This window comes from Tyto alba, unplaced genomic scaffold, assembly GCF_018691265.1.
Source record: "Tyto alba isolate M040663 unplaced genomic scaffold, T.alba_DEE_v4.0 Super-Scaffold_46, whole genome shotgun sequence".
Classification (NCBI taxonomy): Eukaryota; Metazoa; Chordata; class Aves; order Strigiformes; family Tytonidae; genus Tyto; species Tyto alba.
In genome coordinates this window covers 4,296,071-4,357,304 of record NW_024881322.1, presented here as the reverse complement: position 1 = coordinate 4,357,304, position 61,234 = coordinate 4,296,071, and the positions used below count along the sequence as shown (strand labels likewise).

Here is a 61,234-nt window from a genome sequence, read left to right as displayed (position 1 = left end):
ATATTCAACATCTATTGCTAAGAAGCTAAAGCCTGTGAGGCTGCCTGAGTAGTTGTTTCCACACAGGTGTGTTGCACCTAAGAGATCTACTTGTTGACTGAAAAGCCAAGTTAACATCGGATTATGAATTCCAACGGCACATAATGTGTTTTCTATCCCAACTTCATATATCCCCCATATTGATTAGGTTGTGAGACAGGAGAACAGTGGCCAGTGTTTTTACCCATGAATATTTTAAATCTCTGTCTCCCGTTTCCATATCACCTTCTTACTTTCAGGTTGGGTTATAGGGTTAGGGTTTTGTTTTCTTTTGTTTTTCACAGGCTAATAGATGATTTGAAAGGAACTAAATCTTTTTAAGTGAAAAAAAGAAAAAAAAGCGATTTTTCAAGAAGAGCAGCAGTGAGTACTTTGACCCTTCTCTGTTGGTATACTGCTATGTCCTATCAGTCTTACTGAAGTAGCAGTACTTAAAATAAGGCAGAAGGTATTACAAGACAAAGAAGTGTTCTGTGGCACCCAAGTTACATCTGATAAAGCACAGACTTGACTTCAGAACGCATGGGACATTGCAGAGTATGGCATGAGATAAAAGCCTTACCTTATTTTGTGTGATTGATCTGGGAATGCAGCTAAGGGTAAAAAAGATAGTTGGGTGACACCATTAAAATGTTTTCTTCAGCTGTTAAATTTCTGCTGAAAATTCTATTCTGGGGTATTTACTTGCCATACAAAACCTTTGCTTTGCTTTGCTTGTGAATGGCAGGGCCATTCAGGTGTGGTTTTGCACAAACGGAACATGCTTGGAAGTTATTCCCCTTAGAGTTGTCAGCTAAAGAGCAAGTAAATTTGTTCAAAAACCATTTGGACTTCCAGATGTACTTGTATTGAGCCAGCATCTGTTCAAAGAATGCCTTCCCTCCGTGAATCACCTTCTATTTTCCTTTTTCAGTAGTTCCCCCTTCTCCCAATGTATATAATCTTCCTCCTGTATCACTAGGACAATACCCACCTACTCAGTCTTACCTCTTCCATCACTTTCAGCTGGAAAAGCTGGAACTACTGAACTTCCTGCCTGGCAGCTCCACCATTTACAGCTTCTTCCATTCCAGCACCCTGCCTGCAGTGGTTGCTCCTGGAGGGGAGGCAGTGGGGATGGTAATGGCTTCCGTAACCGTAGCTAAATTGTCCTGTCATCTAGAACTGACCAGACCTCAGGGAGAGGTAGTGTAGTGAACAGCATTCAGGAATGTGTACGAAACTATAGGTTATTTCTCTTTTTATACTCTTTGCTGCCTGCTTATGAAGAGTAATAAACTTGAGCGGTGGAAAGCTAAGCCAAGTGTACTTCTCATTTTTTACTTGCCCAATGCCAGTATTTTCATCCTGGTAGACAAGTTATTAGAGGGATAGGAAATCTCTGAAATGCTTTTCTGGGGGATGGAAATTTGCATGCTGCAAAACTGATCTGTGAGATTCTGGAGTTGGACACTCCTCATTACCTCCAGAATCCATATTATCCGCAAGGAAACTCTGGTGATTAAAACCAAGCTGCCACCCTGTTGGTTTTTTTTTTTTTTTTTTTTCTGTATATATATGCAACAGACATGAACTACTTTTAAACACTCTCAGAGACACCAACACTTGCTAGGACTTGTTCATGATATTGACAGATGCAGAAATGCATGCATGGAAGTTAGTTATGTTGAAGAGATGCAACCCTCATATACTCAGGGAGACATCAATGCAGTCACGAGTGACATTTGAGTATCTCTGCCATAAAACATGCAAAGATCATGAAAAAGACCAAGATTTTGGGTAACTTCCCTTCCTTCCTCTGAAGGAGGAATTCCTGGAGAGTAATGCTCGATCAAATGAAGAAAATGAAAAATACTCTTTTTCCAATTTACTGCAAAATGGAAAAATCAAAAAGTCATCATCTACTGACTTGACCTAGAACATGTTGCTTAAAAATAACTGATTTAATACATGTATTAATATTTTACTGTTGTAAAGCACAGTAAAATAATACTGCTATAATGGTATTCTGGATGGGACTTTGAAAAATACCTGAGGGAGTTAAGTGCTCATTTACATGTTCATGATCCATTCCCTAGGCACTTGCATAAAATATCTGCACCATTTAAAACTGCTTCAGTACATCTTTTACTTGCTCTCTTTCATTATAAAAGCAAAACTGTACAAACAATAAACGCTGTGCTTCAGACAGCCACATTGGGACGTTTCATTCCACTGCTGACAGCCGAGCCAGGATGAAGGTCAGACCCGTGTCCCAGCCGTGCTCGGCAGTACGCTGTGCTTACACTTTCCTACTCTGAAAGCTCTCCTCCTCGTAGTATTTTGGCTGACGTTTACATGAGTGAAAATCCTGCCAAACGCCATCGGCCCGCATGTCAGCGTCTTGATGTTTGTCCATCAAAGCCACCCACGGAGCTTTCCTGCCGTGCCCTGAGGGTCCCACCACGTGTGGGAGAAGCGACTTGCCGACAGCAGCACAGGCCCGGCACTCGCCTTCTGCACAGAGTGCCGTCACCCAAAAGCTGTCATTAATTCACTAAGACTCAAGTTTGGAGTTTTCGAAAGCAGGTACTCCTTATTACAGCGCCAGACACACGGGGGATAGCTCCTCCTACTGTGTGCGTGGAAAAATTAACAAACGTTTATGCTACCATAATCATACATATTCGTTCCATTTTTATCATATTTGTAACATTTCTGGGAACTCATTTAGCATGTGTTAATATCTCTTGCACGTGTCTGTTGGAGACTTCAGGTGGTCATTGGGGGTCTTCAGATGAAGGCTCGTAGTCCTCTTCACTGTGTGCACCAGCTGACCCTTGCTTCTGTGCAAACTCAGTCCTGTGGTCACGTAGATCTTGTCCCTGGAGGCTGGCTTGCCCTGGGTTTGCTGCAAGCTTGCAGCTTCCTTATGTTTCTCTGCACCTGCTACTACAAGGTGGAACTGTCTCAAGTAAGATTATTTACGAGTTCCTTATCCTACAGTTACTCTATTCCGCAGAAGATTAGCGTTTGTTTGGTCCCGCCTGCAGCGCAATGCTTAAAACAGCTTAAGCTGATTTTAATAATTCTATTCTACAAATACCTGTTTTCTAGTAATTTTAGTTCACAGGTGTCAGTGCTGCCTGCCCCTCAGTGCTGCACTGCGTGGAACGCAGAGTCCATCAAATGTCCCTTTTGTTTGCTTTTTTAACCCAACTTTTCACCCTCAGGCAGCATCACCTCCTGAGCCGAATCAGGGTGCTGGTTTCACCCTCTCTAAAAGCCGGGCCCGAGCCGCCTTCCCCAGCTCATTTCGCTTCGGTTCCGCTGTTTTCCCAGTGCTGCCTTCCCTACCGCCGCCCTGCTCTTCCAAATTAGTTCTGCGCTGTGGTATGAAAGCCCACGCGCGATCCTGAGGTATCTTCCACCCATCCACTCGTTAAAATGTCGTGCCTTTCCAGGAGGGGGGACAAATTTTAAGACGTTGCCTCAGGCTGCCCTGACCACCACCCCCCCCGACCCGGGAGGAGCGGCCGCGGGCTAACGGAACAGAGCGGGCCCACCTCCGGGTAGCACCCACAGCGCGGGACGGCACCGCGCATGCGCTACAGCAGCCACCACCCCCCCTCGCCGCGCACGCGCGCCCTCCGCCCGGGGAATGCAGCACGCGTGGGGCCCCGCCCCCCCCGCGCATGCGCAGTCGCGGCTGGCAGGCGGTTTCCGGGCGCCGCCGGCACCGCCCCCTCCCTTTCTGCTCGCGGGCGGCCATCATGGTGCGTGTGGCCGTTGCGGCCTCCTCCGGGGGGGGAGCGGGGGACAGCCGGGCGGCGGGGGGGGAGAAGAGCAGGGCCGCCGACTCCTCGGCCGGGTCGGGCCGGACCGGGCCGGACCGGGCCGGGCTGGGCCGGGCCGTCCGTGAGGGCAGCGCCCGGCCCCGGCTCCTTGCGGCCCGCGGGGCCGGCTCGCTGCTGCCCGGCGCCCCTTCCTCCGCCTGCCCGCCGCCTCCACGCGGGGCCGCGGCCGGCGGGAAAGTAGCTGAGGGCATTTCCGCGGGGCCTTTCTCCTCACGCGAAGGGCTTTAGCGCCGTTCGGAAGCTTGGGAAGCTGCTTGAAAGGCTGTGAGAGCCTTGAGTCTAGCGGCGGCCTTGGGTGTAGCCTCGCCTCACTCCTGTCAACTTCTGCCGCTCCCAGGTGTTCAAACGCTTCGTCGAGATCGGCAGAGTTGCCTTCATTTCCTTCGGGCCGCATGCTGGCAAGCTGGTGGCCATTGTGGATGTTATTGACCAAAACAGGGTAAGCTGTGGGTGCTGTACCTCTGTTTTCCCCTTTCTGCTTTCATAGAAGCTTGTGCACTAAGGCAGAGGTGTACCGATTTTAAAGGAAATTTTCTGCGAGTAGATTTTTTTTCAAAAGAAATAAGCAGTTGACAAAAAGATGGGGTTTAACAGCTGTTGTTCTGTTTGAAAGCTGTTTCCACTGGCAAGTGATATGTTCCCTTCTCTGCTATACTTCCTAGGAGTAGAAGTGGACAAATGGTGTCAGTTGGAGTCTGAAACTTATGAATGGAATTAATGTATGTTAAATGTTTGGGCTAGGAGGCTTTTTCACTTGACATTCCTGAAAAAGCTGGAAAAAAAAAGTTGGAAGTATGTCATCCTAGTTCTGTGTACTTTTTTGAAAGTTCAGTTTGTTTTTTTTCCTGAAGACAAAGGCGGGCTTTTAAAATTCTTTTTGTAAAACTTGGGCTGTATATGCAAGACGTAACAATCTTGGGTCTTGTCCGCATAACGTTTGTTTCAATTTTGGACCACTGTTGTAAAGAGGCTGTTCATACATTATTAGGAAGCTGTTGTCTAATTCAGGTATAATGGCAGAACTGCGATAAAACTCCCGCGTTTTTCTTTTTCAGGCACTAGTTGATGGCCCCTGCAGTGGTGTCAGAAGGCAGGCTATGCCCTTCAAGTGCATGCAGCTAACTGACTTTGTTCTCAAGTTCCCACACAGGTGAGTTGTTGGCATTTTTTTGACCTCTGTAAAAAACCATACTGTCACTTCACAACTGAACTATGTGATCTGATGCTTGCTAAATCTAGAAAATTCATACAGCATTAAGTCAATGGATTAACATGTGTGCACAGTAAAAATTCAGCAGACCATGTTATTATAACTGAATACATTTAAGTTTCCGTTACCGATGTTGGCTGATAACTGCTGTTGAGGAGCAAAGGAAATAGCATGCTGGCCTATGCAACTTGCAGACTGTTGTGGGGTGGTGGGTGTGGAGGGAAGCAGTTGCAGTAAATACTGTGCAGCTTTGATTTTGCTACCGCTTAGGTTGCCTTCGGACATGAAACACGTTCCCTGCCTACAGAACTACACTGGAATGGCAGGAGGCTGAGCTCATTCTGTTCTCTTGAGCTTAGTTAGTATATGAGTTTCTGTAACTTAAAAATAAAAATTGCTGCCTTTCTGATTCTGAAGCAGTGTTGGGAGTAGTGTATGAGGATGCATCTCGGCGTTGCTCATCCATCAGTCCTAGCAAAGCATTTGCACAACAAAATGTTAATTAGACTGCAGAGATGGATGTGGCATTGACTTAAAGGGTCTGAAGTAATGTAGAAGGGTGATCTTCCCTTGTATGAAATTCAATGGGCCAGCATCAGAGAGAATCTTTTTTTTATAAAGACTGTGAATATAATTTTGTGATTTTTCTAATGTAGTGCTCGTCAGAAGTGTGTCCGACTTGCCTGGCAGAAGGAAAATATAAATGAAAAATGGGCAGCAACAAGATGGGCAAAGAAGATTGAAGCTCGAGAAAAGGTACAGCTCTTCACTGGATGAGTAATATACTTTATACTGCTGCTGCTTATTAAAATTAGGTGTAATCTAATAAACTGTTTTCAATTGCAGGCTAAGATTAAAGATAGATAAAGCATAGATTTTTAAAAGTTGCTACCAATAAGCTTCAACTTCTTGTATTTTAACAGTAAATATGATTTTCTTCAGTCATTTCTATACCCACCTTTTTTCCTGCACAGTCAGTTCCAAGCAAAGGCCTTAAGTAGTGAACTAGTTCCACATGTGCAGCTAAACCTAATTTATAGGTGGTCAGTTACTTGTGGAATGCTTTGAAACACCGAGTTTTACTACTTGTGTGTGTGTGTATATATATATATATGTATATCAGAGCTTCATGACTGATTCTTTTCAAACAGAAAGCCAAAATGACCGACTTTGATCGCTACAAGGTTATGAAAGCAAAGAAAATGGTAAGTGTTTGAGTGTCACTTCTTTCTGGAGTTGATGCTTCTAGCTTTTGCTTTAGTCACATACAGATGTTTGTAGCCTTACTTTTATATCTGGCTTGGTTTATGGGGTGACACAAAGTACGTGAATGTCTTGAATTTTTCATGCTTCTTTGGCCACTACTTTCTCATCAGGAGTTGAGCAAACTTGAACCCACGTGATCTGTGTGTCAGTCCTCCAAGTTACAGCTGAGGAAGGAATTACCTGCTGATGAAATCAGATATTCCTGATGAGTTGCTGTTGATATTTCATTCTATAATGAAAATCATTATATGTGAAATACTGGGGAGCCCAAGCTACCAGCCAGAATGACGTTGTCCCCTTGGTAGATCAGAACAGTTTTAGGTGGAATTTGACATTTTAAGCAGAATACGTGGTAAATATTTTGACTATATAAATATAATTGGTTAGGAAAAGGTGATTATCAAAAAGAGCAGAATCTGAAAGCTTAGAATTTAAAGCATAACAGCTGTTGCTGTTTTAATTCTGATGAATAATAAACATTTTATTTTTTTACAGAGAAACAGGATCATCAAGCATGAGATGAAGAAGCTCCAGAAGATGTCTTCTAAAAAAGCCAAGAAGCCAGAAAAGTCAGAGAAGTCCGAGAAGGCACCTAAGTCCGAGAAGGTGAAGAAAGCACAGAAGGCGCAGAAATAAAATGAACTTCTAGTTACGTATGACTTTGTGTCCTTGCTCCGATTCTTTAAAATTAACAAATGGTTAAATATCTGATTTAAATTGTAATCATAAGTTCACTTCTGCTTCTGACCAAGAATTGTTGTCTGTCTCGTTTATTAAGGTCCAAGTGTTGGGCTCTAGTAGTTTCCCAGGAGCACCCAGAAATGTTTCTGTCACAGTCGGTCTGTGAAGCAGACCATGCCCATACCCAGTGCCAGTTGAAATAGTTGCATACCCAGTTACTTGAAGTAGGTCGGATCCTGACATTTGAAAGCAGTCTGCTGTTGAAATGGTTGGGAATGAACAAAATTACTTGCACAGTCTTGAGTGTGAAAGATGAAAAATAACCAATTACACTACTTTTTCTATATAAATTAAGGTATAAACCGAAAGTATGTGTTCTGGTTAGAATATCACTGTTTGAAAGACTGAAATTGCTGTTCGGATGCTTTAAATTGCTCCATTTTCTAAAAAAACCTTCCACCATTCTTTTAGTGACCTGGAATACTTCACAGGTCTAACACCACAGTTGTCCTGCAAGCACAGTTACAATAATTAGTGACATAGTAGCAAGATGGAAACTGGTGACTTGCCTTTAAACCTGCTTGCTTTTTGGAATGTTAAGTTATGTCAAGACCTTGAGCCTAATTACAGTAGCTCAAACTATGCAGCATGTAATTCCTGCTTTTTAATCAAGACTATTAAGTAAAAGGGGCCATGGCCAAAAAATTTCTCAATTCCTCTGAAAAAAATGAACTGCTAGATTTAGTCTTTGCACTATAAAATAGTGTTTGCATATCCTATGTTTTCTCCTGTGTAGTTTGTTGCCAGGGGCTAGATTTTCTTCATATTGAATGAAAATATTTAGCAATTGAAAGGCAAATTATTTTTACAGTCAAATATAAAATGGAGCAGGGAGAATATATAGTTTTAAAAATGAAGGTTGTAAGACTTTTAAATATATTGTCAAATAGATATTCAAATGTACATCCTCAAATACACTGGTAAGCATGTGCTTTTACAAATGTGTGCTTTTGGAGTAGCTGCATGGCTGGTGGTACTTACTTCAGCCAGAACTGGGCATCTGCATGCTCACCCAAGACTGTGCCATGTTGTCTCGAGTTAATCTGCCCTTGGAAATTGAGTTCAAGCACATGGTTGATATGAATGGATATAACAGCTAAGAAGAAAAAAAAAATCAGAAATAATGCAATTTAGGATTAAAACCCATGTTCAAGCATCTGGAGTTCTTGATTTTAAACTGGATTTTTAAGTGATTAAATCCACCTATGCTGAAACTTTTAACTTGAAAAGCAATTCAGGTATATCAACCTGGAGGTCCCCTAAGGTGATACAGTTGTTCCTTGGGGTTTGGGGTTTTTTATGTGCTACTGTTAAGCTCAGTCACATAAGACTGGGGAAAATTTGGTAAAAGTGCGCGTAGAGAAAATACATGTGCCTTCAATCAATGAGCTCACAAATGCTATTCCTACATTATTTTCTCACTTTTAAAGGTGCTTGCTTCGAAATAATAGCTTTGGCTGTGACTGCAGCAGTTTCCCCCGTGTTCTCATTCCCAGCAGTAGTACCCGCCAGCTGCTGGGGTACGGGGAACGTTTCCGTGACGGGAATTGTGCCGTAATGAGCTGCCATTCTCCTGAGCAGGAGCCTCCTAAGGGTACAGACCGTGCTTGGGGCGAGGGGTGCGCTGGGGGGCAGCGGCCTTTGAAGGTTAAGGGGCTGTTAGGGGCAGAGAGTGTAACCTGCCTTAGAAGCAAACTCGGTTCTGTAAAGGCCGTGCCCGCTATCAAGCGCTTCTGGGAAACCACTGGGGGGTTTTGCAGTTTGGAGGAAAGGGGAGAAGCAGCACAGGGGAATATACTGGTCTTTGGTACCTGTGCTGTGTCTGACAGCACGCTCTGCGTGAGTAGAGCTCGGGCTCCTTTCAGCTACTCGTGAAACCTCTCTGAAACCTGCAGCTCAGTGCGGTTGGTAGTCTGCCTTCCTTTTGAAGCCTTGTGCCATCTGTGCTGGTTTGTCTTTTTTTTTTTTTTTTTTTTTTTAATTTAAAAAAGCGGGGAACTACAGAAGCGCAGTTTTGTTGCTCAAGGTTACCACACGATGGCAACGTTAGCTCTGTACAAGGTTGCTCCTAAGGCTTACCCAAACCAGGGAACCGTGCTGCCTTTCCCTGTGAGGAACAGTGCCAAGCAAAGGGGATGGCACGAGCATCTGAGAGCAAGGGGCATGCTTATCCAGTTCTTTATTTTGCCTCTATAATTGACTAAGATGCACATTGCTGGACTCAGGATATACTTGAATTTACTTTGCGGAGCTGAGTATAAAGAAATAGGGTCAGCTGTTTAGAAAAAGCTTAAAGTGAAACCCCACTTTATTTTCTCAGTTTATTTCACACAGAACACGTAGGGGCCTTGCTGGGGGCAGAGTGAGGAATGTACCCTATCCCAGTTTACTCCTGACATCAGCTGATAATCGCCAGACTTCCTAAACCGATACTAAGAGTTGTCAAACCCTGTCCTAATCTCTGTTCTGCAGAATCTGGGAGATGAGCAGTTCTAGGAGTAGGTTTGGACCCCTTAGCTTAATCTGTAGTTAAAAGGTGTAAAATCTACTGTTGCTGTGAACCAGCTGCCAGTCTGGGTTGAATGATTTGGTGGCGATGCGTATTTCTTCAAAAAAGGCTCCATTTAAATTCTTTTTGGTTCTTGTCTAAACATACCTGTTCCTGTGTTCGGCGTCTGAATGTGTTTCAATTTTTCTTTCGAGATGTAATAGACCTGAAAAGGGAATCTCTGGATTTACTGATCTTCCTGGTTTTCAAATACTAGCATTCAGACTGTCCTTCAGTCGAGATTTGCTTGGTGACCATGACATTCTTACATCATTTGGCCTTGTAGTTACCTATCTGTTAGCAGATAATACTGTCTGTTCTGAACTGCTTCTGCACCACTGATGCTGACCATGGGCTTGTGGCAAATCCGGTCTGGTTTACAGCTGGATTCCCTCTATTTTGTCTTACTTCACTCGTAGAGACCCGTAAATGTTTCCAGCCCTGTGTATTTCTCTCCTTTCCCCCTGCCCACGTTGATAAGGTGTCGCTGAAAACCTCACGTGCCTGCCTTTCATCGAGATGAAAAGGTGCTGATTTGTATTCGCGGCGTTATTGGTATGTGAGTAAATACAGCTTACAAGCAAGAACTGGTAAGTGGAGGAAATTATGTGGATAATCGTGTGGTTTGGGCTCTACTAATTTCAGGTTTTCAGCTTTTGGTTCTTTTGTATAATTTCTAGGTGTTTTTTTTTTTTTTTTCTTTTTTTTTTTTGGTTAATTTGGAAATAGATAGTTTTTAACGTTGTTTTGAGCTTGAAGTTGCATGTACTGTTGTCACATTCAGGCACTTCTGAGTTTATACTGGGATTTCCTTCCCTGAAGCAGAAGGATCTGTTTTTACCTGTTCAAGCGCTGCATCCCTGGTTGTGCCGAAGTACTGCAGTCCTGTCCCTGCCTTGCCCAGCAGTGGCCCTGTGAGTCCTGGTGGTGTACCCACACCTTCTCTTTTTCCCTGAACTTGTAACAGGCTTCATTCTTGGACGCTGTTCACGGTGTCCTTACGTGGGAATTTGGCCCAACCTTCACTTTGTGCAGCTGACTCCCGTGTCATATTCTTGTTTTAAATAAATGAAGTGTTGATCATTTTTTCCTCACCTCACTTTCAGTGATCGTAAACCAGTCTGAGCGGTCTCCAGGTAAGTCTTTGTAGCAAACTCTCCCTTCTTCCCTCAAAAACTTTCAGACCACTATGTGCGTCTGAATTAGAGAAGTCTTTCACCTGCAGTCAACTATTTGTGCTGATCACCAGCCTAAAAATGATGCCATTGCCACCAGCACAGAGCTACTTCCTCACTGATAAGATGCGCTGGCCTAGTTCTTACTCCAGAGGAAGTACTTTTTAACATTTCCCCAGTGGTCTCCTGGTATGAGGGTATTCTTCAGGATATTTTGTTCGGTATCTGTTTGGGAGCATTGCTCCTTGCATATTGTGAGGAGAGGCCCTGACCTGCTCATCATGGTCCTCAGCAGAGCTGAGCTTTTCCCTCGCGTCCGCTTTGGGCTGCTTGTGGAGTGCGGGTGGTGGTTCAGTACACTGTGCTGCTAATCAAGGTTTATACGGCAGGGTTGCGTCAGGAAGCTTTGCTTTGATGAAAATGATAGATGCTTTGAAAAAGTCATAGTGTTCATATTTAAATAGCGTGAAAGAATATTATCTTTGAGATCAGCTGGAGCTTTACTTAAGGACACCCAGTGGGAGGGCACAACATCTGAATATTTTTCACACTAACTCAGCAACCAAGACTTTTTAGAGCCACTGTTTGAACCTCATATTTACAAAAGCCATGAAACAAAAGAAGGGGCCATTGCTGGCTGTGTTATTGCAGTCAGATACTATATAAAGGTCATCTAAAGAAAGGATGGGAAATAGGCTTGTGGGCTTTTTCCTTTCTCCTTCTCTTCCTCCCTAGAGCCCCTGAATGACTTTAAGGGGATTTTTTTTTTTTTTTGGTTGTTTATCTTTTATTTCTACTACTTGTCTCATTCTCACTGCACATGTGAGCTCCTTTCAGCTACTTGTGAAACCTCTCTGAAACCTGCAGCTCAGTGCGGTTGGTAGTCCGCCTTCCTTTCGAAGCCTTGTGCCATCTGTGCTGGTTTGTCTTTTTTTTTTTTTTTTTTTTTTTAAAAAAAAGCTACGGGAAACTACAGAAGCACAGTTTTGTTGCTCAAGGTTACCACACGATGTGAGCTCATCCTGGAAGTCTCTGTGGATAATGGAAAAAAATCAGAGAGTTCATGGCATAATGAAGTAAATTAAGTCTGACTAGTTGAAAGTGGCATCATTTTTGCTCTGGTTGCTTGAAGCATTTTTCAAGGTCTAGGGGGAGGCTGGCAAGCTGCTGCTGTTGGCAATGCATGCCATCCCAGGTGTGAGCAGGCTTCCTCAGCTCCCGGCCACCCCAACGTGACCTTGGAAGGAAAGGATGTTCACGCAGTGGGTATGCCTGGCCTCTGCTGGCACCGCCACAGTTCTGCTCGAGTGGGGGGCAAGTGTCGGGGCACAAGGGACAGAAACCAGGGGGTGCAGGAGTTGATGTGCTTCTCCAACCCACAGCTTCACAAGCAGCGGGGCACGGTCCCTGCCATGCCACCAGTGGTGTGGTCCTCTGGCTCCCTTCGCTCTCCCCGCGGCCCCCCGCTCACCAGGTTTTGGGTTGCTCTTTAGAAGGCAGAGGCATGCCGAAATCAGTTGAGGGGAATGACTGCTTGGTTGTGGCTGCACTAACCTTTCCCGTTGGCGCTGAGCTGCACTAGGCTTTGCCAGCAGCCCAGTTGGGAGGTTAAGCAGTGGTCTGTCTAACCCCAGCCCGGGTCTCTGACGCTGCCGATGGGAGATGCTGTGCAGGGAGAGGACGCGAGTTTAGTCCCTCCTCTTGCAGTTCCCCAGCGTCTACAATATCAGGATTAGGGGTGCTAGAGGATGCACCCCTGCCCATTCCTCTTAGTAACTCTTTTAGACCTACTGTCTGTGAATTTGTTCAGTCTTTTCAGTCTGCTCACACTACCTCCCTCTAAAATCTTGTAGTAAGGTATTTTAGAAATTCACTGCCACTGTGTAGAAGGCTGCTCTGTTTAATGTTTTAAACTAGTCTCCTACTATGAGGACTAACCAGTGCCTGAGACAGGAGCTCCTGTTCGGCCCCATGACACCATGTGGCATCATTACCAGCTGTAAGCTTGCAGGTGAAGGGGAGAAAATGTTTCATGGAAGAGTCCATGGAAAGAAGGTGAATTACGATGAGTCCCCATTCAGAGTGCCATGACTTGGTATTTGAAGGACCATCAGAGTCACAATTAACTGTCAATGTGGGCAGTTATATCGTAGGACAATTGTTCCGGTGGGAGACTGAAAAGCATCCCCATGCTGCATGGTGCAAAACGCATTCTAGCGTCCTACAGCAAATTTCAGATTGTGGGCAGAAGAAAGTCACAGGGTGACAGCACCCAGGGTCACAGACACTGCCAACAGCCCTCAGTCGCTGCTCAGGCAGGAAATTTGGTGTCCTTATGCTCCTTGGAATGGTACCTACAGCCTGGAGCAGGATAGACCCTGACAATATGACCTTTCTTCCTGACCATTTACTCAAAGCCTGTGAGGGGCTCGGCTCTAGGGCTATTGCTCTGTATCATGAGGAGATGACACAAAGCAATCCCTGGGGATGTGGACAGGATGAATGCTCCAAGCCTACAAGGTTCCCTTTCTCCTCTCCTACACTGCTCCACAGGGGTGTGACAGAGGTTCCCAGCCCGCTCCCTCCCCTGTCTGAAAGTTCCCAGAACTTAATTCCTCTGACTATTAGAAACTTTCTAATTGTCAACCTAAATTTTTTCATCACCAATTTATAACTGGGAGGCTGCACTTTTTGCTTCTGTCACTGCAGGGCTGTCAGGAAAAATTTATGAGCCCATATGTTGGTCAGGCCCTGTTTTCAGCAGCCAGAATTCAAAGCTTTTGGATTAAATACTGCCTGATTACTTCATGTGTTAATGCATTTATTTTCTCCTGTCCCACCGTCATGGTGACAGAGGACTTTCCCTAATGCAAAGGTATATAAACAGACAATACAGTGTCTTTGTGGACCCAACTCAAGCATATGCCAATAACTCCTTCCAGGAAAAGAAGCAGATTGCTTCTGTCTTGTTTTCTCTCTCTTTTTTTTTGAGGGGGAAGTGTTCAGTGCATCAGCTTGTGTTCATTTTTTCCTTGTTTCTGTTCAATCCTGCAGGTTAGAGCTGGAAGTTTGCTGAGATGATCTGAGGGAAATGAAGTGATATTTTAGCTTGATGCCCTCCGGGCTTGGGACACCGGTGCGTCTGCAGTGAAGCCAGGAGGGCAGGCTCTGCCCCCCAGCCTTCAGCCAGTTCACGTGCAGAGGTAGGAAGAGAATTTTCCCTCTCTGGAAAGGTCTTGGAGGAGCCACAGTCCCTCTCTGCGGGGGGCCAGGGCACGCAGCACCCACGCAAACCACACCAGTGAGTGAGAATCACTCCGTGCTCCTGCCTGGCACCACCCGCGCTCCCTTTCAGGCTTCCTAAAAAGTCACCCGGCTGTGGTTTCAAGCCGCACACGGGGCTGTGGATGGTGCAGAAAACCCCGCGTTCACCGCGGCCCTGCCTGCGAGGTGCGAGAGCAGGTGGGGAGGAGCTGGGCTGTCCCCCTGCAGAGCCCCACCGTGGCTCCCACCTCTCCCAAAGCACCTCCCGGGTAAGATGAGTTTGGGTAACTCCTGCTCAGGAGGCCAAGGGAATGAGCCGAGCAGCTCTCTGAACCACTGATGCTAATTCTTAGCCCCTCTAAACTCAAACAATTTGAGCTGTAATTTTGCAGGATTATCTTCTGCGATGCTACGCAGAGTTTCCAGTGGAGTTTTCCCAGGCTTGTCTGTGGCTTTTCCTGTCCACCTTCTGAGAACGTGGTAGCACAGGCAGATGGCTAAACAAAGTCTTCGTCTGGAAGAAGCAAGGAGTAAAGAGTGTAACGATCATCAGCTAACGTGGTTTCATGGTCAGACAAACTCGTTACCTTCCTGAGAAGACCATGGCATCTGTGTTGGCCACATTTGGGTATCTCCAAGGCAACGGGCACGGCACCATATGCCATTTTGATTTTGAAAAGTGTATCATTTAGAGGGACTGCTTTACATATTAGATGAGAAGCTGTCTCAATAACAGATCTCAAAATGAGACATCAGGACTAAAGCTTTTTTATGCTGTGGGGTGGAACTGATCTTCATCCAACACCCAGTATTTTTAAACAGTGATCAAGTTAAGGATACACAGAAACACGTGTGCGTTTATTTGCTAGTAAAGTTTGCAGATGGTGCAGGATTGGGGGGATAGTAAATAATAAAGATAGATCTGAATCCCTGATTTACATGGTCATGATCCAAGAAAATGGTGTTTCTGATTCATCTGAGTGATGTGGTTTGTATCTAGAAGGGAGAAAGAGTGGAAGAAAAAATAAAGCTTTTATTGAGAGAGTGGGGCACTCTGCCTCAGGAAGGATGGACACTGAAGAGGACAGAGTTACCTGGGATGAGATACAGGTAGAAACTCAGTGTCCAAATTCAAGATGCTATCGCAGCTGGTGGGAGCGAGGGAACCCAGAGGGATGGGTGTCCTACACAGCACCCATGTCGTGCCGCCCCAGGGGGGATCACCCTCTCCCATGGGCTCGGGTTGTCATGACACGGGCAGGCTCTCAGTGACCGTCTGCTCCCACTCGAGACTGAAGCTCAGTTGTTTCCAAAAGCTGGTGGAGGATGGAGGCCAACAGACCCTCGGTGGTGCGGGGCGATCATAAAAGCTCCCCTTTCTCAGGGAAGCAGGCTAGGAAATAACCCTGTAAATCTCTTGGACACGGGACATGGGTGGTAAGTACTATTTCTGGCTGAAGATGGGAGAGCTTTAAAAATATCCCTGAGAAATTAAAAAATTAAAAGATGACCCTAACTCATTTGAATCATCATAGTTGATGTCCTGCAAAAACAATGCTCCACTCTGACAAGCAATCCAGAGTTTCTAACATTTATCTAAGATGTAAGCTGGAGGAATGAGTAATCACCCCTGAAGGACTTAATAACCCTTTGTCCCTTCCTCCATATACTCGTGTTTGAGTCATGATAACAAGGAGGACACAATAGGTATTGGTGGGAGGCATAAAGCCCACGTGCTCGGGGAATGTGTGATTCCTCTGCAGATGTTACTCTTTTCTCTGGCATCTTAAATACTGCTTATAAAGGATTTATCTCCCTTCAGGATGTGACCCCCTGCTTTTTGTCTCGAGTCAGACAAATGGTGACGAAAGCATCCTGGCAGCATTAATTTACTCTAATTATTGGACGGGGGCGGGTGTGCAACTTCTTCCGTGTATTTATGAAAATTCAGTACGTTCTGTAAGTGACCTAGGTGAGCTTATTTCCATGTGAACAATGAACAAAACCCAGGAGAGAAAAGTCTGTTCCCACACACAATGTGTTGAAAGGAAGCACCCACGTCCAGCATTTTCTCTGCCTTAGGGACCTGGGGCTTGTCCCCTTCAGGACAGTGGCTGGGGAAGCGGCTCACGGAAATGCGTCATGCTCCAAAAACAGATGCAAAACTTGGTTTTGCAGCTCATCTGCTTCTCAGCATCTTCTGGGTGCCAGCACCAGACCAAGAGCTACAGCACTGAGCAGAAGCCCAGCCCTGTCCCCATTTTGCTTGATAGCCTTAATTTCCCATAGCCTGTTCCTTAGTAAAGCATGGAGGCCCATTACCAACGGATATAAGAGATAGTGGGGAAAAGAAGAGAAATTTGATGGCTTTCTGGGCAGCCCATTTGTAATCAGCGGTTGATATGGTGATTTATCTGGGTAGGGTTTGGGTCTCAGAAATCCATTCAAGCTTATAATTAACTTGGCATGTGTGGAAAGTCATATTCATAGACCCTCAAACCCATTAAAGCTTCACACTTTTCTAACAGGGAGAAAAAAAACCTTTTAACTTTACTTTCTTAGAGATGGAATGACATTTGTTCCTTGTCAGCTCTTGAAATCTGTCCCCTCTCCACTGCCTGTCTTCAGCTCCTGAGGGAGAAATGAATACAGGTCTACTGGGATGGAAAGAGAAAAAAAAAAATATTTAGAGGGAAAAAAAAAAATCAGCCTATTTCCATCCTTTCGTAAAAGATATTTCTCTGTGAGGACAAGCAAGGGGAAAGGCGGGTTAGTCGATGAAATTGAGGCAGGGTTGTATCAGAAGCTTTTGCTAATGTCTACAGTGGTGGCATCTGGGGAAGCGCAGAGGTCCCTGTGCTGCCCATGGACGCCTTTGCTCTCCATCGGTTTCCTTGGAAAAAGGGAACTGTTTTTCCCTCAGGGAAAGGTCTCAGCTTTTCTACTTCAAAGTACTTGCTCATGGCTAAGCTGGATCTACCCAGTGATACCAGTAAATTGAGAAAATGTCTGTATGGTCTAGCATGAACTTCAGGGGAGCCCCCCTTGCTGCTGCCCCGTGCCTTGCAACTGGGACTAAACAGATTTTCCTCTTGCCTAAGTGCAAGGTGAAAGGGAGTGGGCTCAGGAGATCTTTGATATTGAAAATTGTAGATCATCTGTCCTGAGACCCTAATATGAGACCTGACTGTTTTGGAGGCTTGTATTTTGCCTGTAAGCTGGGGGGCAGTTCCACCTCCCGGCTCTCCTCTGTCTCCCTTTGCTGCCTATGCCACACGGGAGTTTCTTGGAGTGGGGACTGTCCCTCGTCCTGCAGAGTCAGCATCGGTCTGATCAAAGGACCTGCCTCAGCTGAAATCAGGGAAACCTCAGGGAAATCCACGTGCGAGTGAGCGCACGAGCTCTGTTTTTTGCTGTAAGCATGGCTGTGAGAAAGTGAGCAGAGGCGGTCAGGGGATAGAAGAGGAAAAAGGGAGAGGAGAAAAGCAGTTTCCACTATTCAAGTAATCACTGATTTTCCATAATGAAGTAGCAGGGATGTTACTGATGGGGCTGGGGCTGTGCCGAAGGGCTCGGGACTACCCACCTCGGGTACAACGTAGACATTGCCCTACGGATTTGGGGGATCTCCTGGGCCTGCTCAGGAAACGGGTTCATAACACACTTGGTTCTCAGGTCTTGCTGCATTTTTAATCTGTTTTTCGCACTGTGAACATCATTAAAAAACTTCTCCGGGGGAAGGAGGGAAGCAGAAATCAAATTGAAATTTCAAAACGCCAAGATCGGAGCGTTTGTTTCGAAGCTCGGTTTATCATACTGGTTTGGCCACTGATCCCTTAAGTCTGCCTCCCCCAGCAGCCATCCACGCCTGTTTCTGCTGGCAAATTCCTCAAATGTCAGGCGTGCATTTTAAACAGTTATTTGTATGGAGAGGCAATCCAGAGAGACCAGCCAGAGTGCTTGGCCTGTCAGTCAAGGCTTGCAACGCCGCTGCAGCGGCAGGAATCATTTTGACAGAAAATTGCATATAAATTGAATCATTTCAAAATTAAGAAAGGGAGATGAAAGCAAATGCTTCCAAAATGAGATGCCACCGACGAGTCGTGACGGGCAGGGTTTGGCCTTGGGAACCTTGCAGATCCCTCCTCCGGCACCCGGCTGCTGCCTGCCCAGCAGCCAGGGCCTCGGTCCATCCTTGCACCGAGGCTCATACTAGGTTGCTGCTAATTGCCTAATATTACTAATTATATTAGAAATACTAGGTTAGTAGCTGTCCCAGGGGACTGACCTCGAGGGAAATGTAACATGTCCAACGCTGCAGTGCCCAGGACAGCTGGAGGGATCAATGAGCTCGGCGGCAGCAACTGGGGGGCCCAGGGCTTGGTTTCCATACCCCTTTCTCCCACCCAAGGGTGGTGAGGAAGGGGGGGGGCATGTGCTGAAGCCAAAATCAGACTCGCTGCTTTTGTACGTAACCTTCAATCTGCTTCTTTTCTTATCTATAGTTTTGAGTAGCAGCAAAAGGAGTTGAGAGACGTACTCTATGAAAAATAAAATGCACTTGATGAACCCAGGGGATGTGAAGGAACTGGGATGCTGGGACTAGCAGAAGCCAGTGCCGGGCAGAGCATCGTGCTGCAGTTTTTGCTTATGCTGATCACAAGAAATGTCACTGTAGAACTGCACGGACACACAAGCCTCCTCCTGGGCTCTGCCACTGCTCTCCCGTGCTACCTTGGTCAAGTTACTTAGCCAACTTTCCCTAAGGCTCATCCTTGTCTCTTTTTAGACTATCATGCCTTCACTGTCCCCCACAATAGTTTGTACTGTGCCTTTGTTGGACTTTTAAAAATGCAAATATCAGTGAAGAAGAATGCTGATCAGCCCTGTTTGATTTACAGTTTCCTGGCTGAGGTCGTTGCACAGGTTGGAGAGCTGGAACCCCCCCACGCCTGAGACAGAGGGTTTCCTCGACTGATGGGGACTGGAGCTGGGACGGGGCTGGGGCAGGTGACGGCATCTCCTGGCATGGTGCAGGAGTGATGGGTTTTGCTTGGCCATAGCCCAGAGCTGGAAGAGGAAAGTTATATGAAGGAAAAAAAAAAAACAAAACCTTTGCAGCCTGACAACTGCCTGTGTGCCCTGCTTGGCCACGGAGGGCTGGTGAAATGCGCTGCTTTCCAAAGCGATGTCTCCAAGCCCCTCTTCTCCCAGAGGGCTGAGGAAATGGTGTTTAGGATGCACCCTATACCCCTGGGCTGGGGGGGCTGCAGTGGCCGGGCGCTGCGGGGCTCAGCATGCCACAGACCTGCCACGCAGTGCTGGTGGGTGCGAGGGTCCCCTTCCCCAAGTGCCACCGGGGTCACCCCTCTCCTGGCTGCGTGCGGGCACTGCGTGCCCCAAAAGCAGGCCCCTGAGCACCCCAAAAATGGTTTTAACACATTAATGCCTTTTAAGCGAATAAGAAATCTTATCCTAGGGCTGCATCTGCTCCAGGCACTGATGTGGCATAGCTCTTTGCTGGGATGTTATTGAAAGGCAAAACAGTGTTAATAAAAACCTGCAAAGGGCATTTTTTGGGTCACCCGTGAGCAGATGTGTGGGTTGCTTTCCCAGCTCCGGGGCTGACGTGGTCCCTGGGGCTCTGCCTGTTCCTCTGCTTGTCTGGCACTGGGGTTACTGGGAGCAGATGGGCTTGGGAAGAGCATGTGTGTCCTCAGCCTTTACCTGTGCCTCCTGGCTCAAATCGGTCCTTGGCATTAAAAAAAAGAAAATGAAAAAAAAAAAAAAAAAAAAGCAGCAAGAAGGGCTTTTATTGTGAAAAAGAGACTCTTCAAATGCCTGTTCCCCCCCTTCCCAGCCTCTCCGCTCCCCTCCCCACAGGGAGGTGGGTCTGGGATGAGGCAGAGTTTGAAAATTTGCAGCTGAAGTTTGAAGGGTGTCCTCCCGCCCCGGGGGGAGGGAAACAGAGGCACTTACCAGCCTGTCCTGGCAGGGACCCGGCAGCCCCCAGCAATGCAGCTTCGGGCAGCAGGGATTTCGGGGAGCCTGGGGGGGCACCCCTGGGTGACAGCCCCCGGCCGTGGTTAACGGCTTGGGGAGAGGAGGCGGGCTGGTTGGTGGCTGGAGGACTTTTTTTATCATTGCTATTCTTTTTATTTTTGCATTTTGTGTGGGTTCCCAGTGTTGCGTGGAAGCACTGCAGGCGATGGGTGCCCGGCTCAGGAGGTGACCGCCTGCCCTGTCACCCGTGGGCTGGTGAAGCACACGAGGAGGAGCACGTCGCCTGGTGCTGCAAGACATGGTAGGATTCGGGGGGGGGTTTCCTTGCTGAGCTGGCGGCGGGAAGCGATGCTGGGTCTGCTCAGGGGCACCAACCCCACGGGACGAGGTGCGAGGCCACGTCCTGGCTGTCTCCATCCTGGGTGCAGGTCCAGTGGGACCCCTCAGAGGGTCAGGGCATGGTTAAGCAAGCAAGGCACACGGACCCACTCTGTCGGACCCACTCTGTCGTTAACAGTGCTAGGGGTGGACAAAGCAGATTGTGAGGATGCTCATAAAGGCAATGCCCGGGGCTGCTGTAGCTAAAGGCACTGCTGTCAGCCAGGGAGGCAAAACTGACCTTGTTTTAAGAGCCTGGGTCTCATCGCTTGAGGCAGGAGAAGAGCATGGGGCAAAGGCAGCGAAGTGCAGATAGGCTCGGAGGGCATGAAGAGCCCCTTCGTGCTTTCCATTTCATCCTCACAAAGCACAGCGCTTTCGTCAGAAAATCACTAAAATGGTCAGTTTGGCAAGGGAAAATCCACCCACCCCCACCCCCCCCGAGAAATAGCATGTTTCCCTGGCATTAGCAGATTCTCCTGCATCCGCAGCACATTCCAAAATTTAGGATGGTTTTCCTTGTCTACTTTTAGCACTCAAGTTTGGGACGTCCCTTGGTAACTGGTTTCCAGATCTGCCTGGGCTGGGACCGGGCCCCCAGCGCTCCCCATCACCGCTGTCCTGCCGGGGGATCACGCTGGGGGATTCACACCGGGGCGGGGGGGCTCCGTCTCTGCCCCACCGCTTCAGCCCTTGCAAAACTCATGGGGGGCAGGGATGGTTTTGGCGTCGCCTGTGTCGCCGAAATGTTTTCATGTCCTCGAAGGTGTGGTGATGACTCAGAGCAGCTCTGGGAGCCAGCACATCCCACGGACCCAGGGGTACTAATGTGGCTGTGCCAGCCTTGCACCGTGTGTGTGTGTGTGTGTGTGTGTGTACAGGGGACACGGATGTCATGCTTCATAATTTCCATCCTACAGTTTGCATAGGCTGTTTTGAGTTTCTTAATTAATGAACTTCAACAGCAGGAAAAATAGACAAGACTGGGGCTTGTGTCACCCATTTTGAGGCTGGAGATAACTCCTCCCAGTCAAATAAAAAAGCAAGGCAGCTCTCTCCACACCAGCCTTTCATCTGCAGTAACACTTTCCCATACGAGCCTTCACTATGAAGCCTTTCAAAGAGTATGTGGCCTGTGCCAGGTACCTGGTGTGGTCTCCCCAGCGAGAGTGGGGTATTCAGTTTATGCCAGGATTTAAATTTTGCCTTGGCAAGGGTAGGTCTGGTTCTGCAGTCCTTTCCCCTTTGTGAGCTCCTGTATTGATTGCTTTGATTTCACCTGTAATCCAGGTCCGATCTGGGCACCACTCACCTGTAGGCAGGGCAGTGCCGGTCAAGAGGAATAAATCCAGGCTGTGCCCTAAGCTGATTGTCTTGTTCCTTCATTTGCAGCAAACCCCCTAAGCAGAATACTCGAGCTGATTTTTGACTTCTTTCGAAATCACCCGGGAGGGTGACCACTCGCAGGAAGCCGGAGCCACCCCGGCTGTGAGCTTTGCTGTCAGCACAGAGCGCGCCCTTGCAGCCGGCTGCTCGTCGGATCCGGCCGCTGTACGTGCCCAACCTGCCGGAGCAGCGAGGGCTGGGGGGGGTGACTGCAGTACAGAAACATCTTCTTTCTTCTGGTTTCAAAACCTGCCAGCGAGCAATTTCCAACCGCTCTGCCATTCACCTAGTATGAGGCAGTCTAAATAAGAGGGACTGATTATACTTTATAGAGGGACTGATTATACTTTATTAATCCTCTGGCATAGATGCCAAATGCCTTAATTACCCCTTCTGTTTCAAACACTCAATAACTCCAGTCCGCCTGCAGCTGTTTGCCTTGCCCTGAAGGAAAAGCCCCTGTTTTGGGAGCGGGGCTGCACTGGTACTCGTACCGTGTTGGCTCCTCTCGCTCCCCCCATGGGGTTTGGTGGGAGAAGGAGAAGCGAGCTGGAGGGCGGCTGCCGGCAGGACTTTGCCCAGGCCGGGGTCTGCGGGACACAGGCAGCACTCAGAGGCAAGCAGCGAGCAGCTTGCTTCCCCTTTTTATTTTTTTCTCTTTAAGAAGCAACGGCTTAAATGGAGGAAAACGGGGTTACCTTTCTGCAGCTGAGGCCAGGGCTTGTATGAACAATTCTGTTTTGAAGACAGCCCGCAGGGCTGAAAGGCCCCGCTGTCCTCCTCCTCCCTCCCCTTTGGAATCCCACGAATGCGCTTTCCTGCTCTCCAGGAAGGCCAAAACCTGACAGCCAGCTCAGGGAAACCCAACCGGATGACTTGGGCAACCTCTGCTGAAACGCTGACAAGGGAATCCAGAGCTGCCCCTCGCCAGCACCCTGGAGCGGGTTTTGCAAACCCCTGCAGGGCACTGAGCAAGAGCTCCTGTTCCTCTGGTCCACCGGCTAGAAACCAAAGCTGAAAATAAGTGGATCAAAATCCCCAAAATATAGAAAAAAAAGTGACCTCCAGTAAAATAAATGAAACAGGACCGAGTGCCAAAATGCATGAGAGTTTTAGCAGCTTTTCAGGCAGTCATCAACAGGATTGGTAAGCTCATCAAGAGCGAGAGGAAATAAAATTTGCTTTTATTTTAATGTATTCCTCCCCGTGTTAAATGCAGCTCGGAACACATTGCAGAAAAGATGTGGCTTTCTAGCACTCTCTGCTGCTGTTGCACGTAGAGGAGCCAAAGCCGTGCAGCCCCGCGGGGGCCGCCAAGCCAAAGCTGGCGAGCGGCGCAGAGGTGCAGCGAGAGCGGCTACCGGGGCGAGGGGGGGCTGCGAGGAAGGGGATCCATGGTCGCTCCCGTGTTCCGGCTCTTACTTCCCCGGGGGTTGGGAATCCCAGAGGAATTGTCAGGGTGAGCCGCTGGGTGCAGCTGGAACGGAAGCGCGGAGGAGCGGGACTGTCGAGTCTCACACGCCGTGGGGAACAAAGCGCATTGTTTTTCACCAGAAGAACTCCGGGCGTTTCGGGGCAGTGTGTGTGTGGGACTTGAAGGGAAGGAGTCCAGGCTGCTGCAGGCTGCTGCCCTCCTCCAAAGCATCCCCTGCGCAACCCCTCACGAACAAAGGCAAGACTGTTCAAAATGAACGGGGACGCGAGGCGCAGATGTTGCACAAAGGCGAGCCACATCTGTTTCGCTGGGGAAGGGGCCCCCTTCTTGCTGTTTCAGCAGTCAGATGGGAAAGCTGCTCTGCAAACCTCTGGAGCTGAGTGCAACAGACTGGCGGGGAAACTGGGACGAGGGGAGGGGGAAAAGGGAAACCTGGAGGGGTCCTGCGCAGCAGCAGGGGGAGAGAGGGAGCCACGGCTGCCCCAAACCCCTGCTCTCCCTCCTTGGCATCCCTGCCAGGATTTCTAGCTTGTGCTGCTCTCACGTAGGTGTGAGGGTTAGAGGAGAGCAGAGAGGGGGGAAGACGAGGAGGACCCCCCTAGTCTCGTGGTGGTAGCAGGACAGTCGTGCACTCAGGGCTGCTCGGGCCCTTGCTGCCTCCTGTGAACCTGAGGTGCTGTTTCGGGTCTGCAATGACATGGACGGTTTGGGTGCAGGTTGATATCACTTGACATAAGGCTTTTAGTGGTGAAAAGTAATGGAGATATTTGCAGTGTATCTCGGTGACGTGTCCTGAAAGACAACCATCAATCTCAGGAGATGCATCTCCAAGAAACAGAAGATCTGGCGAAATGCAAGAGTCTGCAGTAAAAGCCCTGACTCTGAAACTAAGTAGGAGAAGGGTGAGGCATCTGAAAGCTTTTGGTTTGCTTACTTTAAGCAAAAGAAGTATGGCATCCCAGAGACTGTTTATTTTTGTGGTGCTTTGTGTTGACTTCTGGGATTAAACTGGAGAGGTCCTGAGCTGTGCTGTACACAGCATCGGGATGAAAAGTGCCCTGACCATCCCTCACAGAGCTGAATATTAACTCCTTGCAAGCCAAAAGATTTTCACAATGGGAGCAAGGAGAATTTTGCACCTTTCCTTTCTCTCTGAACAATCACAAGATTTTGGGGTAAAGACAGTGTTGTCATGGGAAGAGCAAGTCCCCACTGGTACCTTGCAGGGATTTAGTCCACCCCAGGTGCAGGACACGGCGTGTGTCCTCTCTGGGTCCCCCCAGGCAGAAGCCCTGCCCTTGAATTTATCAGCTGCACCCCGTAGGGCAGTGTTGTCCACCCAGGTGATGGCCATCCATCTCCTCCATGGTGTCCTCTGTCTCCTGGCCCAGGGCCTCCCTAAAGATGCTGAACGGGACGTTTGGGATGCTGGGGAGCCTTGCACCTACTCTTGGGGATTTTACGAGCCCGTCTTTCGGCTGTCCTTGTTTGGTCTGTAACTCAGCTGGGATCAGCCAGTGCAGTGGGAACGGCACTATCGCATACAAGTGCTGGGATTTTCTTGTTACGCAGAGCAGTTTCCAGCACTGGCCGAAGATTTTGTTCAAAACAGCCTTTTGCACGGCAGGGTGTGTGAGAAAAACCAGGGCAGAGAAGCACCTTCAGCGCAAGGGATCTTCCACAACCAGAAATAGTGGGTCTGGAAGGGGTGGGGTGAATAGAGCAAGAAACGGGATGTCTCATTCCTGAGAAGCAAAAAGCTCAAGGGACTGACACGGCCTGGAGTCGAAGGCACGCCAGGTTATTCCTAGAGAGAGGCTGTGGAGCTTGAGGGTTTCAAGGTTATTATAGTTTGCTGCCCCAAGGCTGTAGCAATAACTGGGAAGAATTGTGAAGGCAACATTATTTTAGAAGCTAAAGGAAGCATGTTGACACCATCCCTTTAAAGTCAGTGCTCAAAGTGAAGGCTATCAATGCCGTTTCATCCCTTTATGCTGCTGCTGGAGCGCTGACCCGTGCTGGGGCAAAGCACGCTTGTCTTGCAGTTAGACTATAAATTATCCCCGTGAGGCAGAAACTTTGCAGTCTGTCCAAAATTCAGCAAAGTACAGCATGTTTTAAAGTTTTGTGCCGAGCAATTTAACTTGGTCATTTTCTGGTTTGGTTTCGGACACACTGGTGGGCAGGTTCGCATGCCAGCTCCCAGGACTTTGCTGACTCTGCAGGGAAGGACCCAGCACCATGTGCCGATGTATCACGTTTCCATCTGCTGGGCTTCAGCCGACCCAGCGTTCGCTGTGACTCCCTGGTGTCTGGTTTGTGGGACCACAGTCCCCCCCCTTCCCACCTCTGCAGTGCCCGGCTTGAGCTTCCCCAACCACTTGTGAGGAGCAGTGTGTGGAAGTTGGTCTGTGGGGGCACCTCGAGCAGGCAGGCAGTGCCGAGCAGGGTGGCCTTCGGGGCACCCACAGGGTGCCAAAATGCAGTGGGGTCCTGGTCCTCCCTCCTCAAGGGGCATTTTCGAGGGAAAAACCTGCATCCCTGGCGGAAGCAACCCCAGACACAAAGCTGGGGGACGTCTGCTAGGAATTAGGGCCATGTGGGTGGACCATGAGGCTGGGTGAAAGGCTGCCCGTTCTTCTTGTCCCCGTGGTGGTGTAGGTGGGTGGTGGTGGGACCTGGTGCTGTACCCATGTACTGGGAGACCTGCACCCCTACTCTGAGCCAGGGCTACTTTTGAGCCTGGCAGTCATCATTTAATAGCTGTCTTCAGTAAATTCCAACTCTGTGAGCCATCTATCTTCCCCAAGCAGGATGATATAGGAAGGCACTTAAGCGCTTGAATGATGCGCTACGGACACTGCCCAGGATTTCCTTCTGCTCAGGCTTGCCCAGAGTCACTCTGGGGATGGAGGGATTTTGTCTTCTTCCACGTCCTCAACACGGTTATGGGTCCCCAGCAGTGATCTTAGCCCACGTGCCATGCCCTTAACAAACCAAAGAACTCCTGGACAATGCCAAAAGGAAGAGTCTGGTCCCCTCCCGGAGCTGATTGATGCACCCGCTCTCAGCCTCTCCCCCCGACATGCTGAGAGCTGCTGCGAGCACCACATATTGGGCACAAGGCTCTGGAGATGTTCCCGGAGGTGGGGGGCAGCCAGAGGAGGTTTCCCAGTTGCTTTTCAAGCAGTCTTTGTTAAAATTGGTCACGGTGGGCTGCGTCTCCTGCTGCCCAGGCAGTTTTGCGGTTCATCGAGCAGGCAGCGAGCATGGTGCTGGGAGGGTAAGTACAGCTCCCTGCGTTGTACCCCCCTCTTGCAAAATACACTTTGCATGGTGTGCGTGCAGATAAGTGCACGTACCTGCTTTTAGCCTGTTTACCAGCAGCCTTTGGCAAAATCCTCTGAGCTTGGGAGCCTAGGGCAGGCAGATGACCCAGGCCAACCCATCCTGGCTCCCTTGGGAACCTCTTTGGGATGGTGGGATTTACTGCTGGAGGGATCTGTCCGTGCCGGTGCAGGGGCAGGAGCACCCTCTTGGATGCCAGAGGAAAGCAGAGGTCAATCTCTCTTTTAAAGGCCACATGTTTCCATGGCATATCTCTAGTTTTAGGGCTGTTTCTTACATTCTTGGATAATGAAGTTTGGGATTTTCTTTTCTTTCAAGCTCAACAAAGCCAATTTGATGCACTTTGCAAAGAAATTGAAAACAGGCTTCTCTGCTTCAATTTCTGCCAAGGTTCGAGTGTCCTGGGAATACAGTGTCAAAGATAAAACCCTCCCAACCACACTTAGAAAGTTTTATCCCCGAGTGGCCAGGCTGCACAGGCTCTCCACCGTGTCTTTGGGAGCCCAGGCCATGCTGTATGTCCCTCTGATGAGTGAGGATATATATTATTTCCATATTGTCATCTTGGAACAAGCAGTACCTCTCTTAAGCCTTTTTATGGGTTTGCCTGTAGCTTGCCCCCTGGGAAATGGACCTAATTTCTGGTGAAGACGTGCTGTACTGTCAGTATGTCAGACTGGCAGAGCAGAGCTGTACGTATGGTTTGCATTTCAGGCTGAATCGAAGCCATAGCTTAAACTGTAGCGGTTTTTTTACAGCTTGGGCTCAGAGAAAGTCTTTTTGGAAAAGTATTTACTCTGGGCTTGTAAATACAGTATTATTTCTGCAGTGTTCTATCATCTAGATTATTATTAAATTTGCAATATCGACTGCCAGAAATAACAGAGACTGTACTTGCACTTTTTTTTTTTTTTTTTCCTTTTTATTGTTGATGTGGCAGGGAAACCTTGAACAGGGCTGGGGAAAGGAGCCTGCGGTGGCCCTCGCCAAGTTTCGCGGCGCAGGATTTCAAGCTCAGGGTGGGAAAGAAATGAAGCTCTAACTTGCAGTGCCCAAACCTGAGCTCACTGACAGAGAAGACAAAGCGGGTTTGGCCAGTAATTCCTTAACTATTTGGACTGTAAACTGACTTGACATTAAAAACCTGGGAATCATTGCCATCTATTTGGCATCCATTGCTCTCCAGCTGTGGATTAAAAAGGATTTTTCCTGCAGTATTTCCAAGGATCTCAAATGGCTCCTGCACACACCCCACACCCCACCCAGGATACTTGGATTTTTGGCAGCCAGGCCATTTGCACACCCAGGGATGGTGTAAGTGACCGAAGTGTTGTTATTGGGTGGATAACAAAATGCTCACCAAATCCTCCCTGCAGAAAAAGAGAGTTATGGGGGGTTTTGGTGAGAGTGGGGTGGGCTGTGCCTCTCTAGAGGGGTGGGATGGGGCACACGCTGGCTAAAGTTGCCCAGGGAAGAGTGGATTGGGAAGGGAACTCAGCTGGATGCAGATGGGAAAACTGAGATTTACAGTTAATCCTGTCCATCAAGATGAACTCCGTAGATGTCGTTGCAGTTAATTCAGTGTACTCTGAAGTTGGAGGGACAGACTGTGAAGCATTTACAGGGATGACTTGAAAGGATTATGGATACCAGGATATCAGAATCTGGCCTTCTTATGCCACAGTGTTACTTTACCATGATTAAACCTTGATTTAGATATTGTGCCTCCCCTAAACTCTTGCTCGTGATACCAAACCCGGGCTGCAGGTGCTTGGGAATAAGTATGTGTCTGCACTCTGCAAGACTTGCTAGAATTCCAGGGCATGAAGGATTTGGGTAGCTGAGCTCAGGTGCTGCCTCTGTTGGTGTTGGCTGTGGTTCCACGGCACATCATTGTTCCATCCAAGCGGGAGAGGGCTGGGGAAGCATTGCAATAAGCCACTTGACAGATGTCCTGCTGCCCCTTGGGGCTGCTCAGGGGTATTCATGCTCATCCCCTGCCCAGAAAGGGGCCTAAGGCAATAATTTAGTCATGTAGCATGATGCCTGGGACAGTTAATACCAAGCCTTTAATAACCCTGCCTGTTATCTAGGACAAGATATCACTCTCTTGGACTAGCTCCTTTTCACTCTGGGGCTTTAAGGGAGAGCTAAACCAGAGGTTCCCCCAGCAGGTCTCGAAGCCTTGAACCAGACAGCCCCAGCTCCCAGCAGAGAACTGTGTAGGCTCTGTGTGAGCAAAGAATTTGGTCTGGCAGATAGATTTTTCTGCACTACACTGTATTTCTGGGCGAGAAACTGTTCAGTGAGAGCTATAAAGCTGAACCATTCCAAATGCACCATCGATAGCTCTTATAAGCTGCGTTAAATCTGCTCAGTCCTTGAGAGGGAGACCTCGAAGGCGAACCCCCATGCCTGCTGCTAGTGAGCTGGTGGCTTTCTGGTTCCTCTTACCCACTTCAGCTGATGTAGTGTCTTTGGGAGGGATGTGGCTCCTCACCACAAGCCCAGCTGGAGCAGCCTCCCCGCGGTGAGGACACACAACCTGATGGATTTTAGGATAGTGCTGGATCAGCTTGTGAAGGGGCTCACGCGCTGGGATGGCCCAGGGCAGCTCCTCTCGGGGCTGGGGTCGTGCCGGTGGTGGGTCCCTGCAGTCAGCAGGAGCCTGTGGGCCTAAAAATCCCGTGGCTGGAAAAGTTTCTGCTCGCCCAGCTGCCTTCTGGAAGCCATTCCGGCTGCTGGCTCTCACCTCCCCAGCTTTTTAGTTCTCTTTTTTTCCGAGCTTTTCCTCTTATAAACAATCTCTTATCCCTTCTTTGGCAATATATTGTCCCGCTGTGTCTGCCATGGCTATACTTGTGCTTCCAAAATAAATAATTGCAAAAAAATGTATCCACTTGAACATTGCCATGATTTCCATTGTGGGTCCAAGCCACTTGGAAATGCCTATTGTAAAGCAGAGAAATGATGCCAAGGTGCCTTTTACTGCTCCAGCTACCTCGAAACGTGTCAGACCGCCCGAGCCCGGGTGAACGTGTGTCGTGGTTTGCTCCGGGCCAGAGGGGAGATACAAGCTCAGCAACGCGGGGAGACTGGCACTGTATTTGCTCGTAACTGCATTTCCAGCCTATCTAATTTTTATAAGTCTCTTCAGAGTAGAAAGTATGACTAAAAGGGGGGAAAAAAAAAAAAAAAAGCTGTGTGTATAAAGATATATACACCAAAACCTGGTAGTACAATACAACAAAACCAGGCAGTTCTTTGGTGCTGGGAATCAGAACATTTTAGGTTTCAGATACAGCAGTTTGCATCGTTTTTAAATACAGGCTGCCACAGCTCCCGACTGGCCCTTGGAGCTTTTGCTGGATGCAGTGATGAGCAGAGCTCCAGAGACTGAGTTTTGGCACACGTTGAGATGTGCTGCGGACACGGGTGTGGGGACCCAGGTTATGGGTTCCATCTGCAACCAAGATAGGAACCACTGAGGGTGCCCAAAATAAGGTCTGAAGATAAAAACCTCTTAGGAACTGCAAAGTGTTCGCATCCAGCCAGGAATCTGCTCTGGTTTGGGCTATTTTGTTTTTCCCTTTTTCATGTCTTGGGTCTTTAAAGCAAAATATTTGACCTTGAAAAATTCATCGCCCATAAAGTGAACCCCGTACCTCAGCGCTGCAGATGCGACAACATCTGTGGCAGGTCAGCCCTTGCTCTGACAGGCTTCTGAAGGGACTGCGGCTAATTTCCTGCACAAATCATGCCACCAGCCGTACCTCTCCTGCGACAGAGCCATGGAGGCTGTGAGCCCTTGGGGGAGCCCTTTTCCCAGGGAGCACACAGACAGAGGGGGCTGCTCCTCCAAGACAAACCCCATTAAGCTTATTGAGAGCTCTGCCTGGGGCAGGGGGGCACAGAGGTCTGGGGGATCCCTGTCCACGGCACCGTGCAGGGACCCCCCCTGGTAATGCTCTGCTTTTCTCTCCACGCAGGCCCAGCGACCGTGGCGAAGGATGGGGCTGAAGCCCCCCGCTCCGGCAGCCCTCGGGGTGCTGCTGGTCCTGGCCCTCCTGGCCCTCGCCCACTTGCTCCCCCCGCCGGACCGCTCCCCCCACCCGCTGCCAGCATCGTCCCCCCCAGGTTCCCGGCAGGAGGGGGCTGCCCCCTTATCCAGGGGACGAGCCCACGGCAAAAGGCTCCCTGTACCCCCCACTCACCTGCGGCGGGGCCAGCCCCACGGCCGGGGCAGGAGGCGACGGCGGGGGGTGGCGGGGGATATCCCCCCATGGCTCTCCGACGACGATCTCCAGAAGATGCGGCTGCTGGCTGAAGGGCAAGTGGTATCCAAAACCCGTGTCCCGGCCCACGGGCAGGTCCTGCGAGTGGGGCTACGGGCCGTGGGGGACCCCGAGAGGGACGCCTCACCAGCCAGCCCGGAGGGGGACTGCCAGGACGGGCGCTGCGGGCTCATCAAGCGCCCCGGGGACCTCTACGAGGTGCTGGCCTTCCACCTGGACAGGGTGCTGGGGCTGAACCGCAGCCTGCCCGCCGTGGCCCGGCGCTTCACCAGCCGCCTCCTGCCCTACAGCTACACCGACGGCTCCCTGCGACCCATCATCTGGTGGGAGCCCGACCTCCGGCACCTGGAGGACGCCAACAACGACCAGAACTCCTGTGCCCTGGGGTGGCTGCAGTACCAGGAGATGCTGCGGCCCCACGGACTGACGCCGGCGGCCAGGGATGCTCCTTGCTCCAGCATCCCACACGGCGAGTGGAGCCGCCTGGCCCTCTTCGACTTTCTCCTTCAGGTAGGGCTGGGGCGATGGAGCCCACCCGTCCCACCGGCTGTGCCACCCGGGTCCCCCCCCCCACACACACCTGCCATGTCCAACCGTGGTTCTCCTTCTCTGCGGGGTCACATAGGCTGCGGTTTCTCAGGATGTATTTTCACTCGTTAGCTAACGGGGAGCAGCAGAGCTTTGTGCAGAAGCAGTTTGGCCTCGCAAGGGGAAACATGGGCACGTTTTGGACGTGGCGAGTCGGCTCTCACACGGCCAAGCTTTCTCCCGGTGCAGCTCTACCGGCTCCCCTCCGCGCGGGTGCCGGCAGCGGCTCGGGACGGGGCATCTCTAGGGACGAGCAGCACGATCTGCGTCAGCCCCATCAGATCCAGCTCCGGGGATGCACTGCTGGTGCTGGGAATCAGGAGTCCCAACCCTTCATACAGCACTGCTTTCCTCCTCCTTTTCTCCTCGGGATTAATAGTGCTTAATCTTCTCGCTGGAAAATCATACTCTGCTGCTACGAGGGATTATGGCAGCATCCTAGAGAGTTATCATTTCTTACAGGGCAGCTGTGAGGAGGAAAAAGTGATTTTTATGGAAAAAAGCCTGTTTAGGGACCTTGGGGCTGGAGCTTTGGTTATCTGACAAGGGCAAGTATTTAAAAAAAAAAAAAGAAAAAAGAAGGAAAAAAAGAAGCAAAGAAAGAAAGACAGGAAGGAAGGAGGAAAGAAGGAAAGAAAGGAAAAAAGACAGAAAGAAAGAGCTATTAAAATATGTGTTCTCATTATTCTCTCTTTTTTTTTTTTTTTGGCAAAGCCTGACCATTAGTCTTTATAACCTCAGACTATGGCTGGCAGAGGTGGAGCAGTCCTGGCTGGGCTTGGAAATATTTTAGTTGAAAAAGCCAGAGAAATGAGAAGATTAACCAAACCCCTTGCCTTCCCCAGGCCAAAATGCTGTCAAGTGCAATGGAAATGCTGAGTCTCCAGGAGAAAGTATCCAGTTTTAAGGAGACTTTTCCTTGGAGAGCTAAAGCCAGGCAATGATAAGTCCAAGGGCAATCCACAGGTTTTCTTCAGTAACTCCAGTGGGATTCTCCCATGTGGAAAAGTCACGTAAAGGTAAAGAGGCACCAAGTCAACAGTATGTTATAGAAGTGAAATAGCATCCTTCAGAAATGTCTTTAGCCTCTCACAGCCCTTGCTGGGGAAGGAGAAGCTGCAAGCTTTGAGCCCTGCTGTACATTGGCATTGAAATCTTGGTTGTTTTCTTCAATTAGCCTTAAAATCGGTTGTCTTCTGTGTTGACCTCTTTTGGTGTTTGCCATAAGGTGGTGCAAAGCTTTACTGGGAGCAAAATGCCGAGCCGGGTGGAAAGGGGGGCAGCTGCTGTTGGCTTTGTCCTGCACTTTAAAAAGGGCAAAAAATACATCACTGCCGAAGCCCTGCAGCCACATCCCTGCCCTGTGGTACCTGCTTTCCAACTGGGAAGAGAAGAAATTCATATAAACAATCCAGGGAGGAACAGGGGGAGGGTGGGCTCATCAACAAGCCAACGGCACTCTCAGCATCTCCACAGCTGCCTGGTCCATCTCCTGGGGCTACACCTGGACACCAGGTCCAGCCTCCACCTCACACCCCCACAGCTCCAGCACCAATCCACCTCAGTTTCACAGGTACTCGTGGGTGGGTGAGTGGAGGTCTGAGCCCATTTGATGTCTCTATAAGTCATCTCAGGTTCCCTTCACCTTCTGTGCAGCCTGGGAAACAACATAGCACATAAGAGAAACCGGTGTGCTGAGCTTTCCTGTAGGTAGACCAAGGAGATGCATGGAGGGAATGTGAGGTTTCTTTTCATTTCGATGTGTTTTGTGTCAAAAGACTCTCTAGCACTTTTACCTGGTGGGTGTCCTGACAGAGAAATGCTGACCCAAGCGCTTCACTAAACCTCAGGAAACAGAGGCTCTGGTGTGGGACTGATCTTGCTTGTCAAAGGGTTGTGAATATAATTGCCACCAAAATCAAACTTTGAGTTTCCTGCAGCATCTTCTCCGATGATTGGTTCGTGTTTGGGTTCGGATGGAACTCCCTCTCAAAGCACAGCCTGTAATTGATAAGTTTTGTTAATTAGCAGGATGAGGGGAATAGGCAGTCACTGTGGGTCATTTGGCTTCTGTCTAGTTGTCACCTGTAGATCACTCTGAGCTCACCTGAGACCTGCTCCAGCCCTCCCAGCACCTCCAGGAGTCTCTCTGCATCCAAAGCCTTGGCTCCCAGCTGGCAGCAGCAACCCTGAGCAAGTGAGCCAGCTGGATGCCTTTGTGCTGCAACCAGAACATATTTTATATATTTTGTATATATTTATACATATTTAAAGGAGATGTGTGTGTATATATATATATATATATTTATATATTTAAGGGAGATTTTTTTATATACACACACACATATATATTTATATATGTATATTTTATATATATATATATTTATATATATTTTATATATATATATGGGTTTTTTTTTCTGCTGTAATGTTGCAAATGGACCTCTGGAGCTGGAGGTGGTGAGCCAGCTCTCCCCTACATGGCTGTGGCACCACGCAGCCATGGGGAGGGCTGTTGACAGCCAGCGAGGTCCCGTCTGCCCCACAGGCCACCACAGAGGATGCGTTGGCTGCTTCTGACAAAGCTGAGGAAGCTTTGTGAATACCAAGGCAGGGTTGCTGAACCCAGATCTGACAGAGATTTATGTCCTTTAAAAGTCCCGCATCCCTCCGAGGGTGTGGTTGAAACACTGGAAGCTGCCAAGCAGCACTGGAGTTTCTGCAGGGATTTGGGGTGGGAAGGTGGGGGGGGGGGGCTTGACAGCCTCGACAACACAGAGCCTTAGCAGTGCCTGCAAATAATTAAACACAAATGTGGTTAAAACAAGTCACTGTGGCCCAACTTAAATGTCAGGCATGCTCTGTGTAATGTGCAGATCGCTTTTTTCCTTGCTGATCCTTTTCCATTCATCTTTCCATTGAGAGTTGTTCAGGTTATCGGAGGGATGGATGAAAGGATCCAGATTAAACCATCATCCGGTGCACCAAGACTCATCCTGAGAAAAAAAAAAAACAAAAACAAAAACAAAACAACCCCTTTTTGAGGCTTCAAAACCTAAGTTTCTTTGGGTGCTTTTTTTTTTTTTTTGTTGTTGTTTTTGTTTTGTTTTGTTTTTTATTTTTTGGTTTTGCAAGTCAGCTCAGCTTCTGAATGCTTCTCTGCCTCTCTCTCACTCACCTTTGCATGCGACTTCTCCATCTCATATCGACTGAGGATCCTTAGAAACTTCTTATTTTCCTCTGAGCAAGAAAAGTTCACACAACTGGACCTCCCCCTCCTGGGCAGCTGTCCCCATTAAGGTCCCCAAACGTCTCCCGCAGGTTCACGACCGCTTGGACCGCTACTGCTGTGGGTTTCAGCCCGATCCCTCCGAGCCCTGCATGGAGGAGATGCTCCACGAGAAGTGCCGAAACCCATCGGAGTTAGTCCTGGTCCACATCCTGGTACGTCTCCCCGCTCCCCAGGGGCTGCTCTGGGGTGAGGATAAAGGCGCCTGGGAGGCACTTGCAGGGCTGAGGTGGCAGCAAAGGGGACGTAGGTCCCGTGGTGAAGCTGGATCTGTGGTGGGAGGCGTGCCTCGGCATGGAGGGATGTGGGCTTTGGTAGCTGCTGGCCCCCAAATGCTCTCAGGATTTGAAAAAACAAAACAAAACAAAACAAAACAAAACAAAAAAACCCCAAACAAACAAACAAACAAAAAAAAAAAAAACAAAAAACCACATTTAAAAAATCACCCCAAACCCTCAAAGCGGTGATTCCACGCAGTAAGTGAACTTCTTCCCGCCCCGCTGGCAGGTCCGGAGGAGCGCGCCGTCCCGCCTGGTGTTCATCGACAACGCGGGCAGGCCACAGCACCCCGAGGAGAAGCTCAACTTCAGGCTCCTGCAAGGCATAGCCAGGTATTTAGGGGGGGGGTTTGCACCCCCCCCCCCCCGGGGCACAGCCCGGGCGAGGGCTGAGCTTGCCCACGCGGGGTGGGCACCAGCCCCATGTGCCGCTCCCGGCCTCCCGGCGGGCACCCCTGGGGAAGCGGGGCCACCTCCCACCCGGGATGGGGCAGGTGGGTGGGCTCACAAACCCTTCACACGTGCCCCTGCCCCGAAACTAGCTCTCCATCCCGCTCTGGGCTGCTGACGGCAGTCTCCGAAGCCTGTTTCCCCCCTCTCTAGTTGGCAGCCGCACAAAAATCACTAACAATCAGGTATTTCAGCGGTTCTTGCGTCATGGCTTGTCAGGCATTTTGGCATGCTGTAGGCCCCTTGATTTAGAGCTCATTTGGATCTGTTTCTGATGCAGCTGCCCCCCACGCTCGCCGTGGGCAGAGTTTTAAGCAGGAGGCTCCTCATCCCGTGTTCCCCCGGGCGGACACGTGTGGCTTCAGGAGGCTCCTCATCCCGTGTTCCCCCGGGCGGACACGTGTGGCTTCAGGAGGCTCCTCATCCCGTGTTCCCCCGGGCGGACATGTGTGGCTTCAGGAGGCTCCTCATCCCGTGTTCCCCCGGGCGGACACGTGTGGCTTCTTGAAGCGCCGGGGTGGGTTTTCTGGGGTGCCCCGCTGCTCCCCTCCTCCCTGCTCGGCCCTTTTTGGGTAACCCCCTTTCCCTCCCTCTCTCTTTTGCTCCTGTGCGGCAGCTTCCCGGCGGCGGCGGTGGCCACGCTGCGGTCGGGCAGGTTGAGGAACCTGCTGCTGGAGTCGCTGCGCGTGGACCGGGAGCTCTGGGAGAGCCAGGGGGGCGGTGAGGGGCTGGGACCCTTCCTTCGGACCATCGAGAAGCGGGCGAGCATCCTGCTGCGTTACATCCAGGAGCGCAACCTGACGGTGTTCGAGGAGCCACCGCGCTGAACCGGCCTCCCCCCCGCCCCGGCACGGCGCGCCTTGCAAACCCCAGCGACCAGGGATGTGCCTCACCCCCTTGGCGTGGGCAACGTGAGGCTGCGTGCGGGTACTTTCCTCTCCTAAATGTGTGTCCCCCGCCCCGTAGGATGCCCCGGAGAGGGAGACGGGGTTAGAGAGAGTAAGAAAGAGGAGGAGACATCTCCTGAAACAACCCACAACTGCTTGAGAAAGGCAGCAGATATCAAGTAATGATCTCAGCGTGGATTTTTCAAAGGAGGGGTGCATCCGTGAGATTTTTTTGGGTGCCTTCACCCCCTCACCCTAGTAGCTTTGAAAGTTGGAGGCTTGGACAGTTGAACAGCTTACGGGGACCCCGGGAAGTGTTAAAGAAGGAGCAAGAGGAACTGCTCAAGGCTGGGGGGAACTCGCTGGCAGCCTTTCCACGGCTTTCGCCGGGCTTTTTGACGACACCTTCGCTGTTTCCAAAACATCGCAGGCGGAGAGACTGGAGCGGTGCGGGGGGAAGCAGAGGGGAGCTTTCTAAATGGATTAAGCAGGGCCAAGTCACTCAAGCCGAGCTCTGTCTTCCCCCCACTCTCCGTGGGGGTGGTGATGTGTGCCTGGGCACGAGCCCCTGCCCAAATCTGGGGCCGGGCAGGACCCGGCACCGCAGGCAGCACCCGGCGGCAGCTGCTCCGTGGTGCTGTGCCCGGCCAGCGCCGTGCGACGTGTGATGATGTGTGATGTGTGCCATGGCTCGGCAGGCCTGGGCTGCTGCCAAGGTGCCTTTTGAGCGTGGGATCTGAAGATTTAAATCTCTCGCTGGCTCTTTCCCTTCGCTGTCGGGGGCTTAAAAGGCAAACCGAACCCCGAGCTCTGCCACTTGTGGAAAGCGCTCCTGCCTGCCCTCCTAGGCACGGCTGCGCGGAACTCTTTCTGAGGCTTGCAGAAATATCTTTTAGCAAAAATGCCAGGCTATTTCAGCAGGAGGCCATCGAGTGCAAAATGCTTCCTGAGCACGCTGGCACCTCCGGCAGACCCCACTCCACTCCTGTCAGCCCTCGGGCTCTTGCCCAGCAGCCCGCTGCGGTGGGGCACAGCCGCATCCCAGCCAGGCAGCTCATCAAGTGTCAGGGCCGAGACATAATTCAAAAGCAGAATGAGCAGGAGGAAAAAAGGCACAGGGATGGGGTCTGCCGGAGCCTCTCGCTCTCCGCAGGGCGTTTCCCAGCTGAGGCATGCAGTCAGTGTTCTCTTGCCAGGAGCAGCCGGTCCTCGACCTGTGGGCTGATGGTTTGCCAGCAGAAAAAAGGCTTTTTGAAGGAGCCTCGGGGAGCAGTCCTCTGTTTTTCCAAGTGGGACCTCCATGCTTGAGGCACCCCAAGTCGCTCATGCCTTTGGAGAGTCTCGGTGAGACCGGCATGGAGACCTGTGCTGTGGTGCAGTCCCGTTGCACTAGCTCTGGAGAAAACGGTCACCCACGCGGTGGAGAAGCAGAAAAGGTGGGAATCGGTGCCTCCCCTGCTCCGTCCCTCAGCGTCATGTCAGTTTGAGTGTCTGCAAGCATGCCTATCATCCACGCTGACAAACATAAGCAATTACTTTTTTTTTTTTTTTTCCCCATTTTCCTCTTGCTGGAGAGAAGATGGAGCGAGGTGTGGGTGAACATGAATCAATAAGCACGAGTGTTCTCAGAAAGCGTCAGCACGCAGCTTTGCCGTCACATCAGCGTCCGGAGCACCAGCACCATCTTCCTGGAGTCCTGCCCTCCGGCCAGCCAGAGAAAGCCTTTCCCCCAGCACTCTCTCCACCTCATGAGTTATCACCCCATTTGCTATGCCACGGGATGGATGACTGTTGGGCAAGCCCCACTAAAGCCCAGATCATGGGGGTTCATTATCGGGGGGTGAGCTTAGCCTGTAAGCATGGAGGAGAACAAAATAACTCATCCTGGGTCCTGTGAAAAGCCATGCCCAAGCACAACCTTATATGAATAAAGGAGACTAAGTGTAACATAAATCCAGAAAATATGCTGTGAAAAGCTACGTGGTAACAAAAACATTAGTTAGGATGTGTAGCATCAGTCATAGTCTTGTTTTTCTCATTAAAATTAGAAATTTAATTAAAAGAGAGGGTTTTGTCCCGAGTAAGCCAAGTTCTCAGCAAGAAGCGAGGGGAAGGTGAGGCACTGTGCGGTGGCTAAAGCTGTAGGCTTTGCTGTGCTGGAACAGCAGCTCTTCCCTTGCCTCTGGTTGCATCTGCTTGACCTTAACATTGCACAAAGTAGTGGGGATTTTTCTGTTGGTTTTTTTTTTTTTTTTTTTTTTTTTTTGCATTTCCTTAGTTGAAACATGTGAGTTTGCTGGCTAAACACATATGGAACATCTGTAAGCAGTTACACATGTGAATAAAAATCACTCTTGATTTAACAGAGAGACATGTATGGATAAACGAGAGAAGCAAAAGCCATGATCTTGCTGAGGCTTATCATTAGCCTTCTCTAATTAATATTTTTTTCCATGAGCTTGTCTATGTAGCCAGCAAAGCACAGAGGCTTCGAACTGTGGTCGTGGCCATTCAGAGAAATCCCTGCTCTTACATCAACCTTTACTATGTAGTATTGGGTTCAGTTTGCTCCAGCTATGAATGTGTCATATTTCCTATGCTAAACTTATTGTTATGGTTTTATAATGTAGTTATAAAAATTCACTCAGGGCCATGCTTAACAAACAAGATCTCATCTCAGCAGTGATCCTGTTTTAACCATATTTCACTGGGCACCATCACGGATCCTGTTGGGCTGGAGTAACAAAAAAAGGACACGGTCCAAGTTGGCTGTGGTGCTGGGGCAGGGACTGCTTTGGTTTTGAGAAGGCAACAGCAGCTAAGCAAGGGATAAAAACGGTGATGAAACAAGTTAAGGCACCTTCTCTGGGCTTGCGAGAACTGAAGTGCAGGTGGATCCCAGCAGGGGCAGTTAAATGCAACCCCATGCTACCATGCACTGGAGAGAGCAGCAGCATGAAGGAGCCAAGACCGCCGGGAAAGCGAAACCATCCGTGTGTGAGTGCCCCCGAGGGCCCAGCAGCACGGGCACGGGGTGCCGCTTGCTCCACACATCACCTGAAAACCACCCAGGGCGAAAGCCCGGTGCAGCCACCCTCCACCTTGTTCTTCCCTTCGACACTCCGAGGGATGCTGGAAAAGCCTGTGAGGTTTTCTCCGAGGCACGTGGCAGCGCTCCCGCTGGGGGCTCCTTGCAGGGGTGGGGGGGACCCCCATCAGGGGTGGGGGGGGGACCCCATCCCTGCGGCACCCTCGTGCCCACGTGCTGCTCGCCGCCAGCGCTCGGGGAGCCGCGTTTGAGAAGCGCGGGCGTGCACCCTCGTGGGGCTTCCCCGGGAGGAAACTGCTTCTTGCCACAGCGGTCCAAGGGCTCAGCAGGCCTCTGGCTCTGCACAGCCCTTCTGCCGGCAGAAAACGGGGGGGGGGCCAGGGGGAGGGAGGCAAGGGGCCACATCGGCCCCGAGCGGCAGAACACGCGCGCGCACACGCACGCGTGCAAACCCGTGCGCGCCACCCCACCCACGCGCACGCACGCACCCACGCTCGCCCTCACCCGCCCCTTGCATACGCTTCCCCCCCCCCCCATGCACGCCCACGCACGACGTGTACACAGACACCCACCCAGACCCCCTCACGGGCACGCTACTCCTGTCCAGCCTGTTCTTGACCCCCAAAGCTGGTGCCCCCCCCCCCCCAGCAGCCTGCTGCAGTGCTTCGCTGGCCTCACCTTCCATAAACTAAATGCCTTTTTTTGCAGCATTTAAGGGCCGCCTTTGTGGCCACAGGACACGGCATAGCCGTGGCAGCAGCCCTGTACAGACCTTGCAGAGCAGCCTGAGCGCCCGCTGAAGCCACCCACTGGCTGGGGACGACACCAGTGGGGTGACACTCGGGGGTGGTACTTGGAGACCCCACAAGATGCTCGGCAAGAACTGTCGAAGCGCCTCCATGCCCATGCGGGTGAAGCACGGGCTGGCTGCTGCCTGAAAGGCAAGAGCTAGCAAGTAAATCCAAATTTATTGGTAAATCACTGGCTATAAAAATAATCCGGCTTTTAGAAAGCAATTTATTTATGCTTTCAGTGCTTGTTTAAATATTTATGCAGAAAAGGAAAAAAAAAGTCCACTCTGACATAAGACTATCATTGTAGCAACGGCCTTTAAGATTAATGGAAGTAAATTAGCCTGACGTTTTATTTACATCCAGCAAAGCAATAGATAAACTCTCCTGGTGATGGATTTTCTTCATTAGTTGGGTGAACGCCTAAGGTACAGCTTTTGACATTGTTTCTTCCAAGCGGTTAGACAAACAGTTTATCAAAAGAGTATAAAATTGTCAGGAAACGAAGCAGATTAATGACCAGTAAAGGGAAGATCACTGAATTTATGATATAAGTAGCAGTATTGCTGGAGCCTAAGGAATGGTTTACTAGATAACCGACATGAACACGCATGCAGAAGCATTGACCCCCCGCCTGGATTCGCTGCCCCTGCAGCGGCTGCTCCCCATTTCATCCCTTCATGGAGGTCTCTGCACTGAGGCTTCACCTCCCTCCTCCTTTCCTCCCCTTAGGTCTGCATTTATTCTGTAACTCTCTCATTAGAGCATGTGAACATATTATTTCCTCCCAATTAAAAACCTCTTAGACTTGGAAAGGCTTCAGGGACAATAACCTTGTCTTCGTGTCTGAGCAGCAATAACGGTTTCTGCAACCTAATTTGGCTATTTTGGCTGCTATTACAGCAGTGATCATCATACCAATAACAACAACAATAATATATAGGACTTTTCTGGTCTTGTGATTCTTCGGAAAAAAATCCCCCAGCATTAGTGCTTTATGGATCCCATACGGCTCTTCCAGCAATTACCTCTGGAATGATAATTAGCTGTCAGATGAGGTAAGTGGGGGAAAGACACTCGGAACCTGGGAGAAAGGAAAACATTCCTTGCGACGGCAGAGGGGCTGCGCTTGTGGGCAGCCAAGGTCTCTGCCCCGCTCAGGCATGGGCTCAGGTTTTCAAGCTTCAGAAGAGGAATTTTGGGTGCAAGGACAACTGAGAAACACCTGTTTAACCAGTGCCCTGAATCTCGGTCTCCGAGTGCTGCCTCCAGCAGGTGGCATTGGCTCGATAGGCTGTCTTTTCCCCACCCTTGCCAAGAACGACTTAAAAGTTTCATCTCTGGACCGGCAAATTTCAAGCTGCTAGAGCATCATTAATTCTCTACTTCCCTTGTGGCCTAATCCACCCAGCTGTACTTGAAATCCCTCCACCACCACCACCTTTTTCCCTCTGTTACGGTCTCTTCCCAATGACAATCCAGATTTGTGGAAGCAGCGTGTTGCTCCAGGACGGGAGGAATGGGGAAGCAGGAGGGAGCAGGGCGGCTGCTCGGAGGACGAGCGTGCACCCTGAGCGCGCACCCAGGTGCTCAGCAGCCGCAGGAGAAAACAACCTTTCCTCCTTGCCTGGTGTTTAAAATGCAGTGCACCAGCTGTGCAGAGGTGCAGAAATGGCTCTTATTGTTTAAAAACCCATCCCAGGGACAACTGCAGGAACCAATCCAAAAGTCGTGAAGTTTAGGAGTTCTTGGGAGTTCTGATGATCCTACCAGAATAGCAGGTCTCCAAATATACCCAAATACTACCCAAAGTAGCTCTGGAGGATGAGGTATCTTAAACTTGACCTTCACATCATGATTACTCATACATGCTCTGCCTCTTCTTCCTGCAGCACAGAGCGCCATGGGCATGGGGGGGGGGGTGGGGGGGTGGTGGTGGTGTTAGTCCCTCCCCAAGCTTGCAAGTAGACAATCCCCCAAAATCAGTCCCCAGAAAGGACAATCCCCAAAATCAGGCATCATTAATGAAGCGACGGAGGTAAAAACTCTTGCTGCGAGGCTGTGGCACGGTGGTGGACTGCATCTGAGTGTGGACAAGCCTTTCCCCCCGGGGTCACCCAGGCGTTTGTTTCCCTGTGCTCGATCAGCCGTCGCGGGGTTATGCCAGCCTGCATCTCAGCTCTCTGCAAGGGGCATCGTCATGGCTCTTTCTGGATTGAAGACCTCAAATGGTGGTCAAGTTTCCAAGAACTAGAGCTATTTTGGATACCTGCTGTTTTAGTAGGATTGTCTTTGTTCCCAAGAACTCCCAAATTTCAGGACTTTTTGAATAGGCCCCACAGCTGACCTGGGGATGGATTTTAGAACGATGCAGTTCTTAGAGCTGTGTGCTGTTGATAAAATAAATCCAGCCATGCTTTGGGGCTTTGAAATCCACGGGTTTGTAAACAAGACAAGCCGAAGACAGGAGCAGTCTTTCCCAAACAGTTTTCCCTCCCCAGAATGTCTCCATGTGCTCTTTGGGGATTTCCTTGGGTTTTGTTTCATTCCCAACTGAAGGATCAGTCTCACTTATTCTCTTCTGAGCTGAACCAGGTTTTATTCCCCTGGGCCATACCCAGCATCACCAATCCAAGAAGATGATGTGGGTTCAACGAGGTTTCTGGCATCTAGTACACTGGGGATCCCCCCCCCGGGGACCTCCCGCTGCCAGCAAGCAGGCAGGCTGGTGCTTGTGCCCCCGTGCATGGGGCAGCTTCTGTCTGCTGCTTGGGTTTGGGTGCCATGTGAGGTTTTTTTTTTTCCCTCCCCAGTCTCTGGCCAAGTTCCAGTTCAGGAAGTCAGGCTCACCATTTTACCTCCCGTTGGAGGCTGTAATTTGTGATATTTTTGCATCACCAGGCACAGGGAGGGGGTTCATGGTGTCCCTGCCATGAGCATGCATCAGGAGAGATGAGGAGGAGGAAGGGCACCTGTGAGTTTTCTTGACCAATACCAGGAACTAATATTTTAGTCCGCAGGGGTGTTAATTTAACATACGGGCTGCCTGACCTTTCCCCAGCTGTCTGGTAGTGGCAGCGTGCGGTGATGCTGGAAAGCGGGGAAGATTTTTTCCCACCAGATACTCAGCCTTGGAAAAGCAGAAAGAAACTCCATGGTTCAGTCCCATCCCCCCAGTCCAGCCAGGTAAATACAGGGAGGGGGTTGAACCTGGTATAGGGAAGAGCCCAAGGAAAATGTGATCCCCGGCTCTTCATAGAAGCAGGACGGGACGTGCTCATATTTCCCTGGGGGGCGAGCACAGCTCGACAGTGCTGCTGGCCAAGCTCTCTGCTTGAGCAGGCATGGGGCCATCTCTTCCAGTACTGCTTTTCAGGTGAGCTTTGCTCCATTGGATTTAATTTTTGGCCATATGCAAGCAGGGATGGAGCTTTTATTGCAGGATGAGGCTAGCTGATACAGTGGTGCAGGCTATGCTGCAAGTGTTGCCATATTTTTGCAGGTGTTTAATTTTAATTGCCCGTTCTGTTTGCATCAGAAAAGGCTCAGGATAAGAAAAGCACGCTACGTCCCAGCGCTGTTTAATCTTGTAAAAAAAAAAAAATGGATGTTCCTGAGCAAATAGGGCTTAAGACTTCAGAAACTCAGGTGCAGGGCAGCTGAGAGAGGCTACACGGCAAGAAATGCAGCCTCCTTCATGAGCCTTGACTCAGCCAGAAATTTAGGCTGAGGCAGGCAAGTGTGAAGAGGTGAAATCAGCCAGCACGATCTTTTACAGGGGTAGGAGACAACTCATGAGGGAGGTAAGATCCACCTGGCCTGCTGAGCTACCCCCCTGGGCAGTGCTGGGGCCAGCCCCTCTTTCACGAGGGTGGTTTGGGGCACAGCGTGCCACCAAAGTCCCCTGTAGGCTCTGTGGAGATGCTGGCACCACCTGGGAGCCACACACTTCCACTGCGCTCAAATAAACCTTTTGATAATAGCAATGAGGTGATATTTGTCCTGCTTTCTGCCTTCACAAAGGCGGGATTAGGACATCAGAAAGTCCTGCTGTTAAATCCTCCTTTGAAGGGACTTGGAGAAAGAAAGGAAGAAAAGAAGAAGGAAGAACAGAACGCCGAGAGCAGGCAGCCTGCGTGAGCAGATGTGTAAGAAGAACATATTAGCGTAACATCTCTGATCTTATCATTTGTGATCTTGAGGTGTCCTCAGAGACTCAACCTTCCCTGGCGAAAGCTAGTATTTTTAGCACAAGACAAGAAACCTGAGTCAAATGCCTCCACTGTGGCCCCTGCAGTGATGAAACCCTCCCCTCCACTGCCAGGCAAACCCCAGGCAGGGTCATCACCAGTTATCGTCTTGGACGCTGGTGTTGCAGTTACCTTAATAAAACAGTTTGGATCCTAGAATATTGTTTTGATTTTAGTTTAAAAGTATGATTTTGATTTAACATGAAGCTACAGTAGCTATGAGAATATAAAGGATATTAGGATATATTAGGGTTAAGCAACTAGTATGCTGTGTGCCTTGAACACTATAACAATCGTTACGGACTCTGAATTAAAACAATAGGTACTGGTTATGGATCTTGACTTGAAACAATAGGTACCAGAGGAAAACTGGTTTGGTTGGGAAGATCGGCCAAGGGAGAGGTGAACATTAACCAAAGGTGGAGTGAGCAGGCGCAGGGATGGAGTTCAGTCAGCGGACACAGTGAGGAAGACTATCGACGAGCACCAGAGGACCCCCGTCCAGTATAACCACGCATGCGTTAGGGACATTTGCATATGATAATAATTTCCAGGAAATAACATGAATATGCTAATCATTGCCATCCCCCCATTCTATTTAAATCAATCAGTAAAGATGACCAATGATTTCTGTAAAATATAGATAAGGTGAGGTAACTGAAAGACAATCATTATTAAGGTCAACTTAAACTTTATGAATTTTGTTGATCTTATGTAACCATGACTCTGCTGAAAAAGTGTATAAATACGCTGTGCTTTGTACTTGTCAATGAACACGTCTTTGGCGGAGTTATCCCCCGTGTTCCCCAGCCCTGGAATAAAGAAGTGCCTGCTTATCTGCTGGGTGTAGACAAGTTCTATTCGTGATTGCGACCACTAACACTGGCACGTCCCTGTGCAAGGCCTCTTTTTTATTTTTGCTTTTACACCCCCCTGCTGGGGTGCACAGCCAGCAGGAGTTTTGCATGTGCCAGGGATGTTTGGAGGCATCTGGGAAGAGCTGGCTGATAATTTGGGGAGCACCGTGCCGGTGGAAGAGGCCAGCACTCAGTGCCTGTGCGGGGGAACCACATCAACTGCAGTTCCGTCCCTGCCTTTATCTCTCCTCCTCTTCCAGAAACGGGAAACAAGCAACATGTGGAGGAGCTGTCTCTGCTTCAGCTGAGCATGGGCTTTTCAAGCAGTTCAAGAGGTGGAGAAAAAAAGCACACACCCCCCCCCCAACACATGTGCTTCTGTGCTGGCAGCACCCAGGTGGGCAGCTTAATTTTGCTCTCAGGGTCTCCACTCCAGCCTGGCCCCGGGCTGTGCAGAGGGAGAGGCTGCTCACTCCTTCCCTGCCTTTCCCACCTGGTGACGCTTTTGCACATGTCCTTCTAAAAAATCTCATCTTCCCCAGGCGTTTTGATTGCTCTCTGTAGAGACTGCCTTTTTTATGCCTGCAGTGTTATCGCTTCCCTGTCCCTGTGTGCTGGAGCTGCTCCACAAAGCAGCCAGGCACTCTCTGTTTTAACTGCTTTCACCCACCACCTCTTTGCCTCGCCTCACATTAGCCTTAGGGGATGTAAGGCAGTGGAAGGGCTGGGAAATAGGAAACATTTGGGTGCTGAGAGACAGAGGAAGAGGGGAAAGAAAGTACCTGCTGGGCTGGTGGATTCGAGCCCTGGTGTGGTGGGAGCAGAGGTGTCGATGAGGGCACCTGTATGGACATGGGCAATAAAGTAATTTCTCTGCCTTTGCAGAGCTACGGCCTTGAAGTTTGCCTCTTTTATTCCGTGGGGACCACTGACTGCAGAAACCAGATGCCATCTGTCCACCATGCCTCGTAAATCAGATTTTAATCATCTCAGGGAGAGGGCTGTCTCCTGCTGCGTGCTGCAAACCATGTCTGCAGGAGTTACTCTGCAAAATTTACATTTCTGAGATGCGCTAGTGATTAGGGCTCCAGCTTCCTACTGAGGAGGCTGAAATTCAATTTCTCCCCCTCTCACAGATTTCCTGGCTGATGGTGGAAAGCGGCTCAGGCCATGCCTACGTTAATCGGGTAAGTAAAGCGCAGATCTGGTGTTCACCCCCCGGCTGATCTCCCCCCCCCAGCGTGCTCACACCGCAGCACGTCTGCATCCAGCACGGGCAGGGGGGGCTCCCGTGACGATGGACACCGAGTCGGGACAAAGAGAGGCACCTCCGAGATGTGGGTTTGCGCCATGAAAACCAAAGCAACAGATTGCAGAGATGCTGGTGTCGGTGCTGCCGATCCGCGCCGGCTACGGGCTTGGTCCCTCCATAACGCCGTTGTTTCAAGGGCTGCTGGGTGCTGTGGTAGGTTACAGTGGGCAGGGGAGGAGAGGGCCAGGGGGAAAAATGGCACAAGGTCAGGCTTCGTCCGATCTTGTACGGTCCTTATACAATTCTATAAGGCAAACGGTGTATTCCTACGGTAATAAAATGGGCTGCTGAAGATGTTCAGAAGTACAGCGAGCTGTCTTTATCCCCCTTTTTTTAAATCATTATATATCGAAAAATCATTGCCGGTATTACAGGGAGGCTGCAAAGCTACCTCTTTGTGAGTAAAGAATCAATAATTCGTTTTCTTCTTCCCTGTATGAAAACAATACCATTAAATCATGTTGCTTTATTAAAAAGGCAGTACCGCCCAAGCACAAATGACAAGTCTGATCACAGCCTGCCCATGGAGAGATACAGCTCTGTTATCCACAGCCTCTATGGACTTATTTTTCAAAAAAGAGCTTAGCAAGATTTCTAAAAACATGATTATTTATTAGTTGCCACGGCCAAGTTTTAGCCACCACAGAGGTATCCACAGGGGCAGAGCAGATACTGCGCAGCATTACCCGCTGGAAGCTTTGAGACAAATCTCTGCTCCTTCTCCTCTGTCCTCACCACGGGGGTTTGCCGGGCAGGATGGCTCCCCACAGCCGGCCCCCAGCTCACTCACTCAGCCATCTTACACCGAAGAAATGCATCCTTCCAGACCATGTACTGTGAAATCGCAAGAGGGTCATTAGCTCAATTGTATCCCAGGAGAAGTTGAGTCCTGTCAGCTCATCAAAACCCAAAACTCCCCAAAATGGTGCATGAGACAGGAGGAAAAAGGACCAAGAAAGACTTAATGGTTACAATAATAATAATTGCCCATTAATTTTTTAATCTGATGCCATTGGATTTTAAGCTTTTCAAAGAGTACAGGAGAAGTGCATGACTTTAGCATCTTCTGACACGCTGCAGAAGCAAACCTGCACCCCTGGTTCATGCGGGTGGGGCAGCCATCCGGCATTTTGCACAAAATCTTTTCCCCCCTCTCGGCAGCGCAGCGGTGGTTGCAGCTGGGCCAAATGTGAATTAACTAGATGGGGCGGAGGGCACAAAGGCAGTATGGTTGGTATGGAAGCCATTTAATGAGGAATCACTTAAAGAAATCCCTGCTGTGACCAACCCCCCCCCCCCCCCCCCCCCCCCCCCGACCCCATAGACCCCCCCCAGAGAGTTGTTCTGCTGGACATCTCCATGGAGGTGCTTGTGATGGAGCTCTCTGAAGGTTTGGGCAGGGCTCAGCAGGCTGGTGCGAGGTGTCTGATGAGCAACTTCTGGAACAAAGGGCACCAAAGCAAGAGCAAGTTCGTAAAAATGTGTTAATGAGGGATGGGGCGGGTGGTAGGCAGCTGACAGGCGAGCCCAGCCTCGGCTGGTTTGTGGTCTGCCCTGACTGTGCAAACCCTCCACAGTGCTGGGATGCATTTTAATCAGCGCTCAGGTATCAGAGAGGAAAAGAAAATATTTCCTTCTTTTTCCATAAAGATTCGATCATTTATTCCACCAACAGCCTGGCGAGGCACCTTTACCAACAGATGTACCATGAATAAAGCTCTGCAAAATAACTGACGTTAAAAATTCCCACTTTTGTTATACAGCTAGTGGTTGTGGAGCTGGGGGAGCAGGAGAAGGCAGGAACCCCCTTTTCAGAGAACTAAAGGAGACCATGGATTAAACTGATTATTGAGTTGGTTTCTAATAAGCCTGCTACAGCTTCGCCAGGCAGATCAAAGAAAGTAAAATCCTGGGGCAAAATAAACATTTCTGTTCCAGCCCTGTTAACCTTCCTTAACCCCACTCTTCCTCCAAAATCCTTATGCTCGACCCAGATGCTCAGTCCAGACCCTGGACAGGCTGGAAGGAGGCACCCAGCACCAACCAGCCACCACTTTGCCTCTCCTTGGGTCCTGAGCAGAGGAGGGGGAAAAGTCTGTGGCCCAGGTTCTGAAGCCAGAAGGACTTTCTTTCAAATGCAGTGAACTCAAAGGGTTTGCTGAGGAGTCAAACAGAGGGAGGTTTTGTTTCCAAGCTCTAATCTCCATCTGTAGCTGAAAGCACAGGGCAATCCCACGGCAAAAATGCTGACCAGGGTAACCTCAACGCAACCTTGCTGGAGCCCGGGGAGCCATCACCGAGGCTGGCTTTGTGCAACACCCCTCCACGAGATCCTTCACTTGTGGCCCTTCTTACAAGCACTACCATTTCTCCCTTCTTTCCCCCTCTGCAAAGGAAGAGAATTTAAAGATTAAATCCTGCTGAGAAATAAAAAAATCATAGGTCCCCTGAGACACAAAGTACAGCTACAACTCATTGTCAGGAGTGGGGAAACAGCTTTTCTACATGTTGGGGAATGTCTGGCAGGTAGGAAAATATTTCTCAGCTGAACACCCTCCCTCTGGTTTGGATTAATAGCTTGGCTCCAGCTTCAGGTAGAAATTCCCCACCCCTCCCACAACAAATGCATTTTAAAACATAACTAGCCCAAGAGAAGAAGTATCTGATGGATGTCTCTCTAATGCTGAATTCTTTCCCCTCCATAAAGCATTCCTCTTTCAATTGCACTCCAGCTCTTCACAGCTCATTTTCCTTGGATGTTAGAGAGAAGCCTGTACTGATCACATGCAGACAACTAACTTTTCATGTTGCTTTTAATGTGATGACATACACAAGATACATGTGATAAAAAGAACAAAGAGAGCTGTTCCCAGCAAACAATTTATTTCTGTTTGTGAATTATCCATGAGGAAACTTAGATACAGTTTGGGGTTTTTTTTTTTTTTTTGTTTTTTTTTTTTTTGTTTTGTTTTTGTTTTTGTTTTTTTTTTCACATAGTCAGCTATTAGTCAAAATTATTTGACACTCCACATGCCTGTATTTCACCCTGCTGCTTGTCACCCTGTGAGGTGACACTCCTCCCCTGTTTCTCCTGCCCATCACCTTTGCCCAGGGAGATGGAGGTTCCCACAGCTTTGCGATCCTCTCCCGCTCCGGAGAGGGCCCTGTGCTGGGATTAAGCCACAGCTGTGTTGGAGCACTGAGGGGAGTTATTGAACATTAACTCAATATAGCTTTTGTATTTTTTTAAAACTAATAAACAATACATTCCCTTCAAACGTAAAGGGAGGGCTAATAAAACGCTCGCAAGCTCTGCCTTTCAACCCCAATAAAATTCCAGCAAGATGATGCCAAAGTGATCCTTAAATTCAAGCAGTGAATGCGCCGTAGAAATGCCAGCCCCTAAATGCAAGAATACCACTAGAGTTTTCTCAATTTGCCTGGGAAGAGCCGGATTTTGGAGGATTTGATCTTTCCCTTTTGCCACAGCCCCAGGTTGTCTTAAAGTGGGCTCGGAGGGGTGGTGGAAGGAGGGTACATGCAGTGCTCAGCCGGAGCGCACGTGCCATTTTGCACAGCGGAGAGTGTGCATGCTGTCTGACCATGCCCCACGAGAAATTCATGGTTTCTTGATTCTCCTTTGCTCATGCCAACAGCCAGCTTGCTTGGTTTGGTCAAAGGAAGAGGAAGCAGAGGGAACAGACCACAGAGAAGCTGCTTGGCAGAAGCCCAGTCCCAAAGCATCACATTTTCCAGCACCAGGGATGATGTGTGCTGCTCTCGCTGGTTGCTTGGGCATCTGAAACACAAAGCCTGGGGACTGGCCTTCTGGGGACCTCCAAGAGCATCTCTCCCAGAGCCTCTTCCCCAGGGTGACTCTCCTTTTTTGCCTCTATCTCCTGGCAGCTGCCTTGGTCCTCCCCCCTGGTTGCTGCTGCTCCACTAGCACCAGCTGATGAGATCTGGCAAGAGCCTGGGCATGAGTCCGAAAGCCGGAGAGAAACGGGGAAGTTGTGGCGTTAATTATGATGGCTTGGGACCAGCTGGAACTGTTGCACCGAGTTAACTGAGGAGAAAACAGCTCATGGCTCAGGGACAAGGTGGCCCGGGGGGCTCGGCGGGGGATGCCAGATGAAAAGCACCACGGTGTGCCAGCCCCCAGCTCTTTCCCAGCCTCAGCCCTGGAGCATCGCCCCGGTGTCACCACGGACACAGCTCAGATAACAGGAAAACAGACCAAGCCCACTCACAGCAGCATTTTCCTTTAAAGCCCTGCCACTACATGTGGGCTCCCAGACTGGCAGGGTTTGAGCTGCCTTCTTAGCTAAATTGGGAAATGAATTACCTTGAGCCGTGCCTCCACGTGAATGATGGGCAGCTCGCTCTCGGCGGTGCCCGGTCTCGAGCGGCAGAATTAAGCTCAGCAAAGCAGCCCAGAGCCTCGCTGCTCCGTGTGCTGCAGGACCGTGGCTTTCAGTAGGCAGGACATTAAGGGAAATGCCATACATCGAGGTCCAAAATACCTGGAACTCTTGGTAGCTGAAGAGCTGGGCTGGGGTTGTGGCAGGCTCACATCAGGTGAGTGCTTCTGTTAGAGGTACTGGTGTGGTTATTTAAACTCTTTAAATGGAAATTAACAAAAACCTTTACAATAAATGGCACTGGTTTTATGCTCCTTGCTGCCTCTACTTCAAGCTGTTGATTTACAGTCAGTTTGCATTTAGATAGTTTGCATTTTTGGAGTGTTTCCTTTTGGAGTTGCAAAAGGTCAGCCTAAGAAAATGCGTTTGGAATCTGTTTTGATTTTGTGGCAAGGGACAGGTTCCCCCCCGCGAGACAGGGAGCTTCAGAGTTAAGAAATAAATGGGTCTCTTTTATAGCCACTTTCAGATTTCCCCTTCTGCTGTAAATCTCTGTAAAGGTAAGTAGGCTCCTGGGCAGCCCAGGCGGCAGGAGCCCCCCTGTTTCACAGCCCCGACAAACCTGGCTGTGCCTCCGTCGCTGTGTATGTATTTCATGGCTCTCTGCTTTGGGCTTTTTCCCAGTCAGCAATTGCATTTAAGGGCCTGATTTTTGTTTATTCCTCTGCAACCCGCATGGTTGTTTACATGAAGGCAAAGGGTATGAAAAAAGCTATCAAACCAGAACAGGGGGAAAAAAAACAGGGAAAAACTCCCTGGAGCTGCAGTTGGATGCACTGACTGCACCTGGTTGGGTTCAGGTATGTTTGCTTGCTCCTGAAGCTGCTGATCACCTGATAGCGGTAATATTTTCCTACAGATTATATTGGATTGGCTTTGAGGGGTTCTTTTTATTTCCACCAAGCAGAGAGCGTTTCCAGGTAAATGGCTTATCCAGCCCGGAGCAGCACAAACCAAGGGGCACTACTGCTCTGCACGGGCAATTTTGTGGATTTTTTTTTCGCCCTGAAGCATTACTGTTTTGAAAGGGAGATGAGACAGCAGAGCCAAAATCCCTGCCTAGCATTGCGTGGCTTGTTTGTGCGTGGTGCTTTCCTAGGCAGCCCTCAGCTGAGCTGCTGGTGAGGACGCATCAAACTGGCCATAGATGAGCTCTGCTCTTGATTTTTATGAGATGAGCAGGGCAAGACTAGTGATGCTTGCCCTGGGAAAAACCATGCAGGCATCAATAGCTTGGCATTACATATCTGTCACCCTCATCTACACTGCTACTATAGTAAGTGTAATCTGCTGGCTGGAGACCTTCCTAGCCTGGGCTGTAAGAAATCCTGTCTTTTTGGATGGAAATGTGCTTAAATTAGGTCCTTGCTCAGAAAGGTGATGGCACCTAGAAAAGGGAACGTGGATTATGGAGAATGAAGCCAACCGCCCTTTGGTAGTTTTCTTTCTGTCTACACAGGTGCACCCCAGCGTGCAGCACAGTTTTGGGGGAGAAAAGGCTGCCCTGAGATTTCCACCAAAGATCCTGCACTGCAGGCAAGGACTCTCAGGTCAGCCCCGCTGGTTACTCATCCCTTCCTCTAGCCTGGGAAGAGGAAAGTAAATGGTCTAGGTAAAACACTATTTAGTCAGAAACCACCCTCTAACCCCTAAGGAATTGTTGAGAATTGTTCCAAAACTGGTTTTGATTGGGAACATATCACTGGAATTTAAATTTTTCAATTGAAAAGTGGTTGTCTCCCTAATAGAGCTTTTTTTGTGGTGGGAGGAAGGAAAAATCGTCAAAGAAATGGTGTTTCTCACAGAAGCAGCTGGGATGTGTGACCGTGGTGTCTGGCTCCTTGGAGCTGCAGCAGCGATGTCCCTTTGTCCCCCTTCTCCGAGGAGACAGGATCTTCCAGGCATCAGCATTAACCAGAGGATGTCCTGCAGAGTCACCTCCTGGCCAAAATTTAGCAAAGGGGAGGCAGGAAAAGAGCGAGAACACAAAGCGTTTGAAATCCTCTTTCCCAGACAACATTCCCAAACTGAATCCTGTTCTTGCCCTCAAGCAAGATACATTTCAAATTGCTCCTCTGAAGTGCCATCATAATCCTGGGGGAGGAACTTGGAGGAATAAGAAGGAAGGAAAGAAATTTTTCATGACTGTCTAGATCTGAAACGGAAAGGTATTCATGCGTGGAGGAAATGACATTTCTCTGTCAGAAGGAAATAGATGAAAATAAAGATGTTTATGAAATACGGAGGGCTGCGCTCATCTTCCATCGGGCTGCACAAGTGATGCCTTCAGGGGCTCCCTGGCCATGGCTGGAGACACACCAGTGTTTTCCCATGAAGCTCTCACCCCTGCTCCCCCCTGCCCAGAGCCCAGCTCAAATTTTCCATCTTCTGATGGCAAAACAGAAGATGGAGCCTAGAGAAGCAGGAACAAAAAGAACAAAGTAATAGAGAATGATAGAAATCCTTGAAACAGAGGAGCAGGATTGGGAAGAGGGCTTGCACAAACAGCAAATCTCACCGTCCCTAGCTAAAACTGATGGCTTGGGCCTCCAGTGCTCCTCTTAAAAACCAGGAGACTCTCCAGTAAGTCACTCCAGATGGCAAGTGCCGCACGTGCCACCTTCCTCTCCTCCATGCTTCTTGCAATGAGAAATGCATAAAAAAACAGGCACATTTCATGAAAACTCTTGCCAGATGGCCACCAGTGCCCCTACCCTGTTAGTCAGCTCAAGCAGCAGCCTGAGCCTCTGCTTCCTGGCCCAGCTCTGTCACACCTTGACATCACCAAGACACGCAAGAACCCCAGGATGTTGCATGGTCCTTGCTGAAAGTCTTTTTCCTTGAGCCATAAATTGGTACCAGGGGGGAGATAGGCGGCTGGGTAAATAAATCAAGCCTTAAAGCTTTCTCAAATGAGGAGAAATGGGCATCACCCACCAAAAGGTGGGGGTGAAGGAGGTGAAGAGGCTGCCCGAGCCAAGCAGCACAGCTCCACGCCGTGCCTGCAGGGTGGTAGCTATGTCGTGGAAAGCAAAACACAGGGAGAGATGCCTCCGTCCAACCCAGAGCCAATTGCACCTGGGTGGGTGTCGTGGTTTGGGCCTGGTCGGCAGCCAACCACAATGCAGCAGCTCCCTGTCCCTTCCCCTCCAGCAATGAGAAGGGACAGAGAGCCAGGCTTGGGGTTCAAGATAGGACTGGGATGGGGAAAAATCCCCCTTTATGATCACGAGCAAAAGGCAGACTCGTTAGGGGAAGAAAAAAAGAACATACATTTATTACAGACACTAACAACACTTAACAGAGTAGGACAGTGAGAAGCATTGCCACATCTTGAGAACACCTTCCCCCCACCCCTCCCTTCTTCCCGGGCTCAGCTCTGCTCCCGTTATCTCTACCTCCTCCCCCAGTGGTGCAGGGGCAGGGAATGGGGGGTGCAGTCAGCGCTGCCACTGCCTTCATCTTCGGTGAGGGGAGTGTCCGAAACTTGTTCCTCCTGCTCCATCGTGGTCCCCCTCTCACAGCAGACAGTCCTCCACAAACTTTCTCCGACATGAGTCCCTCCCATGGGCCGCAGCGTTCCCCACACTGCTCCATCATGGGTCACTAACTTCCTCCGACTGGATTCTCTCCCACGGCTGCAGCCCTTCCCGAGCTGCTCCGGCGTGGGACTCCCCCACATGCTGCAATCCTCCCAGCGCTGAATTACAGCAGCGGGGCTGCCTTTTCCCATGAGACCCCGGCCTTCTTCGGGCACAGAACCTTGATCATCCATGTGGAAGCCACAGGCCATAAATCAATGTCTGCTCCACTGTAGATCTCCATGGGTGGCAGGGGGGGCTGCCCTGCCGTCTCCCCACAGGATACAGGGGGGTCTCTGCTCCGGCACACCTCCCCCCTCCTTTCTTCCTCCGTTCCTCCACTGAACTTGGTGTTCATGCAGCTGCAGCAACTCCTCCTCACCAGTCCCACTGCCCATCACCACGTCCCGTCTTAAACACGTTATTGCAGAGGCGCAGCTGATGGGTTCAGTTTTGGTGCAGAGGTGGAGCTGACTTGGAGCTGGGGGAGCTTCGAGAAGCTTCTCACAGGGGGACTCCCCTATAGCCCCCTCCCCTGCCACCAAAAACCCCACCACTCACTCAACCCAGGACAGGGTGCTGCGGGGTGGGCACTCACCCAAGCCTGCTGCTTACAGCTGCTGGGGAGGCACTGCCACCCCCCAGGGAGCCCGTGGGGGCACTCCCGGAGTAAACAGTCCCTGGATACAAGCAGACCTGGCCTCTTGGGGCTGAAGGGTCAGGAAAGGCCAGCATTCAGCTCTGGTGTTCTTTCAATATTGGTGAAATCACTCCAAAGCAAGAGATGCATCAGAGTCTGCGTGGTATCTGCTGTCTCAGTACCTGTTCGTGGGTGGTAACAAGGACCTGGCAGGTTTTTGCCAGGAGGCTTGAAGAAGCAGGAGGAACTGACTCATGATGGAAATGTCACACCTATAGAAACGTCCACAGGAAAACACCGTGGGAAATCCACATGCAGTGAGAAAACGAGATTGCTGCCTGCAGACTGTCCCACCTCCATCCACCTTACCCCCACGCTGGCCAAGCTGGAGGAGGCAACCGCTACTGCTAGCAGCCAGAATAACATCAAAGGAAGGAAGGACAAAGGAACAGCGAGTCTCTAGGACAGAGGAGAGAGATGTTAAACCCAGTGGGTTCGTCTGTGGATGCTACATTATGCATACGGGGCCACAGCTAACCCAGAAGGTAAATCAGGCAGTTTGAATGAGCCATTGGAATAAACATCAAACAAAGGGAAACTCAGTTAAATTTTAAAGGCACCACATTTTCAAATGGCAGGACTAAGCAGCATTTCAAGGTGATGATTGCTGCCAAGTTATTTCGAGCAAACAGGAGGCTATTCGGTTTATTTGTTTGAACATGCCAACAATTAATTTAGTAATCAGCATGTTCTGAAGGGACGATTGGAGAGGGTGACAAGGAGGGCCAGGCCCCCAGTCAGTGTAAATTTGCACTGGCTCGCCGTGTTGCAGCCAGCCCCCTGCTAGCAGAGGGTTTGGCTCAAGCCCCCTTAGGGGGGGACGTGCTGGGGGAGGTGACTTCTCTTACATAAGGATGGCGACGTGCCTCACACACATGCAGATGGTGATGCTTCTCATACCACCCACAGCACAGATGGACTGTCAGTCATCACATTGAAAGTCATTCCAAGAGTGTGCCTACCCCAAGTCCAGCAGGGAAAAATTAAGTGCTCTTTTTATCCATTAAACCTACCCTGCCTTACGCCGCACAGACACCAGAAGCAAAAATATTGTCGAAATAAGTCTGCTATTTGTACAGCTCAGCAGATGAGATATAGCAATAAAGATGCTGAAGTCACCCTTTTGTTTAGTATAAGTTGAATGATGGTGTGCTTATAGAGACGGTTTCACCTGGAGAGCAACCACCTCCTCACTGTGCAGATGGACCGACTTCTGCCCTAAAGGCGAGAGGCTCAGGTCAGAGCCCTTGCCAGCCACCTGCAGTAAATGTGGCTCTGCCTCAGAGCCATCTACACCAACGGCCTGCAGGGTCCTAAAACAAATCATTTCCTAACTGGTTTAATTTGGGTCCTGTGAGGTGCCGGTGTGTCGGGGCAAGCCATCCACAGATCCCAGAGAGGTGGGAGCACAGAGCCTTAGAAACAGGCAAAAAGGTGGCCTGAAATGGAAGGGGAAAAAAAAAAATAAAAAATCAACAGACAGCTTTGAAAAATACTCCTGTCATACTTTTACCTTAAGTAACGTATTCAGTTGTTAGAGGCTGAGGTGAGAAAGCCAAAAAAGGCACTTGGCATTATTTCTCACCAAAATCTTCTAAGAAATGGTCCATTTTCCTCTGCAAACATATTTCCTAAACTGTCTTTTAAAGGGCTTGTTTTTCCTTTTTGTTTTCCTTTCCTCCACAGTAGCTCTTAAAAATCCCAAGTTGTTGCTCTTAAAAATTATTATTTCCTTAAGAAAAGGATCTGTCCAAAAGAATCAGGGGAGAGGAAGGAGACAGAAAAATCTCAATTTGAATTCTGCAAAACCAAATATTTTGATTAAATATCTGCAGTCACCTTCTGGAGGTGTAAAACCCACACCGGGTGACCAGTCTGGATTGCAGCTGGCCCGTCGCTGCCTGCCCCTACCACCCATAGGCACCGTGAAAGAAGAAAGAAGCCAAAAGCTGGAGAAATCCACAGGGCCAGTAAAAAAAAAAAAAAAAAAAGAGTGTGACAGTTTTGCTAAGCAAAAGCTAGCCGGCAATAATTTATGGCAGGCATGGGATTTTCTGGATGGGGTTTAGGATTCTGCATGCTGCACTGCGTCAGCGCTGGAGCATCTCTGGCTGGTGAGGAGGTGCTGAGCTGGTGGCCACCGAGGCAGCCCAGATGGAGATCAGGAGGAGCCGGGTTGCAACCTTGTGAGAACATCGCCCACAGGGAACCAGCAGCCTCGCTGCCTCCTGAGCCACTCTCCATCACGAAGAGGACAATTCCTGCTTGCAGCAAGGGTTTAAAAGCCAGGCAGAGGATGCTGGTAGTAGCTTGGCAGGACACAGGCTATCTCAAAAGGACTATGAAATTATACATAGAAAACAAAAGAAAAAATAGGTTTTCATTATTATTTCCCAGTGTGTTAGGTTCCTGAGAAGCTGGCAAACAAGTGCTCCACAAATTTTCTGATGTGAGCTCCCACAGCTGATCATGCCAAATGCCACGGGCCAGGCTGTTCGGAACAAGTCCCTCCTGCCATTCAGTAGTCCTGGAGATGGTCTGACTCGGTGGTTTTTCAGCCACACTGTTTTTTTTTTTTTTTTTTTTTTTTATGTTTCTCTAACCTGCTCCCCACTCTTCTGTTTTTTTTGGTTTTTTTTTTTTTATGTTTCTCTAACCTGCTCCCCACTCTTCTAGGCTACAGCTCCTGATCTTCCATCGTGTTGAGCAAGTGGGTGGTCCATTTAAGACAAGCACCATCCTTAAGTCTCAACCCTCCATCACCCCAGTGGCAGCATGTCCTTCTCAACAAACACACCCAAGGCAGACTGGAGTTGATCCTCTTCAGCAATGTTTCTGTTCTTGGATATGGTTTTTGAGGGTGAGTTTGGCCTACAAGCAACGGAAAAATAACAGCAGCACGAACTGCTCTGGCTCTATGAAAGTCACAATCACCCTTGGGAAGTCCCATCCCGTATCGGCACACAACGTGCAGCTCCTGCCCCAACACCTCACGCGTGCAAGCTGGCAAAGTGCCCCTTTTGGCCCTCCTTCATCCCCGTGTGTTGGTGAGCAACCCTCCCGCAGCAGCTGGCTGCTCCTCGCACTTTGCCTAATTAAAAGGAGAGATGAAACTGCAGCCAGAGGAAATTCTCCCAGATGATCCATCCCCGTAAGCGCGGCCAAGCCTGGTGGCAGCAGGTTTCAGACCAGCTTGCTATGAGCATCCTGCACTGCCCCCAGAGGGTTTGGGATTGCAGGATAGTGGGGCCAGACAGCACCACAGAGCTTAATGTATTTGCCTTGGGAGAAAAAACAAACTGATGCAGTGGTGGAAGGTGCAAGTCTCTTGCACAACACGGCTTGTCAAAAGGAGCCCCATGAGCTTGCCTGAGGAATAAGCTGTTTTGGAAATACACTAACCCAGCTCCAGCCCTGCCTTCCTGCGCACGTGCAAGATGCAGCCTCAGCCCCTGCACACGGAGAGCCTGCATTCGCTACGAGATGAGACTTTACGCAATGCCAGGCGAGCATTCCTTCCGATCAATAAAGAAGTGGCATTGACAGAGAACAGTCCCGCCAGGATTTCTTTAAAACATGAAGGCTGGGGGCCGTGTGAGACGACATTTCGTGTGAAGCAAGGGAAAGAAACAGCCTGTGGGACAGGGGAGGATTGGGGGCAAAAAAAAAAATGGAACGGGCCTGCAGGGTAGTGATGGCAAAGTTATTAAAAGGAAAGAAAATTCACTACGGGAAAATGCTAGCACTCCAGAGCGGTTCTCGAGGTAGTATAAATCAGCATCATGTTGCTGTGCTCGATTTATGGCAGCTCCAGGCTGGGCCACATGCTCTCAGTGCTGCGTGCTCCAGCAGAGGAGGAATTTGGGTACAGCTGTGAGGCTCCAGTATAGACATTCTTACACTGGGCAGGTGTTGGGGGGGGCAAATGGCAACGTCACCGTCACAACGCCGGTGTTTGGCTATCTCAGAACTTGAAAAGGAAAAATCCTTTAGTTTTGTTTCCACCTCGTAAAGTCCTCATAGCACTGATGAGGAAGACAGAACCTGAATGCGCATTTTTGGAAAGCACGCTGAATTATCCTCTGGAAAAAGCAAGTCTCTGAATGCAAGAGGCTGCTTCGTGCTAGAGTTAAGAGTACAGAAACCCACATATATGATACTTCATTGCTCCGTAGCCAATTTTGTTGATTAGAATCATTAGGATATGAGAAGAAAATAGTTAATGTGCTGTAACCATTCTGCAAATGTTAGAAAATCTGCAATCATATGAAACTAATTTTAAATTAAATGGGATGGTCTACAAATTACGTGCAAAGGATTGCTACAAAAGGCACTGAGACAGGCAGGCAAGCAACACACAGACCAATACCCTGCCCAGGACAAAGGGTGGCTAGGAGAACACAGGTGGCTCACATACCCAAAGAAAATTACTTCTGAGAACCGATGTGAAATGAATGCTGACTAAATTTCAGCCTTCTGAAGGCTCACTCAATCTTGACTTAGTAGGGTGCCAACATTACCACCTCTGGAACAGACAGCAGGAGGATGGCCACTGGCCACAGGGCTACCTTCAACTTGAATGGATGTGGGGATGCGAGCTCGCTGCAAACCCCTTCCGTGAGTGGGAGCTGATCAGCCAGCAAGGCCCTGGGGAGCTACAGGTCCTGGAAGCTTCCCTAAACAGCCTGCTCCCACGTTTGTCGCCTGTTTATAAAAGTTTTTCTCACCTCAGCTCTGATGTATGCAGCACGTGATGTGCAGCCACATGGAGACTTCGGGGCACAGCTCAGATACGCCAGCAAGAAGCCCATTTTGTCCTAAGAAAAAAACAGGGAGGAGTATTCACGCGCCCCTTTAAAATATCAAGGCAGAAATTATTAGTTGGCAAGACTACGACAGCAAAGCAAACATAGACTTTGGGACTGTTGTTCTGTTTTTTTCCCCCCCCTTTAAATCATAAATATGTTTGAAAACAAAGCAGAACACAATGAAAACAAATATACAGAAGTAGCACTTGCCAGAAGGTCCAGTGTTATACTACGGTGTTTCACCCATTTTTCGACCCTCTCGTTTCTTGCCTGATTTGTACAGTAATGTTTTTCTCCCTCTCTCTCTCCAGAACTCATGTTATAATCCTGCCTTGAGATGCTCGTCTATGAGTCCACCACTCAACAAGCCATTTATCCTACTGTTCAAACATCCATCCAGACCTCGGGAGGACGGTGAGGAGCGGGAAGGGAGAGGAGAAGGAAGCACTTCTGTTGCTTTAACACTGGTTATAAACTACGGAGGGTGCTGACATGCATCAGGGAAACGCCTCGCACTCCTGTCCCTTTTCTCCTCTCTTCCCCAGGAGCTGTACTTCTGAGAGAGAGCTGCTTTTCAAAGACAACGTCATTTAGGGTCTTCAGCTAAAGGAGAATTGTGCGTGTTGAGGTCCTTAGCAGTTGGTCTGTTACCCCAGCAACAGATTCCGATCCTGGGGAAAATGAGCTGAAGTCTAGAATAAACTACTCCCCTCACTGGAGCATCAGAAGTGCCAGTGTCATCAGCCCGACCCCTGCCACACGCTCTGCCCAGCCCACCTACCTCTCCCCTGCCTGACCCTGCTTCCCCCACCAGCATCCAGGAAAACCTGTGCCCAGAAAGCTTCCTTCCCTTTGCGACCACCTGCCTATTACTTAGCAAAGCACGTACCTGTTAGCAGCTATTATCAACAGATTATTCTGATCAAACACCAAAAAAAGGATTTTCTGGAGCCGATTGCTATAAGTGCAATCTCTCCTATATTACCTCTTCCAAACCATCCCCTTCCTTTCCCACAGACCCATACATAACTCACAAAATGAAAATATCT

General features: G+C 49.6%; 2 protein-coding genes across 4 annotated transcripts; both read left to right on the top strand.

Moving 5' to 3' along the window:
* Nucleotides 1-3,721: 3,721 nt before the first annotated feature.
* Nucleotides 3,722-7,007, top strand: RPL14 (ribosomal protein L14). Its single transcript, XM_042806522.1, has 6 exons — nt 3,722-3,794; nt 4,213-4,314; nt 4,931-5,025; nt 5,742-5,841; nt 6,237-6,290; nt 6,847-7,007. The coding sequence occupies exons 1-6, from the start codon at nt 3,792-3,794 to the stop codon at nt 6,985-6,987; spliced, it is 495 nt and encodes a 164-aa protein (XP_042662456.1). The 5' UTR covers nt 3,722-3,791; the 3' UTR covers nt 6,988-7,007.
* An 8,342-nt stretch (nt 7,008-15,349) lies between these two features.
* On the top strand, nt 15,350-38,736 carry GASK1A (golgi associated kinase 1A). Of its 3 annotated transcripts, none has more exons than XR_006166836.1 (6): nt 20,011-20,383; nt 30,619-31,434; nt 34,834-34,956; nt 35,309-35,412; nt 36,146-37,781; nt 37,853-38,736. XR_006166836.1 is itself a non-coding variant. In XM_032991263.2 (5 exons), the coding sequence occupies exons 2-5, from the start codon at nt 30,640-30,642 to the stop codon at nt 36,354-36,356; spliced, it is 1,233 nt and encodes a 410-aa protein (XP_032847154.2). In that variant the 5' UTR covers nt 15,350-15,516; nt 30,619-30,639; the 3' UTR covers nt 36,357-38,736. The 3 variants fall into 3 exon arrangements, 1 of the variants encoding a protein (XP_032847154.2); XR_006166837.1 differs by having other exon boundaries at nt 36,146-37,852; nt 37,996-38,736; XM_032991263.2 differs by lacking the exon at nt 20,011-20,383 and adding an exon at nt 15,350-15,516 and having other exon boundaries at nt 36,146-38,736.
* The last annotated feature ends 22,498 nt before the right edge of the window (nt 38,737-61,234 follow it).

Coding starts and splice junctions, on each gene's coding strand:
- RPL14 (XM_042806522.1), top strand. Junction 5,026..5,741: donor GTTCTCAAGTTCCCACACAG/GTGAGTTGTTGG, acceptor TTTCTAATGTAG/TGCTCGTCAGAAGTGTGTCC. Junction 5,842..6,236: donor AGATTGAAGCTCGAGAAAAG/GTACAGCTCTTC, acceptor CTTTTCAAACAG/AAAGCCAAAATGACCGACTT.
- GASK1A (XM_032991263.2), top strand. CDS start 30,640: ATGGGGCTGAAGCCCCCCGCTCCGGCAGCCCTCGGGGTGCTGCTGGTC. Junction 31,435..34,833: donor TCTTCGACTTTCTCCTTCAG/GTAGGGCTGGGG, acceptor CGTCTCCCGCAG/GTTCACGACCGCTTGGACCG. Junction 35,413..36,145: donor CTCCTGCAAGGCATAGCCAG/GTATTTAGGGGG, acceptor CCTGTGCGGCAG/CTTCCCGGCGGCGGCGGTGG.